This window comes from Toxotes jaculatrix, chromosome 6, assembly GCF_017976425.1.
Source record: "Toxotes jaculatrix isolate fToxJac2 chromosome 6, fToxJac2.pri, whole genome shotgun sequence".
In the NCBI taxonomy this organism is placed as follows: Eukaryota; Metazoa; Chordata; class Actinopteri; family Toxotidae; genus Toxotes; species Toxotes jaculatrix.
In genome coordinates, this window is record NC_054399.1 from 21,779,225 (window position 1) to 21,851,313 (window position 72,089).

Genomic DNA, 72,089 nt, shown 5'->3' on the forward strand with positions numbered 1-72,089 from the left:
TTACTATTTTTGACATTTTGTGGAAGATTATGAAAGCAAAAGACAGATATTAGCATTCTAACACACTAAATGAAGATGGTGAACATTGTGTGTGCTGTTTGCTAAGCATGCAAACAACTTGCAGTAACAATGTTAACATGCTGCCATTAGCATTTATCTCATATCACGGCTGTGCTTAGATGCATCTCAGAGCTGCCAGAATGGGTGTAGACTCTTAAGCTTGTTGATTTATTTTGACAGGTTATTTAATAATGAAAGTAATTGTTTCAGAGCATAGAGAGACATTTTTGAGGTTTACTGTTCCTTTGAAAGAAAAAAAAAATGGGAAAGGTGTATTTCTTGCATTCCATGTCACGTGGTATACGAGTACATGTCAGAAGAGACTGATACTACTAAGGCATTTGCATACTCTGATGACAGTTACAATGGGTGAGCAATAGCAGTCCAATCAGGCTTGTAAACAATATGTGCACTGCATGGAGAGGATTGGAGCAGAGCTCTCAGGGTATTTCAGCTGGACACTGCACAAGACTGGAGGCTGTTGGCTGAGGTCGTTTATCAGCAGCCAGTCGCCGCAGGCAGAGGCTGGGTACTTTCTATCCCTGACCTATGTTCTCTATAAACCGAGACAATGTCCTACTAACACTGGGTTTTATTCTGGAAAAAGTCTCTCTATCACTGGTGAATTGTTTGCTTTTGTTTCCCCGGAGGGAATGAATCGTCCTTGGCCCCCCCTGCAAATGCAGACCAGTATCAAGGGGGAATAACTCTAAAGCGGTAAAAACAGAAGGAGGAAAACATAACGCTAACAAGGTTTATATAATGGGCAGTGCCAGGCAAGCAATCTGTTTGGTCAGATAAGCATTCCTACCATGTTTTATGAGACCCTTAACCACATTCAGCTCGGGTGGACAAAAATGAAACTGCTGAGCTAAAAAAGTGAGCTATTGTGCTAATCAGGGAGATAAGTGACCAACTGTACTGTTTGTTTTTTGTTTGTTTGTTTATGTTTTGTTTACATATACTACTTGAAGGAGATTATTTTGCCAATAAACATATCTTGAACAATTTTGAATCAGCATTTAATCAGCTGAATGTGAATGGAAAATCAGATGAGAAAACCAGTCATTGTGGTTGTCTAATGATGGATTTCTTAACTTTTCAGGACTGACTAATTTTACATAAGATGGCTTTTCTTCTTTCTCAATACTACAAATTGAAATAGCAGTTCCCATGACAGTAATTACATGATCATGATCATTACATGATTATACATTACATTTCCACAGTTATTTTACCAAAAGACTCTGTCATGACAAAATTCAGACTTCCATCAGGACCAAATGGTGTCAACAGCAGAGTTGCATCTCACATTCAAAAAAAAAAAAAAAAAAAGAATCAGCAATAACAGTTTGATAACAACCAGCAAGATTACATAAGACAGCCTTATGAGTCAGCAAATAGAACTGACCTGATGCTAACTAACATGGCAGTCCATGACTTTCCTAATTCCGCATTGGTCATTGGATGCGCATCTTACGTCTCTTTAAGCTTTTATGTGATATATATGGTTTGCTGACACATTCTACTATCTGATTTTGGTACTTTGTATGCTGATTATTTTTGTAATGATTTGGTTTTATTATGACAAGCCCACGATCAACATATAGCAGTATTACAAATCTATAACTCTCTGTTATCTCAGCTCCTTGCGCCCTCTCTGTGCACTCTGTTGTGTCTGAGGCAGCATCATTTCAGCAATTTGGATGATTGAGTCAATATCTGCCTCCCTATTACACTGAGAATCGCTGAAAAGCAAGCAAGAATATAGTATAACTACTATAAGCACAACACCTTGAGAGCCAGACATACTGGAGTTTGCCATCTGCTTGTTAACCCAGTGTTTTTCCACTCAATAAAAATGCAATAATGTTGACTCTTTACTATGCAACACAGTATATATTTCAATCTCTGAAGTTAATGGTTTTTCAACTGGAGTGGCCATGTTTGCAAATAACAATTTTGCTCCTGCAAATGAACTCAACTCCCTGATGAGGTGAAAAGTCTACCAGCCTTAACAGCCGGGAATGAGTTCACGCGGACTCCTTATCATATCATATACACGCATGCATGCATGCACGAGCGCACACAAACACACCGGCTGTCACTGCATTCTTGACTGACTATGTGGATGTCAGAATCGTTCAATAAGAGAGGTAACAACAGGGAGAGGCTGAGCATCTGGGGAGACTGTAAGGAGAGGTATGAGCTTCTCCCTCTGTGGATACGCTGACACATTTTATTATTTCCCTCTTTTTTTCTTTCTTGCCATCTCTCTCTTGCTATATGCCTTATTTGTGTGGCGATTGTAAAGTAAGCATATGACATGTCATAAGACATTGTACAAATAGGTGACTACAAGATAATAATAATAATATTAGTAATAAAAAGAGAACATACATGAAACATGTACATGACATAACAGACAACAGGAATAGTTCATGTTGGAAACGTATCATTCAAGCTGTATTTTTCAATTAGTATTTGGATTTTTACTTGTGTACTTGCAGATATGTGTGCTGTGTATGTATTTTCACATGGCAGAATGCAGACTTGTTTTCCACAGCTTAATGCATTGAATTCTCACACATCCAACCTTATAAATAACAAACTACAAGAGCACTACACACACTAAAGAAATTATTCACTGAAACTATTGCCAGCATCCACTGTAAAGCCCTGAGAAAGTCTTGCAGCACTGATCTATTGCCTATTGACTCCCCTCTTAGTGCACGACACAATGGTGTGTCTCAAATGGTCAGATAACAACACAGTGAACCAGACGGTTAATTAGAAACAGGGTGCTTATTGAAGAGTATTTATTGGGGGAAAATGATGTAATCCTGCTTGTGTAACTACAGAGAAAACAAGTATGATGATGATACAACCATGGAACTGGACAAGAGGCTCTGCATTTACTCAATTTCAATTTCTCTCGCACACCCGGAGGGGTCTCTGCAATAAGAGACTTCTCAGACTCCTGTCATAAAATAGATAATGTCTGTTTAAGACCTGCCACCTAGTGAGCATTGATAGGTAATCCTTGTAACTTTGAGTATCTAATTATTATACAAGACTGTAGCCTGTAACATCTCAGAGATCCCTTTATTGAGAGTTTACAACTTCTGACTGTAAGACTGATTCATTTGGTTTGTCTGTTTTTCTTCAGTTGAAGTTGGTGCACCAATTTTCAATGAGTGCAAATTTAATTGTAGTAATCGCCACAGGTGATTAATGGTGAGTTTGGTGACCCAAAGGAGCGATAAGTAATGCAGATACTGATTATAGCTTTGTGAGACTATTGACTTTTTTAATCACCTGATTATGTATGCCTCTGACCCTACTGAGATATTTATTGTGGACAACATTAAGTGAGGATGATTCCCTTTTTTCCCCAAGTGAATGGTAGCGATTTATAATTTATTGACATGTAGAGGCAGTAACTGGCATCCTGCACCACTTAGCGCTACTTACCCAAATAAAGAAGATGCAATGTTTTATCCATCAAAGCTCATAGGTGGCGATAACTTGATTTATTTTTGTGCGTAAATATATCTGCATAGAGCAAAGTGAGGCATGTATTTCATCTAGCATCTGGAAGTGTCAAGCAAACACATGAGTTTTCCTGTCCCGCATAGCACACAAGGAAAAAACAAGTAAAGCCAGCACTGCTGTGACAAAGCACTGACAAAGACTGTCAGGTTTTCAGGCTAATTAAAACCTCAGCTTCACTCTGTTCCCTGATCACTCCTCACAAAGACCCTTGAGTGGCATCAATGAGCACGCTCAGGCTTAAGTGAATGTTTACCTCCCCTAATGACTGTCTGTCTCAGTGCTGAGTAAATGCGACTGCCTTGGTCCTCTCCACCACTCGCTGAGGTTACACACACTCATGCAGAGGCGAGACCTCAGCCCGAGGTCTGGGTACCAGCTGTTTGTCGACACAAGACCATTTGTTGGTTGTTATTATTTTGCTGTGCGTAATGATTGTTGGACAGCGCAGCAGCACGATGGAGTGGTGTACAATGTTGCTTTACACTAAGAAGAACACTAGATTGATTCCACACCTCCATTCTGTGTGCTTGGAGCTGCACAGCAGTTCTGTCTGCTTATTTAAAAAAATCCAGTCAGGTGGATGAAGGAATCTGTACTATTGGTATGTGTGAATGTGAATGTGAATGCCTCTTTATCTGGGTTTCGGCCTGTGATAGAATGATGAACTACTCTGGGTGTTTTCTTGCCTGCTGCCCCGAGCATGCTGGGATTGGCTATATAACCCCCCCCCCCCCCCCAAAAAAAAAAAACCCCAACACAAATATGGTGGGTTACTGGTGAGCCTTTGATGATGGTGAAGGCTGGATGTAGCCCATGATTTATTTTATGAGCCGATTTTTTTTTTTTTGTATACTGTATTGTGAATGTATTCTTGGTGAAGAAATATTTACATCCTATGCTTTACGAAATGTTGTGGGCACATAAAGCGCACAACTGTCACACCAGAGGTGTCTTGTCTGTGGCTGTGTTTGGGCAACAAAACTGCTTTGTCAAGGTCTGGTCTGGTTTAATACAGAAAAAGTCCACAATACCTTCAGACACATTGAGTTTATTGACATTGAAACAAAACCACAATTCAACAAGCAGTTCAACAAGCTGTAAACACAACCCTGATATATTACTTAAAAAAGATCTGGCAAAAAATGTGACCCAACTGTTGTAGATTTACACATCCAGCAGCCACAGGCAAGCATTAGGATTCATTCAGAACTGAGTTTCTGATCACCTGGCAAACTGAGTCCAAATTCATTTTTCTTTCAGCTCTGGTCCGGTTTCCACCAACTCCTGATTGAAACTTTTAGCTCTTATGCAGCTGAATGTTCCACTATGTTCTAACTTTATCTGCCATTAAGTGCTGGGCAGATGGTTTATCAGGGCTTATTCACTGAACTGACCTTAGTAATGCATCTGCAGAGTGAAAACAGCAAAGTCGTGATTGAAAAAAGCAATAAGCTGAAAAACACCAAAAAAGCTCAGTATCTCAGCTCAGGTTTGTCAGTGAGTGGCCTCTTTCCCATCATGCATTGTAATTTGACCTATTGTTCACATAAGAATATTCATCAGGGCAAGTATTTTGTAGTATTTTGCTCAAGTAAATATAGTTGTTATTTTTCACCACAGGAATTTATGGTTGCCGCATATGTCTGATACAGTTTTATTGTACATTTAAGGTAGTCTCCTATGCTGTATGTATTTTACAGCTTAAGTCTGTGTGCATTTTACCTGCTTTATTCCTAACTGCAAAACGAAAAATTATATTAAAGAACAGGAAAGTTAAAGCTGATGTAAAAGTGGAAGCCAATCACAACCCTTCACATGATAGGAGTAACATGGCAAGAATGAAAGCATAATGATTAATTATTTAATTTACAAAATTTGATTTAAACTTCATCTAAATCAAGTTTTGCTGCTTTTGCTGCAGGGTATTAGTGGTAATGTTACAGAATTCCAAATAACATTTCTTCATGGTTTACAAAATTCAAAACCTCTGCAGGAGGACGTCTGGCTGAATGCAGTTGCCAGGGTTCTGCTTGTGCAATCTTCAGTGACTGTGGCCTCAAAGAGCATGTGGATGACTCTTTGTTATAGGTCACTGCTCAGCAACTGTGACCTACACATTTCCTGTACCTTTCTGGAGTTATAATGAGCCCTTTTCTGTGACATTCTCTTTGATATATTTTTATTCCTTCATGTGCTTCTTTTACATCTGGTTTCACATGTACTTCCTTATGTTCCATCATTTGGCAATCAGTTCTGTTGCCTTGCCCAACTCCACTGAGAAAAAAAAAAGAAAAAAAAAAAAGTGCACTTGCTGTGTGCACATTACAGTATACACGTAAACACATCTACTCATGCACATATAAACACGCACGAATTGATGAATGATTTATTTGAAACAGTAAATATAAACTGTGGAGACTTGCTTCCACTATGCTCATATGAGTTCTGGGGCTCTGAAACCTGAAAACAATGTTTTAAAAACTGCCTAAAATGCAATGTGAATCCATGGAAGTAATGAGCCGTGACATTCTCTCCACTAAAAATCATCTTTTATTCAAAACTTAAAGAAAAAAAGTTTAACCTGCGCTTGCAGACAAACTTTAAATGGTCAGCTACAGTGCAGTGTAAAACAGGCAGGTGTTAAAACTCTTATCCAGAAACAACACTATAGACCAAAGAATGTCTTTTCCTATTAGGCAGTTGTCCTTCACAAGTCATCATAGCTGCAAGGCAGGGTCAGAAGAAAAGACACCCAATCCCAAGACATGATGATGAAACCGTGACAAATCAACTCATTCTTTCACTCCAGATTCTGCAAGTCGCTGTGCCACGGGATTTCAGCTTCTCTTTGAGTTTGGGAGCCAGTGAATCTCACGACTCAATGGTGTTCATTTCTCTAATCCAATCCCTGTATAAAACCTCCCTTTGAACGTCTACAGAAAAGCTGAAAGGCAGCACATATCCCTCCCTCCGTTCGCCTGCTCTCTGCCTCTCTGATCCACGCTCAGTGTCCGATGCACAAGCGCTCGGATAGTGAGGGGATAGAGCAGATCTAATTAAGTTTGCGGATGGTGAAAGTGATGATTATTCTGCAGGAAGAAAGGAGAGGGAGGAAGAGGGCAAAGAAGATAACAAGAATAACTGCAGGGGACTGAATACACCCACTCCTTCTCATAATCATCCCCATCATCATCACTACAACTTACAACCATCATTAAAGTCATTATTCAGATAATTCAAACTTTTTCAAGATTCATTTGCAGTAAGATAATATGCATTTAACCATCTACATTTATTAGATTAACTCTATAAGTACTGATTTTTAAAATATCTATATATATTTTTTTGAATTTTCAGGATCAGATGGGTTTATTTTGCTTTTTTGTTATTATAAAATTGATTGTGCTAATTTAATTCTATTCGCTGAATGATACATTGTTCAACGAAAAAAGCACTGCAAACGTGAGAGCCGTCGACTGATTAAAGTTGACATGTCCTGGTTTTTAGTCTGATCTGTTTCCCTCTTTCTCTCCACCTTTAATATGTATTAATCCTAACTACAGGTGACTTCTATTAGTTTTCTAAAACGAGGCATCTGACTCCAGCACATCATTATCCTCTGACCATCGCCTCATCCAGCCTGCCCCCACCTGCCCCCCACCCCCTCATCTGAACACCTCCTACTCTCACTTCCTCCAGTTACGTCCCAGCCAACCGGGAGTGTGCTCGCTGCTAGAATAAATTAAATTGCAGTGGTATGGTACAGGAGGGAGGGAGAGAGCACCGCGGATGCCATTCACACATTCCGTGCGCTGGGAGTCCAGGCATCGTCAGCAGCATCAGCAGCTCTCCGAGCGCCCTGCATGCGCCCCGAGCGCGTCTCTCCTATCAAGAGCAGAAATGAGTTAGAGGACAGCCGCTAGAGACGCTTCTCACATGCGGGTTGTTCTTTTGGTCCCAGTTCATAAATCATAAATCATACTGTTGTTTTTGAAGTAATAAGTCTGCCTGGAAGGTTTGACTCCGTGCGCTCTTGAAGCATCTCGTCGACTGCGACTCATTCTGTTGGACTGGACTACAGGACCTACAGGACCTACCTCGCATCGTCCGAGGCTCTCCGCTGGAAATATGCCACTGTAAAAAAGAAGAGAGGAGTTCGCTCTGAGGAGGTTGGATGTCATCTTCTGTTTCGCTCAAGCTGCGCTGCCCCTAATTGTGCGTCTGTTTGCATTTGTGGCGAAAGTCCTTCACGAGAAAAGTCATTTTCCAATGCCTTCCCATCTATGCGCCGAGCCGAACCCATCTTCACGGTCCTATCAGGGGATTTTGCGGAGACTAATTCCGACCAGTCACGGATCACAATACTTACAGAATAAGGTAAAAAGCTCCTTTAAAAGTAAAACGAAAAATTATCCCTGAAACATTTTGCATTCAAGTTATTATAACATCCAAAATAAAATTAAAAGATAAAATTGAGTGTATTTGCTTTATTATATGTAAAAAAAAAAAATGAACAGTACATATTCTAACATTTAGAAATAGTATCCCTCTACCATGATTGATGACCCAGCAATACTGGACAAATGCAGCCCTCTCAGTTCATCTTCATCCCACTCACGCCCAAACCAAAATTACAACCTTATTGTTCTTCAGTGTGTCCCCTCTGCTCCAACTCCTCTCCCTCTTCCACTCCTTCCTCCTTTCAGCAGGACTCATCCAGAGTGCAGGGAGAATGAGGAGTCACCGGGGCCGGGGGAAGCAGCATGAGTGGCCCATGCATCTCCATTAGACTGACGGCCCTCATGTTTCTATGGAAGTGGTTAACACTAAGCCTGCTCCAGAGCTGGGTGTCAGTAGGGGCCAGAGCGGCCGACCACACCGGGGCTGGCTTCAGTGGCTCCACCGGGCCCCTTGGCTGGCTCCTGTCGGACAAGGGTCCTTTTCAGCACTCACAGGAGTTTGTTGATTTCACAGAGCGCTACCAGCAAGGATTCACCACCAAGTACAAGATATACAGGTAAGAGACGGTGGACAGGGATGGGGTCAGGGATGACTGTCTGCGTGTTCTGCAAATTGCAGTTGCATGTTAGGAAGGTTGTTTGTGAAATCGGAATCAAAATCCAAAATGGACCAAATGTAGAGATGTGCAATTGCTCAAAACCTGATATTATTTAGGCTCAGATTCTTGTGGCCTTCCTTTGAGAAAACAAGCATTTTTGCAGGATCTTTAGAAAAGTATAGGCAAGAGATCACATAATGCTTTTCTTTAGACTATAAAAGATGTAGATTTAGTAGGTGGCAAACTGTGGGATGAGCGCTGAGAAGATTACTTAGTGGAGTTTTGCATAGAAATGAAAGCCCTGCATGCATTCTGTATAGATTCGAGTTTCTTTGGGTGCGACTGCCTGCTTCCTCTTTTTGTGGGCAGTGGAAACATATGGTTTGAGTATGATACAAACCCACAGAATGCTGCATATCAGTGGAAACTCAAAGTGAAGATACCGCAGGAGGGTTTGGGCAAAGCAGCGGGATGTAACAGATATCTGACTGAGCCAGTTGATGTGTGACAGTGGGTAGACTGGATGGCTTCAGAAGTGTGCGGTGTGAAGTATAGTGGGTGTGTGCTTAGAAGCAGCAGGATATTGTTTGAAAGCTTGCTACGTGTGACATATTTCTTCAGTTGGCTGAGACAAGGAAGCAGAATTAAAGTAGTATTTGCAAGATGTAACCTCCCACAAAAGAATGCACTTGATATTAAGGAGTTGTCTCTTTTATTGTTAGATATATGGGATAAAATGTTATATAACATGTACATATGGTGTTTCATGATAGTGCTTTTTTTTCGTTATTTCACACTCCACACTGGAGTTCACCTGACATATAAACTTATTGATTTATGTACACACGCAAACAGCTCAATGCACACCCCAGCTGCCTGTACCTTGCAGGCTTTCTTCATTTGCTGGTTGTCTGTGTGCATGTAAGTCTGGGTGTGTGTTTTTGCTGGTGTTTCCCCCTCTTTTATAATGTTCAGTATAGAAATGCATCTGAAGCATTTAAACTGATAAAATTCTTTAAGGTGGTCGTTCAGTATCTGTTTAAAACAGCACAACCCACAAATACAGTATATTACTGTAAGGGTAACATGTTGGTCTATGTGTGTGTGTTCATGTGAGGGATATATAGAATAGACTAGTCTTTAGTGTCATTGTACACATACATTGTGCAACAAAATTGGTGAAATGAAATTGGTAGAAATTGGTGTTCTACATACATTTATTTTACAAATTGCCATATTGCCAGATCAGTGGATTTTGTGTGTGTGTGTGTGTGTGTGTACTTTCCTGTTTTTACTTCATGGTGTCGTCTTCCTCTAGAGGTTGAAAAAATGTTCTGATCCACCGAAAACATTTTCAAAATGTGTTTTTTCAGTATCTAGAACAAAGCTCTTGTTTTAACTTTGTCATCCCACATGATTTCAGACAAAATCAACAATATGCTTCCTAACAGGGTACTGTACGTCTGAGCGTGACTGGCTGTGCATTCTTAGGTGTCTATATTTGTGCCTATAAGTGTGTGTGTGTGTGTGTGTGTGTGTGTGTGCCAGGTAAGTGTTGTGATACTCTGTGATGACAGCAGTGCTGTCGGAGCGTCCGAGGCCGTGCAGTGGAGGGGCTGATGCCAGCTAAACAGAGGTTTGACTGACACTGGCATTTAACAGCTGACAGGGGTGACAATGCCAGGCAAAGATAGAGAATGTAGCGCTGTTGGCTTCCCCACATCCATCACTTCCTCCCTCGCTCTCTGTTGGCCTCTTCTTTCTGTCTCTCAGGATGACTCCATACCTCTCTTTTCTCCCTTCGTGTTTTTTTGTCCTCCTGCTCCTCTAGCACTCCAGCAAATGCATGCAAATCTTACAGGTATTTGCATACGCAATATTCACAGTTTTACATTACTGAAACTCACACGGGCATTGTCTGACCACTTTAATTTCCAAAACTATAGCACTAAGCCTTTTTAGCATTCAGCAACCTACAGTATGACTTCTATTGACCTCTATCAGCAAATATCCAGAAATGCAACCTTGACAAGTCTATAACCCTCCTTCCCCCTTGAGGTACAGTGGCCTTTTCCTCTGAAGAATGAAAGTAAGCAGGCTAATTAACAAAAATACAATAGAAATGCAAGTGAAGAGGTAAAATATGACCATGTTAAAAAGTGGAATTGTGTTCCTGCACTGTCATTTGCTTCCCTTGGTTTGAAAAACAAACCTTTTTTAGGCTTTAAATATCTTGCACCCGTAACACTGTCATCCATCGCTGAGCAGTCGAGGATGCCAGTTAGCAGAGAACTGAGGAGATCTGAAGTGCCTTCAAACTGCAATGGGCTGCGCGGTTTGTTTGTTTTTTTTTGTTCGTTTTGTTTTTTTGTTCCAAAACATACTCATGAATTTTGAAAGCCAGAAAAATCCAGGCAAAGTAATCTTTGAGTCATTTGTATTGATCAACAACACTTTCGTGCTTCTTGCAGACAGACTGCGCTCCTTTATGGGTCAGTAAAAGTCCTGTTATTGCCTTTTGAATCGTCACCGCTACGTATCATAATTCTAAATCTGAGGCCAAAGCCCGAAGAGTCCTCTTGTAGAACTTAAGAGCAGACAAAATGTCTTCAGTCTGGACAGCTTTCCTCTGCACTCATGCAGATTTTGGTCCTTATGTACAGAAATGCAGTAACGCATACAGTACAAGCAAACAGAGAGAGAGAGGAATAGCAATAAGAAATTAGTTTTCATTAACCACTGGGTTAAAAGAAGGTTAAATAAAAACATTAAAATCTAACCTCTCTCTCTCTGCCTTATCTCCATGTCTATCTCACATTTTCTCTTTTCTCTCCATCCCCCTCACAATCCCTCCCTCCTTCCCTCCCTCCTTTGTCGAATGATCTCAAACCAATTGCTCTCCCTCGCTCATAAATATTCTCCAGAGCTCAGTTGGCCTTTCCCGTCAAGGGGCAGGGGAGACGGAGTCGGGGATGAGGGGGAGGGCTGGAGGAGTTGTAGTACAGATGAAGGCACATGAAAGGAACCAGAGTTTTATCCCCCCCTGCTGGCTGCCCACTGCACCGGAACAGCCTGTAGCCATTTCTTAATACAATACATTTTAAAATAAACCCTTTTATAGAGTATTAGTCAGAGTAGAAGTAATGAAGTATTTAATTTTTACACTGACAACCTTTCATCTTTTGTCTGGACTGTGTTAAAAGCTTGGAGAACTACAGCTTTCTGTCGCACTGTAATGTGAAATGTAAAAAAAAAAAAAAAAATGTGATTTTCAAACTGCAAATCCTCTGAGTGAATGAGATTTTCTCTTCTCAAAGTTTGATCAAATGCAGTAATGGGAGTGATGAATTAATACATTCAGTAGAATAAAAAGCAGTGAAAAATAGGCACAGGCAAACATTTATTCATTCATTCATTTTCTCCTCTTCTCCTGAAAAGGGTTGCCAATTTCATAACAGTTGTCTGGCTTTTATTTCATATTGAAAATAGTCAGGTGTTGCATGTTTCCTTGTCCACCAGATGCACCTTGGTGTAAGCAATTAACAGCATTTCTTCACTGACTGCTCTCACGGCTCGTGCACACTCATAGCATGAGTTCAAATCAGAGATATTCTTGTGCAGTTGCTGCTGCTACAAGTTCACCAGGGATGGAAATGGGTGTAAAATGAGCAAAAGCGTTTTGTTTAATAAATTAGAGGCTTGTGGTGTTTCAAAATGATTTCCGCGAACGAGAGAAGCTCTTGCTCCATGTTTCCTTGTGTGTAGTCGAGTCATATCCACAGACAATAGCATATTAGTCAAAATGTCAGCTCCTCTTTTATTCTTCTTCATGGGCCATAACTTTTTTATCACGCCTCATCTCCCATGTTTTCTCCTCTCTTTTCTCCTGTCAGCCCCGCTGGCTATTCCATTGACTTCATTTGATGTAAGGAGTCATCTCTTGTAATTATGGAGTGATTAGTGTTTCAATTATATGCAAACATGTTTGTGGAGAGGATAGGGCGCAGACGCGTGACATACCTGTGCTGCACTGTGTAATCGTGTCATTTAGATCTGGAAGAAGCAGAACCTATTGGGCTTTATCTGTCACGGGTCTATGACTGTGCTATTGTGTTTTGAATGCTTTAGATGGGGAATCACATTTAAAAGAGATTATAAAGTAGGATGGAATAAATGGGAATACAACTGCATAAAGCAAAAAAGGGGAGAAAAGAAGAGAGTATTAAGGAATATATCATCATGCAGAGCAATGAAACACAATACTTTCAAATCCCGCATCATGGATATTAATGTAGGTGCACAGGAAGTAATGGTTTCATATTTAAGAGTAACTACAAAACTCTTAAAGTCTCCAATTCTGGTAAAGGCCAAACATATAACAATTTTAATATACATACCTTATTTAAGACTCAGTGTGGCGTTTTGTTTTATGACAAATGAATAGCATTCAGTGGGTTTAGTAGACCACACTGCACTGAATGTAAATAGAAAACCCTTTCACTCTCCATAACTACTTGCTTAACTTATAGTTACGGTTATGGTCTTAAGTTATGGAAATTAAACTCCTTGTGTTAAACTTAGGGAAATATTGATTCTATCCTCACCAAAATAAGCAACATCATCGGACGCTTGCTCAAATGGCTTCAACAGCTGTTGTTCACATTTACTTATGTCTAAAAAGTCCATGTGAAGAATTGCGGTTATTTTTCAGATGCAAGGCATGATGTTGTCATAACATCAAAAAAGTTTTTACTAAGGAGGACGGGGTGGCCACAAGTATCTGACTTTCACATATGAAACTGCTGACTTCCTGTTTCGCTTCAGTCAACATTGTTTTCCTAAACCAAGCAAACATTCATATTAATCATTTTACGATGATTCTGGAAGGCACTGACAAACAGTGTTGTCCTGCAGGAAAGGACACCAGATCAATAAAAACACATTGATAAACGACCTGTTTTGTTGTTTAGTTTGAAGGACTTGTTGGGAGTTGTGCCTTAATGGTTTATGGTGAGAAGGAAAGAGACATGAAATGTGGTTCTGGGTTCATTATAACATACTTTCGTGCACCAAACCATCCACACAATAGTAGCAGGACTATGAGCAGTTCTTTGTCATGAAATCACAAATATTCATACCTGTTTTGTTGGTCTTGTTTGTTTATAATCAATATGTGTCTGGAAATTGTTATGGTAAAGATTTTGTTGCAAACACAGAACAGCAGAACAGCAGACTAAGAGAGGTCAGAGCAGTAGAATGAGATCCAGTTTCCATCAAACTACAATTTTCTCTCATGCATGACTGCATGTCTGTTCAATGAGAGAGCTGTGGTGGAGAGACAAGTCAGTCTATCGTCCTCCAGTCAGAGGTTGAATATGTCTTCAGGACAGAAGCAGAGCGGGCTCCTCTTCCTGATCACCAGCAGCAAAGGCAGTGACGAGGACTTCATCCAGCACAGAGCTTATGGCTTTTGACAAGTGTGTGATGGGGGAGTTATCAGGGCCAGAGGTCCATGGAAGCAGCTTTTATGAAAGAGAGACTCTGCATGAGTGTTTTAGTGTATTTTGGTTGGATGGCCTGAGCTGTAATAATTGAAGTAGAGTTTACATACCAGTTTCTGGAGGTATTGTTTTGTCCCCTTAGGTTCAACCTACAGTTCAGCAAGATTTTTTTTTTTAATCAAACTGCAACTGCAACATTATCTTACATTGTAGATTGAAACAAAGAGGAACATCTAATTCCTTACATCTACTTCCCCTGTTACTGAAAGAATTCACTCAGAATTCTGTAACTGAAAGAATACATTTAAGAGTGAAGTGCACTATCAAAATTAAGAGCAAATATCACCAATTACAGCTCTTGGTGTTTTTCATAAATATTTCCTGATGTCTTGGCAGTGAAATCCAATAAACCTTAACCTTCACACTGTGAAGTTGAATATAACCAATAGCATTTCTTCTTTTTGTTTGAGTGTGTATGAACAGCACGTACATGCCCCATTACGTACACAATGTAATTCCAGGCATTCCTTGTTTTGTGTGTGGAGAGAAGTCTCTTGTCAACAGTGTTATGACAAATTGCTGTACAAAAGGGATCAGCAGGCCTGATGTCAGCAAATCATGCTTTCTCTCTCTCTGGCTTGCCCTTGCTTTCTGTTATCAGAGGTGTAGTGATATTCATGGAAGCCACTAATCAATAATGCAATTACTTTTTTTTTTTAACAAAGCTTATCCTCTTACAACATTCTAGATTTAGTTTTTTCCACACTGTGCAGTATTTCACTCTTTTACAACACTTTCACAATAGTGACTGCTGTCTTTTAGAAGCAAAAGACCAACAACTGGACAACCCTATTCTTTATAGAAATAGTTGGATACCTGTGTAAATACGTTTATTGCAGAGGGTTGGAAATATTGATACCACTGTCATATTTGTTTGTTAAATACAAAGCTCCAGTACGCAAATGATTAGCTTAACTTAGCATAAAGACTGGAAGGTAGATTGCACAGAGCCAGAACCAGAAAAATCCTTATACAATACAAATATCTCTTGTATCTCAGCTAACTGATTAATTCAATATATTATCATTTGTTTAATATCTATCAAAATCAGAGTGTAAAACAGTTGTGATTTTATTGGAGGGTGGGTTATTTACTTCGGAGAATTTCTGGAGTCTTGTTGTCATCGTGAGGTTACCAGGCAACTGGGGAGTCTCTTGAATAATGAGTAATGGTGACTCACTTTAGTCTTCTTTAGTCTTTACTTTAGAGTTTATCTATGATGTGAAAGCAGAAAAAGAAGAAAAAGCTAATCAGTCAGATCTGGTATAGTATGCATTTCAATTGACAGCTATGCTGTAACTGAATGAGATGTCCAGTAAAGTGGAATCTATTTCAACCCTTCGAGGCAGGCATAGGTTGCTTTCCTTTGCTCCATTTTGCATCCCCGATGCAACACTCATCCTAATCCTCTACATGAGTTTTTGAATGCCTCTGACAGTGGTCACAGACGTAACGTGCTAATCAAGTGTTTGAAATGTGTGCTTGAGGAACACTTAGCTGCATCAGAGGCATGAAAAAGCAAAATGAGTAGGAAACAGTGTTTTACCTTGTTTATAGGATCTCTCAGCAGGTTTAATAGGATTTTCACAAATTAATGGTCTGATGTTTGTTTGATGCTGAAAAACTGTCGGTGGCAATTTCGTGAAACGTTCACAGCCAGCAGCTATTAACTACATCATTACTATGTTTCTCTGTCTTGATCTCACTTTCTTTTCTAGTTTGTCTCTATGGTGGGTGGATGGCTAGAAGACGCAAGTCTCTCTCTTTTTGTCCCCTCATCCTACCCCCACTTTCATTTGACTCCCCAGCTCTCCTCTTGTTAAGACTGGCTCATCAGTGGCTCAATTAACAAAGTTGACATGTGCCACTGTGAAGGTGCCTTTCAGAAGAATGCTCACAATACAACTGGGCTGCACAGAATTCTTTTTGATGTCGCTCAGATGAAAAAAAAGCCTCTTTGTATGTAATTCTTAATTTCTAAAATCATTTCTCTGTTGCTAATGGTGCGTACACATTGAGAAGGATCAGTGTCACATCAGATTAAACCAAGAGGAGAAAAAAGCAAATTGCAGTAAAGAAAAAAATCTGCAACATTGAAAACAGCAGACTAGTGGTGGTTTGCTTGTAGGGGCTTCCAAATAAACGTAATTTGATGTATCTCACTGAATGAAGCATGAAGGACTTTTCTCCCATTTTGCACAATTCTCTTTGGGGAGGTCCTTGAAATAACTTTGAGTCTACATCAACCAACTGTTTTGCACAGCAGGTTATTTTGGTATCTAGGGTAACCCAGCTACAAAACACAACATAGTGTTCTCACTCAGGCCTTACTGATAATAAGCAACATTTACCTTATCATGATAATAAGCATGATAAGGTAAATGTTGCTCCTGAGTTTTATTGTTCTTTTCTTTTTCTTTTTTTTCCACAGTCACTTTTGGATTCTGATTACAGAAATGCAAATCATTACCAGCAGATATAATGGTTTTCTTTCAGCATTTTTTTTTTTCTGTTTGTTTTCCTGTTTTCTTTTATTTAATTGAATATATTTCCGTTTAGAGATTATGTTTCAAAGTGTGAAGAACTTTGCCTTGACCAGTTATACTTCTTCCTGGTCAAACCCACCTCCTAAAATTAAAACATGTTACCAAGTTCTGATTTGTACAAAAATAAAGCATTTTCTCTGCAGAAAATACATCAAAGCAGTGAATATGATCCAACTAGCAATTGAAACTTAACTGGAAAAACATATTAGTTAGAAGTATAAAAAAAAACATCATCTCTGGGAGCGAAATGAACTTTTATCACATAAGAATTATGTTACAACATAATTCTTATGTGCAATGAAAGACAAATGTGTAATTTAAGTAAAGGCACACTATTGCATAAGCACAGAGGTGAAATTTGACATTACTGAGACAATCTGTAAAATTAAATTGACCACTTTATACCACCGTTATGGTTTAAATATGCATTCATGAGATAATAAAGGGGGAAAAAGTACTGCATGCTGTATTACATTCCTCAGTTTCTCTAGTGTGTAAATATTCTGCACTTTCTTTGAAAATCACAGTGTGAACCCATAGTTTTGATACGTAGTGCAATGATCTGGACCTAACTGCCGTACAGTCATTATCCTGTATCTGGAGGAAAGGAGGGATAGAAGAAAACTGTCTGTAGTGGTAATCAGCTCAGTGTCAGGAACTGTGTATAAATGCTATTATACAGAACACCTGCAAAGACAAGTCAAGTTATGAGTTTACTTTCTCTTTTTTTCCTTCCTTTCTTTCTCTGTGACATTCAAATGTTCATAAGATGAGTTGAATTAAGTAGACTTAGTAGCAAAAATTAGCAACAAGAATTGTAGAGACTAAATGTTCGCACATTTCTAGTCACGCAACTTGGTGTGTACAGTTCATAAATGGGCCATAGAGGTATTCAGGCTAATAGAAATAAACAACTGAATTCATTCTCAAATCCCTCTGAAATGATTTCAAATTGACCATGCATTATTAAAAGCTAATTAAAGATGGTTTCTACCCAAACCTTTGAAAGATGTGGTGTGATCCCCTTTGCGGTTTCCAATCATTTAACAGAATAATGATGCAATCAAAACACAGCTTGTGGGCTTTTTATTAAACAGGGGTCAGAATTTCACCCTGCAGAAGGCCTTTATATAGACGCTCCCCAAGGTCATTTTCACAAAGAATAATGACATTGAGGCTGATCTAAACAATAGTGTAGGTGTGCCATTGCCCCTGTATTCATGTGAAATACAATGTCATTAACAAGACAGTTATAGAAATTCCTTGAAAACATGAGAGGAAATAAAAATAAAAAGGATTTTTTTGTTTAAAGTGAAAAGTATAAGCCATTTTGTTTTTTTTAAGACTTTTTTGAGGTAAAAGGTAGTTTGAGTTCCAGATTGCTTTTATAATTTTTTTTTTTATTTTTTTGCTACTGAGTACCCTGTTTTCTTTTCAAATAGGCTGTCTTGTGTAAAACATGCAATTTTCTCACTATAATTTCCACTTTAAAATGTCGCAGGAGATAGCATTAGTATCCGAGACACTCCCCTACCCTTCTCAGTGACATACTGAACTGCCTGAGCACAATCTGCATTATTATGCTCAGTAGTGTGTTTCAAGTGCATCAGCAGGTTATTCGCTGGGTTGATTCCCTGATTTGTTATGTGGGGCACCAAGCGGCACCCTCAGGCTGCTTGTATGCTGTGGTGGATCTGAGAAACCTGAGCTGTGATGGACAGGTAGCAGAGTATGACTCCCCTGCTCTGGTAGCAGCCCCTGTAGCTCCTGCAGCCCCTCGCCTCCTGGTGCACAACGCTCTGGCTCACTCAGAGGGGGGCTGACAGGTAGATGTGCAGCAAGCCCCCTGCTGCATGAAGCTGCAGGTGAAATAAACCTGCCGCTTGTGTGTGTGTGTGTGTGATAGGCTATTCCAGTTGCTCAGTATCTCACTGAGAAGTGTTAAGGGTGAAATAAACCTGCAATCCTGCATGAAACGAAAAGATCTTTTCGTAGGTGTATGTGTGTGGTGTGCAAGAGGTGAGGCTGAATTGAAGTCTTCAACAGCAGGTCTGTGTATGTGTGTGCTGTATTCTCCAGCGTAGTTGTGGCATCATTCATAAATGTCCGTAAGTGAGGAGCATAGCGAGGCATTGTGTCTATCACACTTAAACTCTCCCTCTGTCTATCTCCACCGCTCCCTTCTTCAGCCGGCCCCGGTGGACAGAGAGAAACACTAATGGCCACTCATTATAGAGAAACACGTACATGAAACAGGCCTTAATGAGCTGTTTTCTGTTTTGCATTTTTCTCGTGGGGTCATTTTTATTAGTGGGAAATTGATTGGCAGCAGGCCCACACCCAAAGGGGCTTCTGTGATATTCTGAGCAAAAGCAAAGTTGTTGCAGCAAGGGCAGCTTTGTTTAGGTGTTTGCAGCTGCAGGGTGTGTGACTGCACGTGTGTGGTTATGTGTCTTTGCATGAGGGAGTTGCTTTGCATTTGTAGAGTGCTGGGGGTTGTATGTATGCTAAAGAGAGAAGGACATTTCAGAAAATCAGAAGTTTCTGTTTGTCCCATCGTAAATTTTTTTTTGAAAGCTTGAGGGACGTTACTTCCCAGAAACATTTACATTTACTTATCTGGCTGACATTTTTATTCAAATCAACTTACAAGTGAGGGACAACACTCTGAAGTATAGTAGGAGGTCTTGGAATAAGAAATAATACTAAATTTGTTCAATAAGACAAAATGCAAGGAGGTCGGGTAAGAAAGTTCACACTAAGTGCAAGTTAGGCATGTTAGGGCGAAATGTTATGAAAGGAGGTGCTCTTGAAACAGATGATTCTTCAAGAGATTCTTGAAGGTAGAGAGGGACTCCCCTGCTGTGATAGCCACAAATGAGAACAGTCTGGACTGAGATTGCCATGTGTGTAGGTATGGCAATACCAGACGACATTCCTTGGAGGAATGCCATGGCGGAGAAGCAGCATAAGCCTGTAAGACTGGTGCAGTCCCAGAAGTCACTCTGCAGATGAATCTTAGTGACGTAAACTTGATTTGGACGGCCATAGGTAGCCACTGGGGTTCAGTGAGCAAGAACGTGGCTTGCCCTTTTAGGTTGATTGAAAACCAGATGTACCACCACACACAACATTCTGGACCATCTGTAAGGGTTTCACTGGGCATAACCCTTTATGCCTGACCTGCTTGAAGCGCATTGCAGTAGTTGAAGAAAGCGATAACCACGGCCTGTACTAAGAGTTGCATGTCATACTGAGTCAAGTAAGGCCTGATTTCTGTTGTGTGCAAACTACTTCAAATGATCTGTTGCACATAGACTGTAGATTTTGGTGGATAGAGGACACAGGCTATCTAGACATGAGTTCAGCATAGAGTATAGAGACCTCTGCTGCTAACAGGAGCTTCTGCAAAGGAAGTTGCGTCAGAACGAGACCAAAGGTGGTTAAATAGAGGGCAGTTCTGGGAGGCATACAACGACGCAAATGAAATAATGGACAGAGAGGTGCAGAGGCGTGACTGTTAGGCAGTCTGTGGCACAGTTTCAAATGAGAATGAGGTAAGATTCTTTGCCAGCCTTGTGACTTGGAAGCACACAAAACTTATATAAAATGTAGTTTTGATGCAATAATTGCTTTGGTCGAAATAATGGAGTCAAATACTGACAGTTCTTATTTGTCTCATAGTTTGTTGTATTGTCATACTGAGCAGAAACACCATCAAGGGCTTTTTTTTTTAGAAAGCTTTTGTTAATAATATAGTAGATAGATGACAGGAAATCGCTGCCCGGTTAGCTCAGTTGGTAGAGCACGAGTCTCAATCTCTCGGGGTCCTGGGTTTGAGCCCTATTCTGGACGGCACCGCCTCCCATGGGCTCACCACCTGTGGGAGGTGCCGTAGGACTTCGGTGAATTGTGGACTGGGCGGGAGTCGCCCCCGCGACCTGGGCCTGGACCCAGATAAGCGGCAGATGATGACATGACATGACGGGAAATGAGGTGATAGAGATGGAGTATAACATGTAAAAAAGGTTCCCCGCTGGACTCAAACTAGGCACATTGTGAATAATGGGTGTCCCCATTTTCCGGCCACAAAAAGCCTTTATCCTTGAAATTTAGGAGCCAAAACTTTGTAAAAGTTGAGTAAAACTGATATCTAAACTGCTGTCTGTCTCATTACACCAAGTTCCAGAATGTATCACTGCATGATTAAATGAAATTTATTCTCTCCGAAAGAGCTGTAATCAAGTTAAAACTAAGGATTCTTCTCATTAGTGTGTCCTAGGTGTTGTGGGGCCATCTGAGTCATGTAAAATAATGGATTTATTGTCATCATAGATGATCATTTCTCTGTCTACTGGTTCAGCATTTAGGTTCCACAAACAAACAACCACAAATAGCATTTAATTTTAATTTTAATTGAATTTTCACAGTACAAGTTTAGTGTGTTTTGTTTGTTTGTTTGTTTGTTTTTTGGCCACAAGACCTCTAGGTGATCAGCCATCAGCATGTTTCTCATCTTTCCTTTTTTAAAATGTAATATTCTTAGATGTATAGTTTCTTATCGAGGACAGATATAAGATGAGGTACTACATTATATGTTGCAGCCACTCCTTGAATGAACAGTGTGTATTTTTACATGTAGATCTTGCCTATTGCAGCTCTACAAGAACGAGACCAGAGGAGGTGGAATGCATTCAACATTTTATTTGTAGTCCATTTTCCAATAGATAAGTCAACCTCCTACCCAACAGTGATTGAAAGGTCTTCAATTTCTACCCTGCTAGGTTTCAGTAGAACCATGTTTATTACCAGCTGTATTTGAATAGAGCTAATCTATGCATCAAGCAGCAGCACTCAGTCTGCACCTAGTAGATAAAGGCAGCTGGCATGTTCCAAGGCCAGGCTGAATATCAAAGTGTATTCCCTCCAAAAGAGGCCCTGAAAGCAGCAAGACTCCTGCCTTGATTACAGCCCGTTGGACAGCACCTTAGAAGTGACTTGAGATGAGAAAAGATTGCGCTATTATTTAAAATTGGTGGAGAAACACAATATTTTTCACTATGGTGCAAAGCAATTCTCTAAGCCGGAGGTAGAAACAGTGTGAGACCATTCATCTTAAAGAGTGGCACACAAGATTCACTTAGAGGTCGTACGGACGTCATATTTTACACCCGGCAAGGAACACATCTGAATATGAGCCTGCTTCTGAGGGGCAAACTGTGTCCTGTCCATTTTAAAATCCCAACAATATTTTCCTCCTTTTCAAGAAGCAGAAAACTGTTCAGATCAACTTGATAGACTTAGTCTTTTCATTTTGTCTCTAATGTAAATATCTTGAAGCAGTTCACTAGATCCCTGCCACTTTTTGACAATGATAGAAATGCACTCCAAATGTGGAGTCTATTGTGTGGAAGCTCAAATTATGTGTGGCTTCTGTTAGACCCGTGTCCTTTTTTTAATGTTCCTGCATTCACTATTTATGTATTGTGTGTCCTTTGCTTACACTGAGCATGTGTTTGTGTGACATTGCAGGGAGTTTGGCCGCTGGAAGGTGAACAGCTTGGCCCTGGAGAGACAAGAGAACAATGGCTTTTCCTTGCCACTGGACCCAGAGTTCCTTCAGACCATTAGGCAACTGGGCAGGAGGCCCAGTCTCAGCGCCATCACTGACAACATTATCAGGAAATACGGAACCCACTTCCTGCTCTCTGCTACACTGGGAGGTATATAAATATATAAAGTTATATGGTATATAAAGGAGATGAGCTGTGGTTTACATTTATTGATCTACCTTAACAACATGGGGAAAAAAATACCAAGGATGATCATGTGGCCCTTTGACATCAAAGGAAATCGTTCTGGAACCTTTCGATGACCTTGCTTGTCCATCCTTCTTGTTGTAGTAGACAACATCATCAAATGAAGGCCATAAAAGAGTAATCTTCCACAAAGGCTAGCTATAAGCTCTAAGGCTAACATTTGAAGCTCTATAGCTTTGTGGATTGTGCTCAAACAACTAAATATTTGGCTAAATATTGGCTCAGCTGTGAATGTGGGATGATTTGTGGTTGTTTAAGCTCACATTCCCTGATTCAACATGTAAAATCTGTTTAGAGTTGTTTGACAAAAATGTCACTGGATCCCCTGTTTTCATAATAATAGATGCAAGTTAGCCAGAGTACTGCAATGCTCAGGAAAGCTCCCATGGCTATCTGATGCACAGTCTCCTCCCAGCTACTCTGCTGGCTCTTTTCATCTTTTGTCTCTTGAGCATAAACTCTCAAAGCCATGATGAATACCAACAGTATCAAAATAGATTAGAAAGACAGTCCATGTACATTATGTGAGAAGGACAGCCGCTAAAGCATGGCCTGATATAACCTATTACTTTTAGCCCTTGTCAGGGAATGGGTAGTTTTTGACATGATTTGGCTTTCTAAGTATGCTGGGAACATTCTTAATAACAATTAAGATTATTTTTTAAACATCAATATATCGTCATTAAACAGATTGTAATTCCTGTTTTAGTATGTTTAGTACTGTAAAGAAAGAAAACCATGCTGCTGCATCGGTCTTGAAAAGGAATAATTCAACATTTTGGGAAATATGCTTATCCTAGCTTTTAGCTTAAAGAATTGAAGCAGGAGGAAAGAGTTAGCATGGCTGTGACCAAAGGTTAAAAAAATCACTTACCAGCACCAAGATTTCAGGACTCAGCAACAGACAAACAGTAGTTAAAACTGAGTTGTTTTTTTGCAGTGTGGTGGAGACAAGTGATAATCTTTATCCATCCCCAGTGTTAATGTTCTGTATGTTAGTTGTGTCTCTCCAAATTAAAACCACATTGCCCATAAACCTAATGCTGTTAGAGAAGATGTCTCTATTGATTTTTCATTCCTCCCAACATCTGTCAATACACTGTCCTCTGAAAGCTTTGGCATTGTCTGTATGGAAAGACAGCATCTTCATTTGTGCACTATAGCTGCAGATGTATTACCACTACATGTGAGCACAGGATGAAATTAATAGAAACTGTTGAGGTTATCTTCCTTTTTAAACCTTCGGTTGTACTGTTTTTCTGCCTATATGATTGTATAATGAGTACTGGCAGGTGTTCATGGGTTAATCTTTACTGCTACACCACTGAGAAAATTGTGTGTGTCTGTATATTCATGGGGGATGAGTCATAAATTAAATTTGTGTACGTATCTGTGTGTGTGTATTCATAGGGGAAGAGTCATTGATGATCTTTGTGGACAAGCGGAAGCTGAGTCGGACGACCGAAGTGAGTGAATCCAATGGCACAGCTGTGACTCTGGAAGCTCTGCACCAGCTGGCTGCCTCCTACTTCATCGACAGGGAGAGCACACTGCACAAGCTGCACCACATCCAGATCGCCTCCACTGCCATCAAGGTAAAAACCTGCTGTTCCTTTGGCTTCTGGCAAACACGATAGCAATAAAAAAAATAAATAAGTAAATACTTATACTTATTTGCAAAAGCTTTAAATCGCCCCCATTGTTGGATTTTTCTTTCATGTATGATTACAACATTTCCATGAAGACATTGTTCAAATTAGATTTTGTTTCTGTGGATAAATATAATTATTGTATTTTTAAAACATGGCAAGTAGTCGTAGATTAGCTCCATCACTAAAGAATTAATGAAATCAGTTTAGATCATTTGAATGGAAACCCTGTAATCAGCAGGTTTGGCTCATTTTAATGAGTAGGCGTTATTTCCAATCAGAGTGCAGTTTTTTTTCTGTCTGATATTTTGTCTTCAAACATTATAAAGATCATTGGCACTAGTGTGTATATAAAAATGTGATGATATGATCTTCATCATTATATATTGACTCATATTGATGGACTATGCATGCACATGCAATCCAGCAGCCCTATTGAATGCTATAGCATTTACATACAGTAGTTGACAAAAGTGTTTGTACAAGAAATTCAAAACTTTTTCTAGCTGTGATCTCTAAAGCGTTACTTTCTGATTAAATAGACTTTGAGTGGTTGACTCAGAATAATAGCTGTTTATGTTTTTGAGATAATAATGGCACATGTGCTCCCCTCTGGGAATAAGTATTGGAACAAATTAAGAAAATTACACTGCACAGTGGTCAGTAATTGCCAGGTACTTACCACTTACTCCCAATTATTGGATGCAGTTTATGACCCATCAGTAGGTCCTTAGTGGACGACTGTGGCCTGTTTCAAATGCACAATATCATTATGCAGTAGATTATTAAAGCATACTTTAAAGGACATAAGGCAATCTCTGTCCTTGGTTGACAACATTTGACCTTCATTTACAGTCTGGACCCTCCGTAAGGACTGATAAACTTCAGCTATGTTTCTTACCATTTTTAATTAATGAACTCTTTATAGTGAATAGACTTTAAGACCTCACATAATGTTCCAGCCAAAATCCCAGCGGCAGCCTTTTCATAGGTTACCTATGGTTACCTGAGGAATAGAACTCCTCCAAACAAATATATCCACAGTGCTATGTGGGAAAGTTATTCAGAGAGCACACTATTGGTTGGGTGAGCTCTTGTAATTAAAGGCATTTAATCCACATTAAACCTAAGAACTTTTAGGCGAAATGTGTCGTGCAGCAGTGGTTCACAACTTTTTTTAAACCACCACATCCTTTCATAATGATTTTTTTTTTACCCTTCATCACTCTGCATACATCATGTACTGTGTATGACATGTTTGAACTAACATCCGTATTTAGTAAGATAATATAGGCATTTACCTCTCACTTACTGCTTACTCACTTGAATTACTCAATATCTGTGTAGCCAACAGAGATATTGAAAAGGAGACATTCCAGAGTGGGACAGCTAGATTCCCCTATCCAAGAAAACCCATGAGCCAAGCAGCTTTCACTGTACAGTCTGATTTTCGTTCTTTTGGCTAGTTTAGTCATCTTGCACTGTGCTGAGGACTGAGATGTATCATTGTTTCTTTGAGATCTATTTGTCTTTAAAGAACTTCATCATTTCTTTGATTTGGAAAATGATTGATGAAGTAATGCCTTAGCTGGCAGTGTTGATGAGTGACAAATGTAGCTGAGTGAAACATCTTATTATAGTCAAATAAACTGACTGATTGACTTGCCATTATTTATTTAGCTGATTGATGAAAATTATTTTTATATATATTTTTTTCCCTCTTGACCTTCCGTTGTATATACTCTGTGGTGCTTTGATACATGCAGACTTCCACGCTCAATGAGTTAGAGGAAGTTCGACCAAGAGAAGAAATGAAGCAAGCAGTTTTGTTTACTTACCTCCCTTCATGTGTGCATTCACAGGCATGTATACAGAACAGCATACTATGCATATCAAAATATGCTCATGATGTAAATATCACCCTGCATCTTTCACTGCTGAATACCTTCAGGGAGTGTTCATTCATCACTCTGTCAGTTGTTATCAAGCAGAATGAATTGAATCGGCTGAGTTTGCCCTTCGTGCCACAGACTGAATTCTCTGTGCTTTCTGAGGAATCTCATTCCTCACGTGGCTTTTATGTGTTTCTGTTTACTTGTGGTGAAAAACAGATTAATGTCACAGAACGTAGGTAAAATCGGCAACCCGCAAAAACACCCATCTGAGACACTGTCAGCTTCCTGTTTATCATACGCTGTATGCTGTGATTATTCCTGCCTCTCTATCACAACACAAACACCCCTGATATGACAAATAGATCCACACTTATTGCCTTAATATTAACTGTGTTTAGATCTGTGGTGGCATCTGACAAGAAAAAAAATCTCAATTCAAAAGGTTTATTTAGCAACATTTGCAGAGCTTTGCAGGTCTTGATCAGCAGGTGTCATCATGTCACCTCAGACAGGTCACAGACTTTAAATACAGATATTTAAACACCATTCAAAGACCTTTTTTTTTCTCAACTCACGAATGAACTCTGTCTTATCTGGCTTGTCTGAAAAAATACAATTTAGAGATGCACGGTTTCATGGACTGGGACTGGGACTAATGTTATAAACATTTTTTTTTAATGTTAATGTTCAGACTATGAAATGACAGAAATAAGTGAATAATTAAATAACATTTCCATAATTTCTCAACCCTCTGGGTGATGTACTTAAATTGCTTGTTTTCACTGACAAACACTAATATAAAAAGAGAATAAAACAAATCTTCACACTGGAGAAGCTGTTAATGTTATGATATACTTTGTTACCTAATGACGGTACCCCCACCAAAAAATCATAAAGTGAATATAAAGTTAGTACGGGTGTGTGATTTCTTGCTTCTTCCAGACAAATTGCTGATCCTACACGCGTTGCTGAGACTTTGTGGTGTGCAAGATTATTTTTGGTGTTATTAAGAGTAATGAGTCCTACAGTAGGCTATGCCATTATTACATTAACTGAATTTAATTTCTGACTTGGAAGCTTTCATTTCATTTTGTAAATCCAAAAAAAAAAACTAGCTGTATAAGTTTTAAAATGCATCTCTATCCCCAAAACTGGTGATGATTTGTGATGCCCTCTCACAGTTTTCTGTTCATTTACATGCCTGGTTTGTCCATTGGTTGAGTGGTATATAATGAAGGGAATGCCACTTAACATTCCAGGTAGAAAACAAATAAAGCAGTTGTCAGTGAATAATATGGAGCCAGTATAGGAGCTCTAATACAGAACTCCACTGGAAAAGTAGAAACATCAGTGTCTGTTTCCCTGATTCTTACTGTGTAACTGCAGCTAAAAAACTAAACTGCAGCCGTTTTCTGAACCGCAGCCCATTTTTCATGGATTTGTCCTTATTGATGCCCCACTATATAGTCCATCAGAGATAAAACTGTACATTTTGTAAAGTGAATTGGCAAGAGGACGTTGAGCTGATTTGGCAGCCGCCACTGAACCAAAGTCTTGCTAAAAACCCCTCTGATTGAGATGAATAGAGAAAAAGCCCTCTGGGGTACATTTGTTTGTAAGGCGTTTTCAGGTGACTGATGTAAAATATTCACAGCGTCAGCAGCCTTTAATTCCAAACATGAGTTTTTACCTCACCCCAATGAAGACGGATGCCAAAACAAAGCTGCCTTTAAGAAGAGCACCGCTCCCCAGGTTTTAAGAGATAACATATTTTGAATGGTTGAAATGTCGGGGCTGAAGGCCTGTAGAACTGCTCACAGTAGCACTGGAAAATAATCAAAGACGGGAAAAATGAGATAGGAGTGTGGGGGAAAAATTGCTCTGCTGTTTCATAGTGTGATGAATCAGCCCTTCCATTCCAGTAATTTCCTTTGAGAGCCTCTGTCATTTGTCAAACGTTTTGTGCTATGAGTTAAGGTGTCATGCGACTGAACAGAGGAGATGAGACGAGGACAGACAGGCCTTATTTAGCAGGCCTTTTAGCCTAGGATCGAGGTGTAGCAGGTACACAGGAAATTCTGCATCAATCAATGTGCTTACCTTTGATTTGCAGCCCAGGCTCTGCCGTATTGAAGATTCATTAAACTAAAGTTGGGAGGAGAATATCATTGACGGGGAGGAGAAGTGATAAGGAATGTTTGACCTAATTTGCAGCGTGAGCCCTGAGTGTTCAGTCAGTCACGCAGCGTTACGCTTCATTTGTCGAAGTACAAAAAAACACAAGTACGACTCGAGCTTCAGGAATCAGATAATGGCTGCTGAGGAACGGTTGCAAAGAACAGGGCTCCCTGGGTTTGGGGCAGTTTTGATGGAAGGATAAACAAACAAAATCAAATAAACAAAACACTCCGGCCTCTGTTATCATGAGTGTGGATGAATAATTCATTGCAGGCTGATTTTTTTTTTTTGGTATCTTCTTTATTCTGAGGATTCAAAAGGTTTTTTCAACATATTCAATCCCTTAAACCTTTAACAAGATCTACAGGTTTAATCACTTCATGTTATAGGTGAAGAAACCTCAGATAGTTGTATGGTAGAAACAGATGGATTCCAGCTTCTTAGTCAGATGTCTTACGGCCAATGTTAAAATTTTTAAGAATTTCACTTCATCCTGCTATTTCTCTTTAATCTGCAGCTCAGAAGTGAGGCCTGGAGAGCAAATGTAAATACACAGGATCAAATTTGCTTTTGCCCTTTTCAATTGACTGGTACTTCCTGTAAAATAGCATAGCTTAGTTTCCCTTTTAGAGAGTCAGTGAACATAACACTACGTACAGTATTAAATTCCACTCTCTTCAACCAAAGGTTCCCCTCTGTTCCCCTGTGGCTTTGAGTGGCTTTATTTTTTTCTTTCAGGGCACACAATAATCTCATTCTGATGCTATTTTCTCCCTCTTCCCCTTTTTTTCTTTCTCATAGTTTATGAGCTTATCCCTCGCTGGTTGACATTAGAGTGTAAGCCAGTGCAACAAAGTGGTCTTAAAACATGCATTGAAATCCTCAAAGACTGAATAAACAGGCGGAAACGTATCTCAGATGCAAATGTGGATTTGCACATCTACTATGCTGTGGTGATTAAGCAAACAACTATTCTTGAAGGTGCAGCAAGAGGCAATTTTGAAATGAGTGATGATTTTCATGAAAAATAAATGCTATCTTGTACTTTTTTTTCCCAGCAAGCATAGAGAGCAGCCATTTAAAGTCCATTGTTGCTCAAACATCTAGTGACACCAGCTCACTAAGTGACATTTTATGCTTTTGTGGAATTATTCATATGAGGGATTCGCAGCAGTGATGAATCTTCATCAGTAAAATGCTCCTGCCTAACTGGTCTTATAATAATATTACAGCCGTGCATTTTTAAATAATGGATGTGTCTTGGAGCCATCTGTACGGGTGGACCATGGTAACAGGCTAAGTGCTGCGTTGCCCTGCCGAGGCCTCGCACCAATAACACAGAGGCTATCATCTATCTGTACACTGTGCAGGACATAATCTGATTTAGATAATGCAGGTATTTTAATAGCCAACTGGCAGCATCATTTCCTTTTATCATGTTCTTTTTATTCAATTTATTAGCTGTAAATATTTAGTTCCAGCTTCTCAGTGAAATCAGATATGTGTAGTATATGGTGATGAATTACTGCTAAGTCAAGTTTGAAAGAAATAAGAATCATTTATTTCATTATTTTATATATTTTACTTTTACTATTGATTAATCAACATTTGTTTAATGTTGTTGTTGTCATTATCATGCTCTCCTTGTTGTGTGTTGTGTTGTTGTGTGTCATACACTTGCTTTTGCAACAACACTATTATTTCCCATTCTTGCAGCAAATAAAGCATATTTGAACTTTAGAGAAACTGAGAGGTGTGTGTTTCTACGTGTGTGTGTGTAACCTCTCTAGTGCGAACGCTGGACCCAACAGCATCTCCCCCTCCACAGCAGAAACAGTAAAACTAGCAGTTATGCAGTGCTGAAACCAGTTGTGATGCCATACACCAGCTCTGGCTCTCACCTGCTCCAAAAGCTGAAACAATGCGTCCTGAGCCACCGCACTTGTGCACAGGGCTGCTGTGTTGTGTGAGAGTGGAACTATGTCAACTCTCCAAGCAGCAGTGTTGCCCTGAACAACGTGTCTGGCAGCAGGCAAAGCTACATTTTCACCGACAGAGTGTAAGATGAAGCTGAAAAGGATGCCTTCAGGGCTCACTTGGGAGTGTTTGCTTGCTGCTTGAACACACAGACTGGTGACAAAATAAAGCAAAATGAATGGAGAAAAAGAGCAAACGCAGATGCTTCCATGTGTGACACGAGAGCTCAATGAATGGTTTGATGAAAATTAGGTGAATCATATATGGACATGTATGCTATGTGCCACCAGATCTTAGATCATCAAAATGCAAAGTGAGTGAACATTTGAATATTTTCACAGAATCTGGAGGGTCCTGGCAGCCTTTACCAAGACACTTTATGCTGTTTATTTCCAGTAGTTTGTCTTCCATCAAGCTGACTTGTTGGTTCTGATTGCACTTTCTTTGCTGCAGTGATGCCGTACATGTATTAGTGAGGCTGAGTATTGGTCTCATTGGTCTTATTGGTTTTATGGTTTAAGGTTTTCTCTGCAAATGATAAATTATAAAATTAGGGGATGCAATAGGAGAACAAAAACTAACTTGTTAACTTCATATAATGTTTTGACTATTCATGTTGGTATTTCATTGCAATGAAGTGATTTTACTTCTAAGCTACTGTGGTTGTTCTACCTGTCCTTTGCAGTAGCCCTCAAACTTCAAAATCTATGGAAATTGTTACTTTCTCACTACTCTCATGATCATGTTGCATCATTATTTTACAGAATTCTGTTGTCTAAATGAGTGATTTCAGTCAAATTGTAATTAAAAAAGTTTTTATTTTAGGTGCTTTTGTACTATAATGCAAAGCACTGGAAGGCAGTTCCCTGTGTTGAACATTTTTAAATGTGATTTTGGCTATATTTGTCATACTGTAATATAAGGCACAGTGATTACTGTTGGGATATTAATTTTGAGCCATATCAGTAAAGATATAAAAAAGTAAAAGATTTTAGGTCTCGAGGATGTTACACAAAGAATATTTTCAGGATTAATACACTCTTAAAGGAGTATTTAGATAGTGAGAAAACATCAAAAGGCATGCCTGGAGGACAGAGTGAAATTCATCATGATAAGATAAACAAGTCACGTCCACAGCATGTGTAAGCATCACAAACTGCTTATTCTAGGAAAGCCTTTAAGTGCAATTAAATGTTTCATTAAATGCAGCTGTTAGTTATTCCAACACAGTCAGCACAATTATCTTGTACTCAATTATGGCACATTAATAATACCCCCACCAGCTGATCCATGTCATTTACATATCACATTTTTTTAAAGAATGACTTGTTTTCTTCCTTTTCGCAAAAACTGCCCCATGAGGTCTTGAAAGTATTGAAATCTACAAAAAGCATTTTTCTTTGCTGGGGTTGATTTCTAATAAGAGAAGGCTGACTGTGCACACATGCTCTGCTCCACTGGGTTCTTTTTGCAGATGGTCTCATTGCTATGCATAGAAAAGCCATCTTTAGATTTGCATTTGGTCAATTTTCTCCTTTAAGTTAGACATCTGTCTGTGTTAGGAATTAATCTGCGGATCCCAACGGAGGCCTCTCAGATTTTAATTAATTGGGTTAACGCATCAATAATAAAAAAAAGAAGAATGGAAGTCAGTTACTTTCTCTCTCCTACTGTCTCTCTAGCTCTGTCTGCCTGTCTTGCCTAAAATGATGTCTTTGTATTCAAAAGACTGTAATTTTATTAAGCGCAAATTGAAAAGCTCACAGTAGCTTAGTTAAGTATTTTTTAGTAGAAGAGGAAAAGAGACGTTGAGACGGATGTCTACCATTTTATTCCTGCTCATGTCTTTCTGTGCTTACTTTCCTCACTGACCTTGTAGTTGTCAAAAGTAGATGTCAAAAGAAAGACAACTTTTCTGCCCACAGCGGCAAAAGTCTTCCCTTTCCTCCCGGCTGGATACCACTGTTGCTCTCATTAATCTAGGAAAGGGATGTGGTTACTTTTATTGGACCTTTGGGAAAATATTAAAAGAAGACACCGCCATGGTGTTTGGTAATAATTCGCAAGTGACAGCGAAGAAGATGGATTTCCCTTCAGGTTGGCAGTTTATCTGTGCTGCCCGTGAAGCCTGGATATATGCGTGCTCTAAATCAGGCTTTTGTCAAGGATGACTGAGCTGAGATTGTGAACGATCTAACTATGAGCTCAAAGGAAAGAGATTTTTCTTTTTTTTTTTTTTGTTTTGGGTGTGTGTGTGTGTGTGTGTGTGTGTGTGCGTATGTGTGTCTGTGTTTTGTCAGCACAAATCTGGTGTTATGTCTTTGAGGCCTGTAGTTGATGCAGTTGCATCTTCCAAGACTTGCAGCAAAAGTTGTGAGATCTTTTCATGCCAGTCTCAGAAGGTATTTTGTTTATGCTTAACTTAACTCCTCGCTTCCAAGTTTTTACCCAACTTCTTCAGTGGATTCAGCATGTGCTCAACATTTATTTGGAAAGAAAATTTTTTTCCTGTATTTATGCAGTATGTTCTCGTCACTATGCAATCTGAAAAATAGAAATCAACATCTTTTTGATCTGTTCTTCAGATGCAGTCCATTTTTTTGCTTAATTCAGCTCACTTGCCATATGTCAGCTTTCTATATTCAGCTCATGACTGGTTTTGCAGAACTTTTCAGTCTTTTTCAGTAAATTTATTTTGCTTGTGTGCATGTTGGCCTACGTCATCAATGCCAACTTTTTGCAGCTCTGCCATGAATGGTGGCAGATGTTTTTGCCCATTTGTGTCACAGTTTTTAACAAAAAGCTCAACTGATTGCACCTGGTTGTGATAAAAATCCACACCAGCAGCTTCACAAACTTACAGCCTTGTTCTCAAACATTTTCCCTGTTCTTATATGAAGTCATATAGTATTAGGTTCAGTCATGCTCTATTCTGAATGCGCTAGCCTGCACGAAAGCCGGCACACAATTTTTCTGGAGCACTGAGTGCAGTAAGAAACGAGCCCCTGAAATGTTTTACTCTCCAACGGAGTGAAGTTGTTGAGTGAAAACAAATCACATGAGTTTGCATGACATGGAGCCCAGAAACTAATTCTTAAGCACGATTCAGACTGCAGCACAGCTAAGTTGTAAAACCACAATGTCACCACAAGACCCTTCAAATGAACATGTTGTGAAACTGTTCTACCTTTTTTATCCAGAATAGGTTTACAAGGGCTGTGTTTGGCTCGACAGCCAGCTTATTTGATATACAAAAAAATGCTATCAGTATAATCTGTCTTCTACACACGCTTACACTCAGTTACTATGTGTTAAAAACCCCTTTGTCTACAATTTACCTTAATGCACCAGTCTCTGATTAAGTTTGACAGTACAGTGTAGCCTAATGGCTCTAGGAAATTGAGGCAATCTCCATAAAAATTGTTGGCTCTTTGACTTGCTTACTTTGTGTTATTGTACTCAGTCAACCAACATATTGAATCACAACATTTTAATTTAGAATAAATGTAAATATTGAATTAGTTTTGGAGTTAAGCCAGCAGAGAATGAGCAGCGGGTTTTAACAGATCACCCAACTGGTAGTAGAAATAAACACATTTGGCTTGAGTGGAGCTGTGGATCACTTATCTGCCTGAACAGCTTTAGAAGCTTGATTTGTCCTAGAGAATCATTTCTTCCTGGCACACAGGAGGTGTTTTTATTTAAAAAAAAACTGGTAAAGGACGGGTTCACTTCAATTTTCCATAAGATAATACAAGCAAGCAGCAGATGCTATACAAGAAACATCTTCTACAGTCTTCTGCAGTGTTAGGTTTGCTGTCATTTGTTTTCAGGTTGTTTTTTAAAAAAGTACAATAGCATCAGACACTCCATAAATTCTAATTTTTTTTTTTACATAAAGTTTTTGTATCAATATTTTTCCTCACTGTTGCTAAGCATTAAGGTGGTTTGGGCTTCTGCCACTGACCAGGTGAGAAGCTCAGGGTACCTGCAACCTGCAAAGTTATTTCACACAGGACAGACAAAAGGACACAGTGATATTTACTGCACAGACTGTTTATTCAAACAAACAAGCTGCACAATTCTTGCACACAATTCTCTCTGCTTAAGTGTTTGTACACAGGTTTCCTCAAATATTCCCAAATTTGAGCTGGAAAAAAAGGTGAAGTTGTCTCCAATTGATGTGAATTTTTTTCACCTGCTCCTGCAAGGTTGAAGCTGTTCTGAATCAATTAACCTGAATTAGAACAGGTGTGCGCCCTCTCCAGCCACTGCTTTAAATACACCCACTCTTGTCAGTGCACTGATGAGTATATCATGTCTGCAGCACTTTGTGGGGGGCCATAGCTGTGTTATTTGACTCAAACCAGGGAAAGTTTTCATTGCTAATTATGTACACGTGTGACAGATTGTCAGATACACAAAAATGCCATGATGATACATGGCTTGTGGATAAACAAGATGACCATATCCTCTTTAGACAGGCTGGTAGATGAACCCCCTCTCAGAGCCAAACCAACAATTCCTGCCAACTTGTTTGGTGCCTCACTTTATGTCAGTGAACCGTTTCCTAGATTTGTACAAGACTTCTCCTGGGACGAGAGAAACACTAACCAAATGTGTTCTCTCCTCATGCTGCAGTACACCGAGTCTCAGTAACTGACTTGGAGTGTCACTTATTCTCTCATGAAGCCTTTACTCCTCTCACATAGTCACATAAGTTTCTTTATACACAGTTCTCTCTGTCACCGAATTGTTTGAAAGCCATTGTGAAAACTGCATTCTTCTAAAAAGAAGGGAAAAAAAGATTTGATCGGTCATGATTGAAGTAATCACACCTACTGACAAAATAACCCCTTTGTATTTCCATTTTCAACTCTGCCACAGTGGCACCACAATTGCCTAAAATCACTTGTTTACACTTTTTGACCTCATATCAGGTGCATGCGATGGAGCTTTGTGTTATGTGCCACTGATTTAAAAAAAAAAAAAAAAAAAAAAACTAGTGTGAGAAATGTGTTGTAGGTTCCATAATCATGTTTTTTACAGACTTTAAGCCACCAGTAACATTTTAAATAACCATTAAGTTAAACATTACATGAGCAAGTTATAACCTCAAATGTACCAGCAGCTTTCCGAATATAGAAATCATAGATAACAAAAAGGGATATTTGTTGTAAAAGGGCATTATAGTCTTTGCACCACTTAGAAAATAAAGATCTTGCTTTAGATACATCAGAATTGACAATTCTGTATTGATTTTGAAGTTATATCTTATGTTTATCATTGTCTCTGTAAGAAATGAAGCACAAAACAAAAGAATATCAGTTTTCTAGTGACATAGTATTCAACATGCTGACATGCTGACCTTTTAAACTGAGGTTTAACCTGAGATAGTTCAATTAGACTGTTTAACATTTGACTGGAGTCCAGATGTTTCAGTTGTTAAGGTTAGCTTAGAATGTCACTGCAATAGATCCTTAATCTCAAACCTATAAAATTGCAAGTATGTTCATAATTATAGGGAGGGATGGCAGCATTGGTCTGTATCACAACCACTATGGGACGGATTTATGACTTTGGTGACTCCCTTTCCTCTTGAGGCTTTACCTTGAGGGCTACATTTGTGGTTTTGCGTGAAATTTTTCAAACTACTGAATCATGTTCCCCTCAGGATCAATTGTTCACTTGGATTACTTGAATTTTACATCATTTCAATCTGTCCAGTACTTCAGTTCATGACCAGAGGTCTGCAAAGCTTCCCATCTCAGCTTTCAGTCTCAGCTGTACTTTTGTTTTTGATTTTTCCATTTAACTCAAAGCACTACTGTACCTAAGTATAGTCTGACAGAGCCTCTAACATGGTCGTAGACTCTAAGGCCTCACAGCGCTAGGCACATGGCTCTCTGCAGAGGAAACGGATATACTCGTGCACAAAGTAAAAACATGCAAGCAGAGCATCTACGGCAACAGCAGGATGTGTGTGTGTGTATCAAGAGGGTATACATGCTCTGCACATCCTCTTATTTAGATGCTTATTTACTAACTTGATATTGCGCCATTGACCTGCTTTATGAGTTCTGCCAATTGCTCGATCATTTTCCGCAACCTCAAGATGGCAATACGTCAACAACGTGCCTGACCACGCCTCACACCAACACATCCATGGGTGCTCAGATGGGCGCAAGTGCATTTGCCGTTTAAACAACATGGATGCTGGACATGTAACTGACAACTGTCTGTTAAACTGTTAAAATAAGAGTGTTTTTATTCAAGATAACTTTATCTGGGATTTAAATAAATAATCCTCCAACTACATTGGAGGTTATGTTTAGTTGTATAACATCATATGAATAAAAATGCAGATCAAACCCTTTGCAGGGCATTAAAATTCAAAGAACCATGACAACTGGATTAGAATAGATTATTTATCTAGCTAACTGCAAATTAGTCTGCATTGGTTAAAGGAAACTCCACAAATGTGTTGGGGAGTATTGCTGCATATCTAAGAAAAGCTGTGTGAAGCCTTTGGTGACTCCAGAGGGAACTGCACAAAATCTGAAAATGCCTCAAGTGTCACTTGAGTCAGTGTTGGGAAGCGCTGAGGACTACAAGTCGGAAAATGAAAAAAATTCTGGGGGTGTGGAGTTAGAAAGAAGTGATCTTATTAGACTTCTGTAGGAAGTCTACATTGGCAGCTACTTGCATAACACACCCAAATTTCTGACCAAACTGTCAGCAGTTTGAGTTGCAATGTGGGTGACATAGGCATGCCTCTAGACAAGGAAGAAGAATACATGGAATAAAAGAACGTGTATATCTGGTCAATTTTGATTGCAAAGCAGTACTAAACTGTTGGAGTAATATTTTTTTAAGCTACATTTGGGTGGGGGGGTCCCACAAATGCGAGATAGCGCTGTTGCCAACCCCCTCATCACATTTTAGCCTGTGTACTCCTGTAACAATATTACATACCTCCATGTAAGAGTTTACACCAGACAATTACCTAAATCCTCGGGTGCGTGTATAATTGAATAGGACATGCTTAAATTGGCATCACAATGCATTTTAACATGTTATGGTTGTCAGTGGGCATTGTAATGGGTAAACACAATGTCGACCTGAATTTGACAGATGACACCACAACTTACTCATTACGCTTTACTCCAGGGATCCTTATCACAACTCAATTTCCAGCCCACTGCTTCGCAGAGTCATTATCCTAAATATGATTTGCACAATAGAGAAGTCTAAATAATGCGTAATATATTTTGTGTTGCTCAGGAAAGGAGTTGAGGTGAAGAGAGTTGTTAATCTTATTCTGCATGACATCTAGTCATGTGTTCTCTTTTCCTCTTCCTCTCTTTTTCCTTTATCTCTCTTTGTATTTTTAATGACATCAGTGGCTTTCTTTCTCAGTATGGATTATTGTTGTGTGCCTCTGTTTTCCTCCCTTTAGGTGACCGAAACAAGAACGGGCCCTCTTGGATGCAGTAACTATGACAACCTCGACTCTGTCAGCTCCGTTTTGGTTCAGAGCCCTGAAAACAAGATTCATTTGCAAGGTTGGCCATCCATAATTGAACTCCCCCAATTTCTGATGGAATTGTCACAGTGTCTGTTCTCTGGCGAGCTTATAACTGCAGCACGAGAGTGTCAGAACGAATTTAGCTTCAATCACTCTTTCGCTTTTTTTTTGCCATGCATGCTTGCAGAGTTCTGAAGTGAATCCCAGACCGTAATGATTCAGAACAAAAGTAGCAGAACTGTGCTATAAAAATAAAACTTTAAGTGAATCTCAGCATATTGCATGTGACGCCAAGCATATGTCAAGCGTGGCAAAAAAACAAAGGAAATGAGAGCCGGCTTTCAGTGAGTTGCAAATCTAACATACAACAACGCATCTAAACACATTTTCTACCTGAAGTACATAACAGCTCCCTCCTCACTCATCCATGTTTTTGTCCTTGCCTCAGGCCTGCAGGCCATACTACCAGAGTATCTGAGGGCCAGGTTCGTGCAAGCAGCTCTCAACTACATTGGCTGTAATGAGGAGGGCCAGTTTGTGTGCCGGGACAGTGACTGCTGGTGCCAGTGTGCCGTGGACTACCCACAGTGTAATTGCCCCCAGGTGGATCTGAGGGCTATGGAAGCCAGTTTACTGCAAATCCGAGATTCCTGGAATATGGCCAACCAAGAATTTGAGGAGTCAGGTCAGTATTTTTCCGTTTGTGCTCATTCGATGACCGTGACCCTCCCACTGACAGCAAATGACTCCCTCTAGTTAGAGGAGCCGATAGGCAAAGAAAACGGAGACAGAAAGGCCATGAAAACAAGGGACAATTACATCCAACCCATGTAATGGGAATTCATCAGTGCACAAAGGAGCAATTTTTAAAGCAGTATCTTGACAAATTATACAAAAACAGAAGAGCATCTCACCCCTATTAACTGAAATTACATAGATTTGATGGATTTTGAAGTCCCAGTGTTAGGTGTGGTCATAGCCTATTCATTCTTATACAGAAAAAAAGGATGAAATAAATCTATTGTTTTATTGTTTTTGTTTTACAGCAGCATTATATATTGTGATATTGTAAAACTTCTGTAAATTCACTTGAGAAACACTTTATAGATAAAATGTTTCTTAGACAATTTGCTAAATTAAATGTTTGACAAATTAAGGTACTTATGTACTAATGACATTGATGCAAAAATCCTGTAAATCCAATACTGCTGTAAAGCGGGCCCGCTTATTGATTGGCAACATTTCCCTCAGTGGCCTAAAAGCAGGCCGAGATATTAAAGGCACAGCTGACTCAGTAGAAACAGCATAACAAAACCTCTTAACAGTTGACAAATCTGTCATCTCACAGTGTGTGTTGTCAAAACAACTCTTCTTCAGCATTCAAACAACTACCTTTCCCTGCCATTTCAGCCTCTCTATACAGACAAATTGCATGGTGCAAACCTCAGTGTCCAGAAAATGAAAGGGCAGCATTTACTCTAATGTGACTGGGTCAACAGTGATTCAGTCAAATGAAGGTTTTTCACTCCCGTAGGAGGAGCTGTCATACCCCAGAAACAAACTACAGTTTCTGTAATCTGTTGGCAGCCTGTGATTCAACTTATGATATAATACTTTACAGCTCAGTTGTTGCTGTTATTAAGCTGTTTTTATTAGCTGACCTAATTTTAATGTCAGCTGGGTGACATCAGCCATCATCAGCCATCAGCTAACCATTGTGCTCAGAGATGAACACAGTATGAGCAATGCATTCACACAAGCTTTCAAACAAGCTTTTTCCAAGGGTTTTTTTATTAATTGATAAGCACACTGTTTGGCACACACACTGACCATTTCAGACATTCCTCACAGTGTTGTGTAATGTGCATTTTAGTGTGACGCTCCTCATAGCTCTGTTTGTGTGTGTCCCCCTGTCAATACTGAAACTGTGAGCTGTGTCCACAGGCTCTGAGGGCATCTAGCTGTTTCAGTCATTTCCAGCCCTGCCTTAAGCTGTTCTTTGTGCACCTTGCTGGCTGAGAGTGTTATTACTGGCTACATGCTTCTGTGCCGGGGCAACTTGATTTGTGCACAGCTGGCAATAACTTAAGCAGCAAGGTGCCCTGAGAGCTGCAGCCGCAGTGTTGTTTTAAATAAGGAAAAATGTGCAAGTTCCCTTGAAACCCCTGGGGATCCACTTGTATATTTGATCAAACAGAGAACAACTAACACCAGAAGCAAAGAGATTAATAATCATGACTGTGATTGGTAAATGAGGTTTCCACAGTCGGGTGATGGTGGACATGATTTCCTTCGACCTTCCACTCAGTATGATATGCTTTAATTAGGGAACCCTAGATTCTATTGCTGGATCGGTATCTTAGTTCTTAACAGGTGCAGTAAGTTTCTCCACTGCTCACAGCTGCTTGCATCTTCAGTTTTCAGTGAGGAAAATAAGTCATGAACATCATAGTATAGTGAAATAGTGTAACACATAAGACTAAGATCCAAGAGGTCTTGGTCAAAATATATTTCAGTATTGTGCATTGATTAGAATACTGAAATTAACTCAGCTTATAAGATGCATCATTTATTAATCATAACTTTAGCAATTTATAAAGAATCTGTTAAATAACCCTCTTGATACCCATCATTACCCTCCAACTCCATTCATTATTTTTAATAATGCCCACACGGTCTCGTGTACTTGTGCTCCTCCAAATCTGACAGTGCCTTCTGTTTTTAAAATCATACAAAAGGGAAGCTCTGTTACCTTCCAGGGTTCGGTGGCTGACAAGATAATAATGGTGGGTAGAGAGTTGGTGTCCAGGGATGAGGTATCGTTGTCTTGGTGATAAAATAATGATCTAGTTCAGCAACAACTTGCAGTTTTCAACCTTCCCCAGGAAACTTGGGGAAAATAAAACTAAGTTACTGTTTCTTCTACTGTATTTGATTAAGCATCTTCTATTTATTTGGCCTCAATTTAACCAAGATGGATGAACATACTAATACATATCGTCTGTATATTCAGAGTCTGATGTATCTTATTCCTTGATGCCGCAGGGCTTCATTGCTGTCAAAAAATGATTAAAAATACACCATTAAGCCGTACTGATGAACGTGGGCACTGCAGTTTAATTGGAGCTGATCCCACACACATCCTGTTGCTGTGAATATCTGTTAATGCACATGTGGCAGAGCATGCCCCCCCACCCCCCCCCCCCCCCCCCCCCCAAAAAAAGGGAAAATATGTACTCCTGTCTGAGTAACAAGTGTAAAAACTACAGTTCACAGCTGTTTTAGGAAAAAGAACTGAAAGTACCCATGACCCATAATTTTTAAAATATTCACATCCTCAGTAGGAACAAATGGGTTTTAAATGCCTTATATATTATTATTCAAATGCATTTGTCAAGAGGCAACAATCTTTATTTAACATGGAATTAAATGAGCAAACATGGAAGCTGCACCGTATCTTCTCAGGAGAATCTCCCTCATTTAAAAAAAAGTAGGCCATGGAAAGACCCCTTAATACCCTTTAATATATTTTATTACAAACTGTTTAATCAACTTATTAATTTCACAGGAACATGTAATACACCTTCCATAATCACCAGGGAAGCCATTGACATTTAATTGGTTTTCTAATCAGATGCTATATTATCAAAATTCAGATGCTGTATTATCATGATAATGTTAACTAATTACAAACAGTCACACGGTCGTTTTCTCATCAGTGTTGCACGTCCATCGATTTTCCATTCAACCAATCATGACTGCAGTGATGATGATGATATTGTTATTGAATGCCTTGGACATGTAATCTGTTTACTGTGTATTGTGCGTGCAGCAGACAGCAGCTCTGAGAGGCTGACAGATATCATCCTCTGTGTTCTGTGTCTATCCTATCTTCCCACAGACAGACCCGCAGTATTAGCCCTGGAAAAGCTGTTGGCTGTTCATTAATGAAAAAAAATCTTACCCCAACCCTGTATTTAGCTCTGGCTTTTTCCATTAGCATGCGCGTCAAACAATATCACTTCCAGTTTGCCCTGTGGCTTTTGAGCCCGTGTGGCCTCTGCAAAGTGATTCTCTCATTTGGTCAGACTATATTAGCCAAATATAGTTGGAAGGAAGTGAGAGAGTTAGTTTGGCCTGTACCGGAGAAGAAAAAGGTTGTTCTACTCTCATCTTTCATCTTTTCCTACTTTCCAGACGAGTTTCAGAACTTTGTTCGAAGGCTTCCCACATTTTACGCCCTGAACACGTCAGCCATACAGTACTTCTGGACGATGGAGCCAACTGTTCACCAGCGCTACAAGCAGATGGAGCTCAACACCCAGCAGCTCCTGAGCAAAGCACGACGCATCGTCAACAAGCTTTTCACCCTTAGCAAGAGGTGTCGAACTCAGCCCAAAATTATTATGCTGAGGGAGAGGTGAGAAGCCGATAAGTATTCCTGCTGACCTTTCTGTTGACACGGATGTGATAGTCTGTGTGTGTGAGCGCGCGTGTGTGCATACCTGCGTACGGTTGCATATGTGTGAAAATAAGCAAAAATTCCAAAGCCTGCAGCCACATCACAAGTCCTTTCAAGCAAGCTTTGAACGGCAGTGCTCATTTATTTTCTTCAGCCCGCTCTGTGCACAGCGCATTGTTATCCCCTGAACTAGGCATTATGCTAATAATGCACACAATATATTAGTGCTTTGATATTCAACTGAGGTCCTACCAAAGTGAGCTATAGTGTCACACCCAATGACTTGGCTGCACTCCCAGCCCAGGTCTCCTTTACATCCTTGAAATCAAAGCTATCCTCCTGTGAAATTAAAGTTTGCAGTGTTTTAAAGAAATATGCTAAGTATGGGAGATTTTAATGTTGGCTAACCAGCCTGTGAGGAAATCATACACACAAAAAAAGTTTTCTATCTCTCCTCAGCAGATCATTCGATCTATTTTTGTCTTTCTCTCGCAAAAATTCAGTCAAATAGTCTGCAGACTCCAAGCTTATGAAAAAGAAATGTGATTATGCCAGTACATCTGATGCAGCCAGGTTTTATTTAGGAGCTATTTCAGGTGAAAAACCAAATATTCATCCTCTGCAATGTGATTTTTAGCTGCAGCTACGGTCTTCTGCCACCCACCACCTTTACTTCCTGTTAAATAAGGAAATATCATCCCTGTTCATTCAAATGATATACTATTTTTCATACTAGCATTGTACCAATCACCCACAAAATCTTATTAGACCGTACAAGATGTATTGTTAACCTTAGAGCGACTACAATTTTCTGGTTTTAGATAGATTTTTTATTGCTTGTTCTACATAGCATATACTGTAGTTTTTTGGTGTTTGGTCTTATGCAATATGCATTTTAAGGGAACAAAATATAGGAGGAGGGAATGCGAATACAAATAGCTGTTGCACCTGATTTATCCTAGCAGACTGAGAGTTGAAAGAGGAAACTGCATTTGAAATTTAATGCCTGAGAAAAGCAGGTGTAAAATCCACGGCGTGGTTTTATCAGACTCTCACAGCGGGAGAGAGACTATCGCTAGACACAGTGAGTGAAAGAGAGAAATGAAATTTAAGGGATGCATTACAAAGTTACTTTAGCTGAGTTCTCACTTTAGCACCACAGAACAAGACAAAAGAGCAGTAATGCAACAACAGCCTATTATTTTTCACGACATTTTTTTTCTCTGACTCACAGTATCTCCAGTCCAGTTCAGTATGACTGAAGGAACCAGTAATACTCCTTGCATAGGCCTATATGATCTGTTTACAGAAAAACAAACAAACAAACAAACAAAACGAGGAGATTTAACAGATTTACCAAAATCTCCAACACTTCTTTCTTAGTGGGGATGATGTATTAACAAATACTTTAACTGTGTCTTTAGGTGTCTCTATAATCTGACTAAAACTAACATTTTCATTAGAAGAGTAAGACTAAAACAAAATCAGGTGCCAAAATTAACACAGATGATGAAATAAGTAGCTTGTGGGCTATGCGGAGATGAGTCAATAAACAAGGCACATCCACACATGCAGCACCGTGGGCAATGAATCTAATATTTAATATTTTTCAGCCCTTCAACTGGACAGTATCTGGGGCAAATTTTAGGAGAGTAGTAAATACAGTAATAAAATATAGTAGGAGTGGTGAAAGTAAACACTTAAACTGGATATTTTGGATCCTGCTGTGATATAACCTGGTGCTCTCAAAAGATCTGAGTCTGTTGGTTCATATTACTGCGGCTCAAAGCCAAGCATTTAGAATAAAAGATTCAGTCTCAACTGAAATGTTGCATTTTCCTCTATATCAAAATCAATTCATTATGGGGTGTAATTTATAACTTTTTCATTTAAGTGCACTATTTTCTTGTTTTACACACACACACACACACACAAAACAATGATTTCCTCTATTCCGCAAAACATGTTTTCATATTGCTTTGAGTGTAATGACCTAGTTCACAGAGAATTTGTTGTTTTTTTCCTTTTTATAAAAGAGAATATTCATGCAGCTCCGCAGCCATTATTCATTCACTGAAGCATCAGGGTCTTTGTCAGATGAAGAAAAAGCAAACAGAAAAATATTACATACTTTGAAACTTGACACTGCAAATCCATTTTGGACTTTCTTTTGTAACTTTCTAATACGGTCTTTGGAGATAAGGACAGCATGTTTTTTTTTTGCATTTTCAGCTGCACTGTCTGAATACAAGAGGTGTCAGAATAGCAGTGATAGAGCTGTACTGACGTTCTGTTTTTTCTTTCCTTTTTTTTCTTTCACTAAGTAGATAAATATGCACCTTTAATGGAAAAAATATAGAGCATCTTCTATGGAGAAAAAAAAGTTTCGCTCTCAAGTGAAAATTGAATCTGTGGAACAAGGAGAAAGTTGGTGTGTGGCATTGATCTGTGTGAAATGAGCTGGCAGACAATGAACAGATTGCAGAGTGAACACCTAGCTTCTCTTTGGCCCGTACTGCACACTGCGTCTCCATGACAGTTTACATGTCCTGCTGACACAATGCGCTTTATGATGGCGGGACGGCTTCCTCTCTCTCGCTGTTCACAGCCTCCACTCTGGAGGTGAGATACGCACAGCTGACTCTAACTGATGACTTTCATAGTAACTGGGCACTGTTAGCACATTATATCAACTGCTTATTGACAAAAATTCACCAGATTGTAAAATAGATGAGAAAACGTCTTTTGCTCCTTTTCTTTTTCCTCCATGACACAACCTTCTACTCACACTGACTACACTCATTTTGATGTTGGAGTACTTTTGAAGAAATTGATCTGGAACTGACAAATATCAGTTGAATTTTTCTGTAGACTTTGGCTTTTTCATGCTTATGATATGTGTGCTTATGGAGTACAGTACACTGGGGAGAATGAAACATAATGCTAGTTTAAAAAAATGTCAGTTTTGGATAGTGGGTCTTTTTTTTCTTCATATTAGAAGATGTAATTAGCCTGGTAGATATTCCATTTTTAAATTTGTGTATTTGATTAAGGTGGAATGGTGCAAAAACTGACATTCATTTGTGCAGGTGTGTTGCTTGTATGTGTACAACTTTCCCATTATCATCTGAATAGCATATTATCACACTAGCTTTGCCATTTCTTTGCCCATTTCTGATTCCAGTTACAGTCTAAAAATGTGTCCTGTTACAATATTGAATCAAACCTAATTTGATATGAATCCGATCAAACAAAAGTGACCACAAGGTTTGTGGATTGCTCAGAAATACTTGACCTTTCCTGCACTGAAACACAAAACCTCATAAAACTGACTAGTCAGTTATGAAATCAGAAAGCTTCATATCCCAAAGTATCAAGGTCTTCATCGACTGTGTTTGAGAAAAAAGGATTAAAGTTATAGCAAATTACTTTCATCTGTTCTTCTTTGGCGGCAGTGCTGCGTACAGCACTGGATGCATTCGGCATTTATCACTGTGTCTCTTCAAATGTTTGGTAAGGGGAGGTCAGCAGCTAACACTGCTTTAGTATTTTTTCCCATGTAGAAATGGGGAAAAAAAGAAAATGTACTGAGGTAGCCACTTATTTTGAAATGCTGAAATATGCCTCACAGAGTTGCTCTAAATGTGGTTTGTGAAGTTGTGAAAAGAAGCTCGGCTGACTTTTAATGACTCTGATCTAATATTCATAATTAAAGTTGAAACTCCCAATGCTGCACACGCTATGCAGCCCAGCTATTATTTAGTCAAACAACTGTTTGGACAAATGTTATTTTTTCCCCCAAAAATATGTTTTTTAAATGTAAATTACTTATACATGCACCATTGTTTCCTCTAAATTAATTTAGCAGCTGCACGCAGCCATAATAACAAAACTGCTAACTCGGCTAGAGAACAAAAACAGGTTCAGAAATGTGACAGATGTGTAACAAAGAAAGTGAAGGACTGATTTACGACATTATATTCTTGTCATCCAGTCCATCTGCTTCTTTCTTCACCAACAATCTTAGGAATTTTGATTTACCATTAGAGTTTGTGTCTTAGAATAAATAAAACATTTTGCAATTGCTACTTACATAGTCCTAGTCACTGACTCTAAATCATCACGCTGGATTGAATCTTTTTTTTTCTCAGAAAAACACAGATTCTAATGTTTTAAAATCAGATGTTCTATGTGGTTATCATTTATGATGATAGAGAGTGTTATAGTTTATAGACCCAGAAGATATGTTTTCTTTATCAGCTTCTCACTAAAAGTAATGGGGATTTACAGGATATGATATATTTTTGCCAAAGCTGGAGTACTAGTGGTTATAATACGTGGGGTATTTCTGGATTTGTGTTGTGTTTGTACTTATTCTGACTTGGTAAAAAGTGGATTAGACTGTAGTTGAAAAGAGATGTTAGGTACCGCCAGCACCAATCAAAATTTAATAACACAAGAATCAGAATCTGATTAAAGTTGTTGTTGCTGTTTGCTTTGTTGTCATTAGAGATATGACAACAAAGATGCTGTCAATCACCTTGAAGCAAGACAGCAATTTTTTTTTGGTAGTCCTAAATATTTTTTTTCCCTAACTTTACAAGGTCCAGTGAAACAGCAGTGTGAGCATCTTTAGCCTCTGTAAGGTGACTTTTTTTTTTGACTAAAACCAAATAGGGCATCCTTTCTAAAAGGATTTCGAAAAGGATTTAATGGAAATGTTCAGGGATTTCAATGGATCACTGAAATGTTGGCCTTGCTTAGTGGGTGTGAGTCTCTGGACAATACGCAGTGATACTGAGCTGCGGAGGACTGTTGACCTTCACCCTTACCTCCCTCGCCTGCGTTGTTAGATCAGGAGGTGAACAGGGGAGATGTTAGACTTCAGCCGTGCTTTTTTTTCCATTAACACTGAAAGGCAGACCACAAATCCATTCTATCACTCTTCTAGCTACTGCAGCCCTTGTGTGTGGTTTTATATAATGGGAGGGTTTAGATGGCTGCCTTGAATCACATTTAATGTGACTGATTTCTGCATATGTCACTAAAACTGTGTTGTTGAATGTGTTTTTGTATTTCATTTAGTCAAACTTTGATATTGCTTTAGTCAAAGATATAATCTATTAGACGTCAGATTATTTCTCTTAGTTTGTCAAGTGCCTTAAAACTTTCACATTACTCAAAACAGCTTTCATGCAGTCATTCCCCACCTTTATGTTTCTGAGCAAAATGGAAAAGTAAATATTTGTAACTTTATTTCAAAGATGTACTGACATTTACAGCTTATCTTACATACTGCTCTGTTTCTGTTGCAGGCCCTTCAGCTACTGGCTGAACTACATCCTCTCTATCATGTACTGCAGCGAGAACAACCACATCGGCTCTTACCTGGAGGAGACCCGCAGCTGCTCCTGCCCCTACGAGCACCCACCCTGCCAGGGTGTGATCCCCTGCTCGGTGGGTGAGGGCACCTCCTGTGCCTCCTGCTCCTATGAGAACCGCTCCCGCTGTGCCACCTGCAACCAGGGTTACATGCTGAGCCAGGGCGTGTGCCGCAACGAAGTACCCGACTCCACTGACCACTACATTGGCTTTGAAACAGACCTGCAGGACCTGGAGCTGCGCTACCTTCTGCAGAAACGTGATAACCGCATCAGCATCCATGGGATCTTTGTCAGCAATGACGTCAGGCTGAATAACTGGTTTGACCCATCATGGAGGAAGAGGATGCTACTGACGCTGAAAAGTAATAAATACAAGTCAAACCATGTGCACATGCTCCTAGGGATGTCTCTACAGATCTGCCTTACCAAGAACAGCACTCTGGACCCCATGCTGTCTGTCTATATCAATCCGTTTGGGGGAAGCCACTCAGAGAGTTGGATCATGCCCATTGACCAGAACAACTACCCAGACTGGGAGAGGACTAAATTAGACCTTCCCTATGACTGCTACAATTGGACTTTGACTTTGGGCAACAAGTGGAAAACATTTTTTGAGACAGTCCACTTTTATCTAAGGAGTCGAATCAGGGGGCCCTCTACTAACGGAAATGGAACTGTATATTATGAACCATTGGAGTACCTGGAACCGGGGCGAAATCTAGGCTACATGAAAATTAACAGCATCCAGGTGTATGGCTATAGTATGCACTTTGACCCGGAAGCGATCCAGGACTTGATTTTACAGCTGGACTACCCATATACTCAGGGATCGCAGGACTCGGCCCTGCTGCAGCTGCTGGAGATCCGGGATCGGGTCAACAGGCTTTCCCCACCCGGAGCTCAGCCTCTGGACCTCTTCTCCTGCCTGCTACGGCACCGGCTCAAACTGTCAACCACAGACGTTGCCAGGATCCAGGCAGCACTGCAGACTTTCACTGCCAAGCAGCCCAACTCGATGGAATACGAAACAACCAAATTATGTAGCTAATAAGTGGGCAGGCGGCCAGGTGCACAGATGGCAGAGCAGTTATCACACAAGCCTGATGATGGTTAAGAGCAATTCTGGAGCCATGCAAGGGACATTTGGGGGACATTTTCGTTGTCGTCATGGATCTCAAGAGTGCATTTGAGATTCTCATGTCAGCTTTTTGTATAAATTTGTACAACATCGTAGAATTAAGGAGGATTTCACCAAACTTGCCTCATAGCTTTTTTTTTCTCTCTTGAAAATAATAACTTTGACAGCTGATAATATAAATTTAAAGCTCTGTCATCACGATATGTTGCCAACGTGCTGATGTTTGTAGATTGCACAAATCTGAATCAGTCACATACGTAAACAAAAGCTTTTGCTGATGAAGTATTACTCAAGCAATGTAATCATCGCATAAATATAAACATTTCAACACCAGCCTGTTTTGTTTTGTTTGTTTTCTGATCACTTTTATTTTCCGGATACAAAATCAAATACTTATTTCATTATCATGGCTCGCCCTTTTAACCCGGGACATGATAGTCACTTCATTGTTTTTAGCTTTCCATACAACAACAAGCTCACTGCTTTTTTGAAACTCTACTACACATTTTTGTAAGAAATAAATGAAATAAAGTAAATAAACAGATGCTGTATTATTCCAGATTTTGCAGAGAAAAAAAAAAATTACGCCATTATCACAATATATGTTACATGTGCTTTTATTTTTCTAATGCTGTTGTTTGTGAAACAAACATTATAAAAACACTGTCTATAAAATGTATAATACAATTTGTTAATACACTAAATAAAATACATTTTTATGTGTGGTCTATAAATAGTGTATGTTTCCTGTATGTGACACTAAAGACTCATATTTTACCAAATAGATGTTTTTTATTTGTCCTAGCTGGTTGCAAATGAAATACCTTACAATATACATGATACGCTATAAAAGAAGATAGACACCCTTAAAAAAGGATCATTCCAAATTGAGTTTGGGACACTGTGTAAAAAAAGATTCAAACAAATAAAAGTTTATGTTTTCCAGAGCCACATTTTGACAAGTCATGGTAGGAAAAGCACCTGTGTAGATAATGAGAGCAATGTTGGCTCAATTCCATTTAGCTGTCTCAGTTTCAGTGTATTATTGGATTAGTAACACCTGAGATTTACCACCTACACTATAACAAGTCATAATATCTAATGTGAAAAAGACCTTTTCATCATTTTGATTAAGAACAGACGTTACAGTGGACTTGAACAGCAGCAACAGTTTCTCTAAATGATGGAAGTTTAATTTATGGGCAAAGTGATTAAATATCATTGAGTTGTCGCTTTATGAAAATATACAATATCCAGATCTGGTGTGTGGAAAAACCTTGACTGTAGTGCTTTCGTTTTAAACTGGACTCAGAAGAAGAGTCCTGTGCTTTGCCTGCCCATCATCCATAACAACCTCCTCATTACTACCTTTGTGCCGTCTAAGAATGTAGCATTTCTTCCTTGACGGCAAAAAAAAAAAAAAAAAAAAAAAATCTGTAAATGAACAAAACTTAGGCAACAGTTGTTTTAATACTTGGCAAAACTAAATAGCATTGACGTAATTTCTAGAATACAAGACTTTCACAAATCTAGCCAGTAAATTTTGCACCTACACAAGACATGTAAACAACATGTCTTGTGTAGGTGTTGTTTGATATTTATATATTTAGCTGTCTGAATATTTTAACCAAGTAAAAAAAAAAGACACTTTTAAGACAACTTGTTCAAAGCAGAAAGAAAAATGTCAGATCTGACAAATCAAATGTAAATGCAACAATTTAGGCAGCAGCAATAAACCTGTGTCTTTTTGGGGAAAAAAGCTAAATTCAGTGTTTGGTGAATATCATTAGGAGCTATTCCACTTATCTCCAAAATCACATCTCTGTATGGCACCTCTTGACATACTTTTTTGAAAACGCATTAAGCAGAAAAAAAATAATTTTGTCAGTGAAAGTTCACGGTGATTTTCTTTGACAGCTTGTTAAGTGGTCGGATAGGCAATCAAAAAAATACGTTTCCCAGAAAAAAGAACCAGTAGCTGGTATTTTACAAGTAATATCAGTTTTATCTGGCTCATTAAATACTAATTTATTCCTCTGGACATCAATCCAACATTTACAACCTCCATATGACAAATATTGCTGTGAAATGATAGCAATTTAATGAGCATCGATAAATATCCAACATTCTGTGTGCGTGTGTGTGTCTGATGTGACCCAGTCACGTGTGGCTGATTTTTTTTAAGATACACAGCCACACATATGGTGCTCTGTAGCAACAGGAGGAGAATTTCTGTGCTTTGGATCTCTTTTTTGGTTTGTGCTGATGGATGGCTGCTGGAGGCAGTGGGGAAGACATCAGCATCAAAGCCTGTTATCTCAGGTGGTTCTCCCACTGGTTTGTAGACTGTTGTAATTTGCAGAGGTTTATGTCTTACTCCAAGCCGTGAAATAAAAAAGCATCACACTCGGAGTCCCCCAAGTGATTTGTGCTATACATGTAGTATGCAGCCCCAACTGCACCACACGTAGCCATTCTCTTACTCCTCTCTGATGTTTAACTATTTCATATGATGAAAGCAGGCAGTGTGGAAATGCAGGTTCAGAGACTCAAATTGCCCAGAGTTTTCCCCATCACACATTCAGCCAGCAATGATGCTGCCTGCCAGGGATGTCAGAAAAATGCAAATTGTTCCTTCCTAGTAGAATGGTGGAATGAAAGGACAGATCAAGTTGAAATTACAAGTAGAATTTCAAAGATTTCTCAACCATAGGTTTTCCAAGACTGTACATCAGCATAAAAGAATGAACTAAAAAAAAGAGAAAAAGACTCTTCACAGAATTACATTTAACATGTGTCATATTAAAAATGTACTTTGACTTTTAGTAAAAATCATACACAAATGTGCATGATACATACTTAGCATCACACACTGAAATGTGAGTGTTCCTGTTTAGAAAAAAAAAAAACAAACATACATTTTGTGTGGTTAAATCAAATTTCAGAAGCCTAAATGTTTCATTCATTTCTTTACTCATGTCTGAGCTGAATCCCTGTAAAATACTAATATTGCAATTACACCAGACCATCAGGGAATTTCCCCTTCCAACGTTTAATGGAACAGTGTGTAAGACCCATCATGCACAGGAGTGTCTGGTGTTTTGCTTTTGTCATTATTTTTTTCTGCTTAGTGATTTGGTTTGAAATTATTTGAGCATTACCACAATCAAAAGTAACGTCTGCATGGAATGTTTTACTATATGACTCCATCTAAGCCAGAGCAAGTCAAGACTTTCATTTGGATACCTACCAAAAATGGGATATATTCATTAAACCACATGTCCAGGTGGGAACAGTGAGGTAGATATGAATTGAATTTCTTCATGCTCAGGCAGCTATCATAACTTTTCATCAAGAGAAAAGCCCAAAAATAAAGAGGTCAAACCTAGGACTTATACTGTAGGTATTACTGTGAGGGTTAATGTGAGCATGAAGCTCAGTAAAGGTGGTAACTAAAGCAAAGGAATTCCTGTTAGAGTGACTGTAGAATTATTTATTAAGAAAATATGTTTTGTGCTGCAAAAAATTAAAAAGATGAGGCTTTTTCTCAGCTTGGGCGATAAAGACACAAATAAGGCATGCACATTAAGAAATACTGTAACAACAGTATTATTACGTAGTCTACAACAACCAACTTCAAACTACATAGAAAATAATTTAAAAAAAAAAAACACTCAAAAACATAATGTGAAGAAAAAAAATGATGCCACTGCAAGGCTGATCCCAACATCACGTGAAATTCTCATATGGAGAATTTCCATGTGTGTCTCCAGTGCAGACAATCAAAGCTGATGGGCCCCCTATAGCTCAACTCTGAGAGGCTAACAGACCTGTGGTGGCATTAATGAGAAATATTCAAGTCAGTCTGTGGTGAAAGCATGCATCATGTTCCAAGGTTTATGCGGTTCAAAACTTGTCAGTATTATGATTTAAGAGCATTTAAATGATGATACAATCCACTGTTTTGAACAGAAGATGAGGAGAAGACATTGTATTAAATGCAGGATTCCTTTAGTTAAAAAAAATACCTTTGCAAAGTAGTAACTAATTCATTAAAACCAATAAATCAGGTTGGAAAGCAAAGTTTCTCTTGCATTTTTCTTTCTTATTTGAATTTATAGCAGTCTGCTTAAACACATGGATGTTTGGGGTTCTACCAAAGGTGCCCTGTGAATTTTTCCTGAGCCAACAAAATTTTGGTTTATGTGAAGTGTTTGTCACAAAAAACAACAAAGGGCATTCTTGAGGTCTAACGACTGTTCTGAATGTGTTTCCTTTCTCATAAAACATTTTCTGGTATTCAGCAGAATATCATGAAATTTGTGGCTGCCTGTGTTTATGCATACTCAATATAAACAAAGATACAAACAAAATTAGGACCTGCTTGCAAACACAGCTCCATAGAGCCACTAATGGGCAGAAACTCTTTCTGTAACCTGGTTTTGGGTAAACACACATTAAAATCTCTCAAAAAGAAAAAAAACCCCTGCCAAACTGGCATTGATTATCAGTCATAACATAATTTAATCTCAACATATCATTATGTTCAGCAAGGTTTTTTTTAATTTTTTTTAAATTCAATAGCAAGGTTTCTTATCTGTGCATAGCAACCAAGGTGGTTTTATCAAATAAACAACCATACTGACAGACAAGAACATTGATACTGATAGTAAGAGTCCACTTAAACACACTGAAAAGCTGGTTTTGGGTAATGGTTCAATTCTAGTTGTCAAAATGTAACAACAAATTTAATTCCAAATCAAACCAAATCTCTTTTGCACTCAATGCACAATTTACTCTGTATAACTGAAATTAAAGATTATTCATAGCAGCAATTAAGAGAATATTTTGTTTTTAAAATGTTTTATCTAATGTGTCATCTGTTTTGTGGCATGTAAGAAAACATTTGTGTCCACATCCACAGTGGGTCAATTTACTTTCCATCCATGATGGGTTTCAACTCACAGGTAGCAGTCTTCTCCTCCTCAAGAGACAGGCATTTTGTGATTTGAGTCAAAATATTTCTGTTATCAGCATGTGCTGATCTGCTTTTATTGTTCAGCGTAGTGTTGTTTCTCCTCAGCTTGGCCCTAGCTGCAGTTCCCTACAGGGCAATCTGTACGGCTCTTTGAAAACGTACTTCATAGTTCACCACACATGCTGCAATCAGACACAATTCCCAAAGTGACCCCGAGAGTCGCAGCCCTTTCTCCAGCAGAAAGAAAACACTCATGCAAACTCATAATGCCTCAACAGTGGCACTAAAACATAATGTTAAAGGATGAAAGTGAAAGAGCGCTGTCTGCTCAGAATGTGGTGGCTGAAGGTGACAATATTATTATCATCTCAATGCCACATCCTCAGAGAAAACATTTCCTCAGAAACTTAAAGTAGGCAGTGAGATATGGTGTCCTGGCCTGGCACAGGCAGCCTTTGACTTTTAGAATAACTTGACTGAAGAGATGAGAGAGTAATTCAGTTCACATCACAATAAATGTCTGAAACATGAAGGAGTTTTGAAGGTTATTGACATTCGTGTGGCCTACCTACAGTGTACTTAAGCTGAATATTTTGAGAACAAATGTTTGGGGGTATAAGTTATTTTTATGCACATTAGGCTTCCTTGCCAGAGGGGGTAAGTGAATCTAATTTAGCGGCAATAAAACTAAATTAATGGACTACAAGCATCGGAGCACATAAAGAACTAATTCCATCTGAAAGTAACATTAACACAGAGAATATGTAATTGCAAAAGGGGTCTATAAAAATAGTGATTTGGTCGGCCAAATGCAAATGTGTCCCTCAATCAACTCTGCCAAGTTCTTTTCAGGCGTGATGTGAAAACTGGTTCCAAGGCCAGCTTTTTTCCCCAAATCATCAGATTTGAGTATAGCCCTGAAGTGAGTAAAATATTTGAGAAAACGGAAAAGAGAGATTAGAACTTCTCAATCTAACTTTGGACTTGGAAATAGCTTCAGGAATTGCCTACTGCAACCATCCCCGCAGTATGCTGTGTTTATCTTGTTGGATGCCTTTAACGCTGCACCGATGTAAAAGGCCTGTAATTATCAACCCACAGACAGCTGTCAATTAACTCTGAAGTCTGCTGAGCTTTTTAGACTTTTTGCTCACAGTTGCGGTTTTACAGCCGAAAAGATCGTCAGCATCCTCAGCAACATCCTCTCCAGTAACAGAACGCTGTTTTTAGCTAACAAACTTTGATCAACCCACTCTACACACCTAGAACCAAAACTGTGGACAGAAAGTTAGCCTAGCAGGGAACATAGTGGAACATTTAGCCACCAAAGATATTTCCCTCAGGAGTTAGTGAAGATCAAGACAGAGCTAAAAGAGTGTGAGAGAGTGAATATCGGACTTGCATTCATCCCTTCACCTCAAACACAGCTCCAAAAGACTGGCAATGTAAGTCTGTATCCGTTCTATGTGTAATCCCCCCATGTGTAAATCCATTTCTCTCTATCTCTGAGAACTTACAATATGTTTGATGTCTCATCCTAAACGACTAAACGTTGAGGCGTACACATCAATTTCATCTGATGTAACAAACAGCTAACTCTTCTCGGTAGCTGCTAGCTAGCGAAGCATTATAATGGGTTCGTGTCTGAATATCAAAAACTTTTTACAAAAAAACTTTCTTTTTCATTTCAAAGTGCTGTAAATGCAATTTAAGTGTTTTGTGATTGTTTTTCTCGATTTTTCCGCCTCTTTATCCAGTGCTGATGAGCCAGGTGTGGGTGAAAGTGTGGTTCTTTGGAGACTCCATACCTGCTAAAACACACCCACTTTTGAGCAATTAAATCAAATCTCTGAACAATTTGATCAAATCCCACCTGAAATTATCCTCGCATTTTCTGTCTCTGAAATTTGTTATATTATGCAAGTTAAAGAATAAACTGCCACTTCACTGTGTCTTTGAATATGAAGTTGCATATGCAACAGAAAAAAAAAAAAAAAAAAAAAAAAACATTGCAGACCCTTGTGTTATTATTGCTGCTTTGGATTAAAGAAAGCTCATAACTCACTTGTCTAAAATAACATTTATCAAACTTTTAAAAGAGAACCTCTGATGTGAAAACAGCTATTTTCTGCTCTGGGCTTTCAAAGCTCTGTCAGTGGCAGAAGGACACACACCACACAGCTCTTACAGTTCTTATTATTCATTTCTCTGATCTCTTTTCATTCATTAAAGAACACGCAAAAGAAATGTGAGGCTTAAAAGACAAACTCCTGTAACAAAAATATGCTAACCTCATTTCTTTAGAAAATGAAACATATCTCTTTTTTTTTTTTTTTTTTTTGTTCCTGCTCCCTTATCCACCACTCTTTGAACATCACAGCTTGCCCTCTTGCCCAACCTACTTATGCATGCCAGGAAAAAAAAGTATTTTGTGTCCATTTCTATTCCAATTGCTTATGATAGCAGGAGCGCCTCGGTTTCCTCTGGGGCCGAGAAATGCTCATTTGAAAAATCGCCCGGACGTGCATGGAGGTTGCCAACCTCAATTTTTGATGCAGTTGCTCATTTTGTGTGTCTTCCTCAGGAGTCATCGCCCAGCCCCACAGGAGGACTGGCCACACTAGCCAGCCAATTACCAGGGCCTTTTCCTGCACCTGCCTACTGCCGCCCTGTGTGTGGGTGTGCAGCTCCACTCCAGGCCAGGGAGCAATCAAAGCCAATGCCCCTGCTATAGCTCAACTTTGAGAGGCTAGCTGAGCAGTGGTGGCCTTTAATGAGAAAAGTTCAAGTGTTTTAGGCTGCAGTAAACACATGCATCGTGTTGCAGGTTTTGGTCTGCTGAATGTGTCAGTTTCCGTCAGATCACTAGCTTAAGCTACTTTAACTTCATGTTACTTAAAAAAAAAAATGTTTAAAGAATTTCAGTTCATATACTGTCTGGGATGGAAGATTAGAAGAAAAGGAGGATGCGCTAAATTCAAGATTCAGCTTTCATAAACATTCAAAATATGTATTGCATGTCTTTGAGTGTTTGAATTCTCATGTCACTTGGCTCTGACTGCATGCAGAATGCTTCTTGAAGTAAAAAACAAAACTGAAAAAAAAAAATGAAAAGCCTCACATGTTAACTTTGTATTAGAAGTTAGACCAGTGGTGCAGGGAATTTTCTTCTTGCATTTTATTAAATGAATGTCAACAATCAACTTAAATACACTGATGTTTCAGGCTCTACCTTCCTCAAGTAAACTGGTTTTGGGTTAACACAGAAGAAAATAAATCTTAAAAAAGCATGTGTGTTCTAACTATAGGGAATCAGGTTTAGATATCTGATGTTCTGGCACACAAAATAAATTTAATGAAAATATGAAAACCCCTCCATTCTTGGAATTTCCATTGCACCATCCAGAACATGGAAATATAGCAGAAGCAATTTCCACTCCCAGCTAGATCCAATCAGTAATTACCTTTCTCGGAAAAGCCTTATTTCCCGTTTTCTGCTTCCTCTTTGCCCCCACACTCTTTTCCATCATTTATTGCAACTAAATATTTGTAATTTTGTTGATAAAATGTGAAAAATTTCTGTTTCCTTCAGTCTGACTGCAGCTAATGGAGTGAGTAATATGGTTGATACTGCCTGACTTGCAATTGCATTATGTGACATCTGTTGGTGAGCTGGAGTGACTGAGCACAGACACTGACTTTCCAAAAAGCTGCTCATTGCTCCAGGTAAAACCACATAAGTGCCCTCTGTTCATATGCACAGACTCACACAGTGTCAGGGCAACACAGCAGGGCTTCAGTTAATATTACTAAATGCCAGCAACCCTGAATTGTCTCTAAAGCCAACAAATCTGTCTGCTGTACATTTAGCTTTTAAGAGAAGCTGCTTTTCAGGGATCAGTAAATGACAATAATCCAACACGGTGATCAAAACAAGTTAACTGATGGGCGCTGTCCTGGATGTAAATTAGTGCGAGTCTTTTTGCCACAGCCACATGAGACACAGGAGATTGAGTGTCGAGGAGATAAGAGGAACAAGTTGTCAGTGTGAGGAGCTGCTGGGAGATAAACTGAATTGAGTCTAGACTGGATGTAAAAATGGTCTGCATAAGTAGTTCCTGTCACTCACACATCAGTTCACCTGCATGAAAAGAAACACAAACATATTTTTTGTCACTTTCTGTGTATGTGATGTGACTTTTTTTTTTATACCAAGTTGCCCAGAGAGAAGACTGTTAAGATGACATTCACTTCTAACTGCTATAAATGAGGACCACTGAAATTAGTCCGTAGAAGCATGGAATTCGCTATGATTTGTGTCCAGGAGATCGTGATTTGTATTTAAATGGCATCTTGACTGTGAACTTGTCATTTTTTTTCATCAGATGCCTTCACAAAGATCATTGACTCTTAAAATATCAAAAAAAAAAAAAAAAAAACTATTCCCAAAGTATTAATGGAGCGTAATCTAGCTTTCAGGTGTGTAGTCATATCTTAAAATTGTACATCATCCCCAAGCTACTGCCAAATAAATCACTTTTGGAAAGTGCCCTCATGCAAACCGAGCTGCACACTTGAGCAAACTCACGCACTGAATTAAAGATGTGACCGGGGCGCATTCATTTGTCAGAGGTCCTGCAGCTTTCACTAGCATTTCCTTCCCTGTAAACAATGCAGAGCAGTATGGTGCTAGCATTAAAATTTGACACAAGTTTTTCATTCAACCCTGAATTACAGAAGCGTTAGAGCACAAATTCAGAAATACAATACCATTATGCATGAGTAGATGTTCCTAAAATGTTTTACTTTCAATATTTTTGTGGGAATAAGCTTTGGACATAATCAATTTACAAGTGGATATCTGACTGTGCAAACATGGGGATTTTAGAGGAGGTTTAAAAAACGTCAGTGGAAAGAGGCAAATTCACCCAGGGCAGAGTGAATTGGCACAAACTGATGCAAAGAAACATCTGCACGAGTTGAAAATGGTTCATCTTGAGCAAAAAATGTTTGCTTCATAAACATAAAAGTCATCGGAGTTACCAGTGAGTTCTGAGATCAGTCAGCGGCTGAAGTGAACATAGTTGTACAGACATAGTCTGTTTGTACTTCACAAGCTATCTTACAGCTAAAATCTGTACAGTCAGTACTTTTGTTGATTGGGGTAGGGCAGTTAAATTTGTGTGAATGATGCAAGGTGAAAATTTAGACCTCACATTGGGATCAATGTCCTAATGTCAGTAACAGCAAGTTAATTTTGTTATCGCACTTCTTTCTGAAAGTGTGAATGTGATAATTTTCTGTTACTCTGGCAGTTTTTTTAAAAATAATGTTTATTTAATTTCTTAATCTTTATTATGTAGCAGCGAGTATCAGCAAGTTCACCCCTCAGGGCAAAAGAGTTTCACTCTTTAGCCCTAAGAAAGAACAACATAAAACTGAGGCCATACTGCTGAATTCATATACAGTTCTGCTTGGTCACACCAGGCTTTTGAAAATTGTCTGAAAGATGATATAGTCTGTTTAAATTTGTTGTTCAAGGTGGACGTGTGATAAATCATGGAGTCACAGATGGACCCAGGGCATTTCACTTCCATATTTATCAAAAGAGGAGCAGCATGACATATTATTTTGACAGTGGAGGAGAAGTGTAATGACTTGCAATATGTTGTGATGCTCCAAAATGAAAAACAATATTAAGTCAATACGTGCACAGTAATGCTTTGGCAAGATTTCATATTGATATAATCTCATCCGTTGATTGATAGATGTGTAATAAGAATCGGTCTGTGCAGCCGATGACTCACAGAAGTTCTGAGATAATTATTCATGATGTAAAGCAGTTAAATGTCTTCACGCACAGTTGTTGTTGAACTGGCCGTCCAATGATTCTGTGGGAATAAAGCAAGATTTTAATCAGGGAGGAAAAACACATTTTTGACTTACCTACCAAAGATTTCTTTCCCAAAATGTCCCATGTTACTTGTGTTAAAACATAATTATTCAGTGGTAAAATGGCAGCAGTAATGAATACAACTGGTAATAAAAAGAGAGAAAATCTGTGATGACAAATACTCTGATCTGTCACTGAAGAATATTATTATGGTGCATTGAGGCAGCCTGGTAAATGCAAATGCTCATGAAGATGCACAGTGTCTAAGTGAAAATTAATGTTTTTTGAAACACATTCTTTAAACATAAATCTTTGTGAATTATCCAAGCAATCTTAATATTACACATGCTCAAAAATGATATATATATATAAATATAGATATATAGATATATAGATATAGATATAGATATATTTTATTTTTTTCTTTTTTTCTTTTCTGTACAACAATTGCATGAAACACTGGAGTCTTAGGATGAATGTTATGAACACTCTTTACAAACACTTATAAAAGCAGTCTATATTGTACAATTTGTCAGTTTACACGACTTGTACATTCTTATGATTATGTTTCTGGCACTAGAGGAAGTGGCTGTCACCGTCTCCAAACAATATGAATGCATGCTGTTTGTCATCCAAGTCCAGGCCATTTCTCTGGGGTATTTTCCCATTTATGACAGGATTTATTCTCTCTCTCTCCATCTCTTTCTCTTCTCTTCTCTCTCTCGCTTTCTCTGCTGCTCTTTCTGTTTCTTTAATATATGTCCTGACTTGCGGGCACTTTCTCATTATTCCTATCTTGATATCTGCCACTGTTAATGAGTGGAGGGACTCGAGTTGCAGAGTTTGAGCATTTGGATTAATGTGGGTGCTGCAGCGGGGAAGTTTGGGAATAGTGCACGCTCTCACAGTTCATTACTGTGGATATATGACATTTTAAGGCTGTGAGACGCCAGGCTAATGATGCTCCCCGGTAAACACTGGAGACTGCCAGCCACTGCACCTGAGAATGTTCCTCTAATAGCAGGAATGTCAACATGGTGACAGGTCCACTTCCTCTGCACCAACTGTACTACTGCATTTTTTTCTTTTTTTTTTTTGTATAGCAAAAAGCCTTGTATAGTTCTGTTAATTGATAATGGAAAATTTTTAACACTACACACTTTTGCTGGACTCCACCTACTATGGTCACAAGTCATAGTTGCAATGCCACAATTACATTTTTTTTAACTTTTTTTAAGATTCTCTTAAAGATCAATTGGTTTAAAGACGTCATCATTAGGTCACCTGACTGACAGTGCGCGGAAGTGGACCACAACGTGAATGTATTAAGGGAAAAGGACATTGTGTTCCAAGATGACACCCTAGTCATTCCAGTGACAGCTGCATACTGGACCTGTATGCTGGAAAACTTCTTCAGGCATCAGTGCTTTTGGTTCCGCAGAGCATGAAGATTAGACTCATTCTCTGACTGAGATGGCTGACTCCCCTCACACACACCACATTAATATACTGAAGTTTTTCCTGTCTTTTACTTTGACTTTCAACATCTGATCTAGAATGGTGCTATATAAATACTTGCTCACTCACTAATGACTCAGATTCTGACAAAACAAAGTGGTTTCAGAGAATATTTTTGTAGCGATTATGTATGGGGGGGAAAGTATTTTTGGGCCAATTCTGATTTTGGCTAATAAAACAAAATTACTGCATCACATGAATATGTCTCCTGGTGAGATACTCTTAGTTCTACTTTGGTGATAAAACCAATGCAGCGCCTCTGCAGTCCAGCAAAACAGCAGAATGGGTGGCAAGCAGAGTCAACTTTTTTTTGTCAGTTGCCTCTGTATTGGCACCCCACTGTGTCATAGATTGGCTTCATTCAATTAAATGAGGGGGCTGCATTTTTTCATACAGCGACAATGTCGGTCTGAACACAGCCAAAGGAACACTGCAGCAGCTTGAGTGAACAAGGGAGTGTTTTATAGCCTATTAATTCAACTTTTTATTTGTAAAAGGAACATTTCTTTTTCATAAAGTCCATAGTCTCACTTAACACCTTTCAGTACAAGCAAGTGCAGGTGTTATTGTGTTCACCCCTTGAACATAAAGAATGGATTTATAAAAAGTAAGACCAGAAGTTATTGTGTGGACCATGTCGTATTGGATAAAAAGTATTGTCATTCACCTCTTAGTTTCATTTGCCTGTTAGGTATGAATTTTTTTATTTGCACCCGTATTGATTTGGCCATGCAAACACATAATGGGCAATGAGGGATTTGTTGAAAGGCATTGATCACCTCAGAGGCCTGACAGCGACCTTTTTTTTTTTATTTGAAGTAATGTCATTTTGCAAATGGAGGTCATATTTCAACTTTATCGAGTCCTGCCCCATCGGCGCGGTAGCAACATGTAGTCAGCAAAAAAAAAAAGCCTTCGAGTAGCAAACCTAACCTCTCTTTTGGGGATAAAATATGCCATCTGAACACAGGAAGTATTTATCAAGCCTCAAATTGATAATGTCAACAGCCAGGCCTCGGCGCAGCCAGAAGCACAACCCGACCACTTCACATTTGTAGCAAGCCTAATATAACTCCTGTCTCACAAAAAGCCTTTACTTGAGCAGGAGACAAATTATCTTTTGATTTGAAATGGACCATTTCCTTAAATACCTGTATTCCTAATGAGTCCACCCCGCCCTCCCTCCCTGCTCTCGTTCTCTGCTTGTCTTGCTATTAGTGTCCAGGGAGCTAGCAGTGAGTTGCCCGACTGCCTGGCTGCCTGAGTGATTAACTAAGGCTTGGGGCTGACAGGCTAGCTGCCCCTGATAGAAGCGGGAGGGGGATAATGTGGGGCTCTGTTTAGCAAGGCAGAGAAGGCAGCAGAAAATAGTGGATGGGTTAGAAAAGGAGCAGAGAGGAGGGGGGAAATAGGAGAGGCAGAGATGATAGAGAGGAGAACAAATGGACAGAGTGAATGTGAGGTGAGAGGAGCAGTGAAAAGTTGGAAGAGAATAGAGGATGGAAATATAGGAAAACAAAGCTGAGAATGAGAAAAGAGTGAGTTTCTAAAAAGAGAAGACAGGGTATGTGATGAAGATGAAGAGAATGGTTACAGTAAAGAAGTAAAAGATGATGGGGATCATAGGGAGGAGAAATGTAAAAAGCAGAGGAGGCACAGAGAGGGGAAAGCGATGCCCAGGACTGCAGATGGGAGTCCCTCATGAGATAACAGTTAAGTCTATGTAGTGATGGGGCTCAAGCAAAAGTAATGATCTCGTCCAATTGAGAATAGGCCATCTGAGACTAGCTTATATCTAATGGATGGTGCAGTAGGCTGCGCAGGTGTTTCAGATAGAATTTAGAGAAGTTCTCCCCTAAGCCCTCCTATGTATAGCACATTTGTTGGTATCAAGTTTCTCTGGATCACATTTATGGGCAGTGTTTTTTTTTTTTTTTTTCTATGCCAAGCCAGTGACTGTTGTGAATCAAACTGACAAGTCCGTGAAGTGCTGATGAGAGGGTGCTGTTTTAACAAGAAATGATTCTCTTGTGGATGTGGAGCTGAGAGTGAAAACAGGTTCATTAGCACAATGGAGCGGTTCATGACAAGAGACAAGAAAGGGATCTGCAGCTTCTATCCGTTGGCCCACACGCATCAGTTTTGTTCCGATGAACATGTTTCAAAACAACACAGTCCCTCGGGGCTTCTTAATTGACATCAGCTATCAAGATGCAGCAATTAAAAATTTCCATTTATAACTTCAGCTTTAACACTGGCTGGGAGAATTTAGACTTTAAAGCTAATTTTACACTTTTGTCGCAATACATGTTTGAGTCAAACATATGAATCTAATTTTCATTTACAGTGACCGTTTGTTTACACATACTATTTATGAGCATCACATAAATAGTTTATATTTTTTAAGTTGACTGTACTAGTAATTTCAAATAAATTATACAAGCAGTTTAAGCACAAAAATTCTGAGTATTTGTTACTCTGATTTCCTTAGTAATTCTAACTAAACCCATGTTTAATTTATTTAAATTTATTATATTGTGGTTACCTAATTTGTTATTGTGCTTTAAATTAAATTAAATTGTTTTATTCTACTGTCACAGGGAGACCGTGCACTAAAGTAAGGCACATGTGCTACACACTCTTTCGCAGGTAGATTTTATCAGAATGTTGATCCTGGTGTGAAGTGCTGGTGGTGATGTGTGTGGTATGAACATTTGGAGGAGGGGGTGAAGGAGAGAAGTCACACTGTGATCGTGTATTTGATTTATTGAATTTAAATTTTGTTGACCTGTCTCCTTTGTTGCACTTCTTCCTCTGTCAGACCAGGAACAGCCAAACCTGGGCTGGGGCGGTCCATTTGGTTAAATAGGGGGGTTCACAGGGGAAGAAACCAAGTGTGGTAGAGTGGGAGGGGTGTTTTGTCTTTTGTGGTGAAATGACCTGTATAAGTATCCTGTTTAAAAAGAAATATGTGCTTTCAAAGTAAGTTTAACTGAACTTCTATTTTATAATTTCTTATTTAATATTGGGATTACTGTAAGTGTGCTAGAAGAGATAATTGATATCGATTTCTTGAGAAGGTGCAGTCCACCAGTATAAAAGTGAGGAGGCTGTGGTGGCTCGAGGCTAGAGGAGAGAAGCACAGCTCCTGACCACAGCTCTAGATCGCAGTTCCTGCCATGGGCCCAAACTTTAAGGCAGAGGTGTCCAAACTGTTCCACAAAGGGCCGTGTGGCTGCAGGTTTTTGTTCCAACCAAGCAGCAGCACACCAGACTTGACTCATTTAATCAACTGACCTCAGTCTTCAGACAGTTGATTGGTCAAACTGTGTGCTTTTGCAGCCACACGGCCCTTTGTGGGACAGTTTGGACACCTCTGCTTTAAGGGTATAGCCAGAAAGGCAGTTTAGAGTGAATTCTTTTGTTGTGTATTATTTTGATTCTTCTTGAGAAGTGCTCTTGAGAATATTTTTCCCCCTTTTTTGTTTACTTTTGTCTTTCTGGTTGGCCCAATGTGCATTTTTTTTACTGTGAAGTTTTTAAACAAGACTATAATTTTGTCAAATAAAATGGAATTGGGAATTGCTCCAGTCTGCCACAACTCGTTGTATACCGGGTTTCTCGGGCACCCCCACATCTACATATGCATTTTGATTGTTTTAAATTAAATTGTGATTTGAATTAACATATTTTATGCAGAATAAAACAATTTAATTTAAAGCACAATAACAAATTAGTTAACCATAATATATGAATTACATAATGAATTTAAGTAAATTAAACATGGGTTTAGTTAGAATTACTAAGGAAATCACAGTAATAAATACTCAGAATTTTTGTGCTGAAACTGCTTATATAACTTATTTGAAATTACTCAAAAATATTAAGTACAGTCAGCTTAAAATATGTCTAGATTTAGATGAGTGTATTGCAAGCAACCACTTTCAACATTAAAATTGAGTAAATTCAACAAAACATTTTTTTCAGTGTAATTCTCGATCTCTTTCCTGAAATAAACCACTGAAAAAGCCATTGGTCAAGAAAAAGATGAATATTACTGTGCCAGCATTTTTTCTCAATCATTATGCATTAGCTGCAAATAGAGAGCATATCACACTGGCTTTTTTTCCTGCTAAAAGGCCTGGAGAAATCCAACAATTTTGGCGGCAATAACTATTGAAAAATTCTGAGGCGACAGATAAGATTCAGGATTGGAGTAGTGCGGCACATTAATTTTCTTTTCCACATGAAATCACGGTGGCAGCATTTTCCCCCTAGAAAATGCTTGGCTCTGTATTTTGTCACCTTATTAGTGTCTTCCTGTCCTGATGCTGCTGTGGGTACTTTCCATATATGACAATATGACAAGTTATGGAAAGCCACTGGGCACTTTTAGGTGAGAAAGTGTCATTGAGGACCGATGGGAACCACGTTGAAAAATAATAAATTCTGCACTTAGTGAAGCCTATGGGGGCCATATCTTCATTTATGCTTCAATACCCTTGGTTATTGTAATTTGTATTATTAATGTGTAGGTGGATATTAAGGACATATCCACTGACAATTTGCCAGGAAGAAGGAGAATGCTGGTTGAATTCATGTTTCAAGTTGATGTAATAAAGAGAAAAGTACATTTTTGAAAACTGATTTATGTTCCACAAAGCTTTGTTTCTGTTGAAGCAAACCAGGAGCTAGACATTTATACAGTATGTACACTCTCACTCACACACATACACTTCCTGTTCAGCTTTTATTTAAAAAAATATATTACCCCTAAAGTGAAAACCACCATGGAGGCATGAAACAACTTCTGAGGAAGTGAGTGAGGGAAAAGTCTGCAAAGGGTGACTCACCAACAGGGATCAAAATACTGCAACCTGTCATTTTCCATCTCTGCTACTCTTGTGGCATTGTCCTTTGAAGTCTTCTCAGAGGCATTAAATCATAGTTAATTAACATAATAGAAATGTTAATGCCATGCAAATAACAACAATGGGCATCCACACAAACAAGGGCAAACATTGATTATAAGAAAAGTGGTTGAGCTGATGTGAGAAAAAGAAAAAAAGTAGCTCTTTGATTTGGGATTTTCATTAAGGGATATTTAATGCATATACACCTACATCTAAACAGAGCCAGTGTTTTAAGATGCACAATTCATAGGCGTTATCACATGCATGGCTGCACTGAGGAAGACTGACATGTATGCCTTTGCACAGTGCAGCCAATTATTTCCCTCTCCAAGCGAATACTGCTGTGCTGACTCTCAAATACTGACACATTCAGCAACAGCGTTTGAAGAATATTTCCCCCCCTTCACCTTCACACTCAGTAAAAAAAAAAAATAGAAAGCTTCTTCAAGTGTGCACCTTTGGAATCAACTTATTTCAATCAGACTTGTGTTCAGCTCTCTAGAGGTTTTAATACAACTATCTTAAAAGCTGCAATTATTTTATTTATCCTTTTGCCCACATTGTTGCTGTTGCTGTAAAAGCCCTGAGGAGAAACACAAGGTGGAGGCTGAACTGACGCAGTTCAGAAATGTAGAGATGACAAAAAGAAATCAACCCTTGGGCCCAATCCCGCTTCCTCCTCTGTTCCTCCCAGCACATACAGAAATAGGGTTCACATAAACGTCACTGAAGCGTGAATTCATACCCACATAAACACCCTCAAATCAACCTTTGGCACTTTTCATTGTAAACAATTTAAAACACTGCCTGATTGGAAAAGGCAGGCAGGCATCTGCCACCGCAGTGTTACGCTCCTTCTCACAAAGACCTGCTAAATCTGCCTGCCTAATCATCAGAAGGATGACGGTTTCTTAAAAAGCGATGATCATACGCTGGTTTCGCCTGTGTTGACTTTTATTCTGCTTTGCCTGAGGGGCGCCCAGGAAGATCTGAAAACTCCCAGCTCCACACCCCTCCATCATTTAAAGTCTCTCTGTTCCTTGTTAATAATAATAATAAAAACCTTCTCACTTTACCACACTGACATTTGTAAACAACAGACGTAAGTGGTTAGTATCTTCAGACCATAATACTGTATATACCCTTGATGGCTTTAATGTTTGATTGCTAACTTAAGAATAGAATGGTTGCTTTTAGTGAAAGCATTTTTCCACACAGCTCTAAACATTATGTTACCTCCAAGTCATTTCTTTTTTCCCATCAAGAGCCTTTGAACAGCTTCACACTTGAGTCAGTTTGATTATAGAGCTACATTTACGGTATTGCTTTACCTCCTTGAAAAAACAAAAGCAAGGCCGAGCAAGAGATGCCTATTCTACCTATTAGTCAGCAAACCACAATTAGGAAGGAAAAAACAATGACAAGCTGTCGCTGTGCTGCCTTCACCCCCCTACAACAATGCACAGCGTGATCCGCCGGCTGCCTGCTTTCGTCTGACAAAATGCTGAATTTATGAGTCTTAAAATGAATACTTTAGGGAAGGAGGATTTACATCCTGCTGTGGTGACTTAAAGTGTTTTTGTTTAGCATTTGTTCAGACAAGATGACACTGAATATTTATGATTTGTTTTAATTTGCAGAGAACCATGCAAACTTTATGGAACACACTGTAAAACTCTACAAGACACAACAGACTGTCCAAATGCTTGACTGTTGCTAGTTTTTGCTTTCTTAGGATTTTCTAAAAACACTTTGAAACAGCTGAAGATCATTCAGAAGACACTGCTTCTCAAGACCCAACAAACACAAATAATTGGATAAGACTACATAACATTTATGTTTTTTCCATATTGCTGCTGCTTGCTGTTGGGCAGGTGATGAGAATGTTTTGCTGAAAACATCCACCTGCTGCTGCTGAAAACAATGGTGTTTGCAAAGGCAGTGACAATGAACTAAAATTGTAAAGCTGCTAGCTCTAAGACCAAAACAATCAGCTGAAAGATGCTCAGTCGCTCTGCAGAACCGAGAGAAACACTAAAAAGTTAGGTGATCATTTTCCGTGGGTTCATCACTGTGTATATATGACACAATGTATGTATGACTATTACTATGTATTAGTCATTTGATCCACAGTTTATCTGAAAGTATTGGTTAAACCCATATTAACCCAAATTCATTATTATTAACCTCATCATTAACCTCAAATCATTATTTGATTTGTGTTAACCACAATACCTAAGCTTAACCATGCTGTAGATCCCATGAGCAGGTATAGCAGAGAATAAAACTTTCACAAAACATTGCCATTGGACCCCCCCCCCCCCCCCCCCCACAAAAAAAAACAAACAAAAAAAACGTTATTGTTGAATGTGTCCAGGGTTTAGCGGAATGGTGAGAGTGTTTTCTAAACACAGAAAACAGGTAATGCTACAAACTGCATCTAAACAATCCATGGCTATTGTCTTGACTTGTTCATGCTATTTATTCTGCAGTTCATAAATGGGAAACACTCAAGATTTCAAGTGTTCCACTATGGTTCATCAGCACCATACCTCTACCTACTGACACACACCAATGATAACACACAGACCAGGGTTAATAGGGTTCAAGTGCCACTCATTTGGTGGTTATCAGACCTGCAGCCAAGGTAGTTCAGTCTTAAGTGTAATTTAAAGGGAATCTTTGTTTTATTTGAACTATTTGAATTTTATTTCTCTAGTTTAGCCTGCTTTTTATATGTTATGAAATAAAACTATACACACTAATATAATTTTTGAGATTTTATATACAACTACACTTTACAGACCAACTGATTCAAGGATGATGTTCTAGATTGAAGATGAAGGATACAGTGGCTTGAATTGGTTAATTGTCTGTTGATTGTCTGTTGATTGTCTGATTGCTCTTGTTTGTTGCCCTGTTGGACCTATTTTTAGTTCACCACATTAAGTACAATGGTGAGTCCAGTGTCACACAACCAACAGAATCTCAGGCTGAAAAAAAACAAAACAATTTGTAATAAACCATAGTTTTCCTTTGGACCGAAAAAAACTTGGATTGCTCCTCCTTTTATGAACTGAAAGGTTGAGCCACCATTGTTTTCATAGCCATGACCTCACTATCAAATTAGTAAATTCAACCACTAGTGTAGTTACTATTAAAGGAACTGTCTCTTCTAACTGTAATGTAAATCCAAATAAATATCCAAATGCAAACATATTTGGTTCAGTTTAGGTTAAATTTTAATAGTTTAAGTTTTGCTCTTGGAAAATTACTGAAGAAAGATGGTGATTTTTTTCTGTTTTTGATGTTGCACGGACAGATCCCATGTCTTTCACGTCAGCTAACTTGAAGGTATGCTGATTTTCCAAATGAAATGTAGTAAATGGGCTTATCAAGATCAATGATGTAACAATGAATTCACCAATGTGCTTCACAGCTTGGGGGTTGAGAAAGAGATGCTCCATCACATCAGTAACTACTTCTGCTCATGCAGTGTGCCAGTGACTATGAATACTGGTTGAGAATACCAGTTTTTCTTCTTTTTCTACCTTATCTAAAACAATATTCTAGGTAATCATCAGCACAACTTTCACCACACACATACAACCAATGTAGATGGAGAAAAAAAAAAATCTTGATTTACAAAAAAGCTCCAACAAACTCATCACCTCCATAATGTATATTATATTATATCAGTATATCAGTTCACACAAGCTTTGTTAAATACTGAAATATGATTGTGAGAATATTTAATATATTTTAACTCTGATGCATACATTAATTCCTAATGAAAACAGTAGTACAGATAATCATTTTGTTACAAATGATCTTTTCTATGGGACAGGAGAAAGATCACCTTTATTTTAACTCAAGAGTAATAGGCATGTAAATGTATTTTTCTTACTTGCACTAAATGAAAATTTAGTATGATATTGTTCCTTCTAAGTGACCTATTTTAAAGCTTTTTCCACTTCTTCCTGCTTCTACAGTACAAGTACTGCCTCTCTTGCCTATTCATACTAATTCACATGAAAGCACAGTTGTCTTGCAAGGCAGTCACTCACAACTTTGCTGCAGTGACCCATTCTCTGGCAAGGAGAATGACTTGAAGAGCAGCACAGTTGATTTCATGAGACTGCACAGTCCACCCACCTTAACTAATGACTTGGAAGTAATGGCCTCAAACAATTTTATATTTTTCATTGACAGTCCACATTACAGCCAGCAGCATTATAGAGAAACTAGACTGAGATAAAGGAAGAGAGGCAGAGAGAGCAGAGTTCAGGTATAAAATAAGTTCTTGACATTGTCTGCTTTTGTGTTAGAATGATTATCATGCATCGCTGCTGTGATTTTAACCCTGTGCATTAAGAATTGCATTAACTCATCTAATTTTTCAATATGAAAGGACACATAATGTTGCTAAATTTATTACCACAATGACGAAACACATTTAACAGATCTGTTATTTACTATTAACATATTCATTTGTTTTCCCTATAAAATCGCTTGAGGAAAGGTTTTCATGGTTATGTTTGAGCAACTCTTGGTAAAGGTCAGGGAAAGACTGCCATCTTGGTTGAATTCATTACTGACCTGAAGCGTGGATGAGTCAACCTTCTTCAAGAAAATGGCAGCATAGATCATTTACTCAAGGCTGAACTGACACATAAAAAGAAATTCCATATTTCATTATTTGAGCAAGTTTTACCACTGGACTGTTTGTGCAGTCTTATTCCTCACAAACAGCCATTGTATCAGCTGTAGTTAAGTGTTAGCTAGCTAGCTACCAATGTATGCTGTGATTGTGTGTGTTTATGTGTATACACATACATACATACACACATACATACATACACACACACACACACACACTCTTTTATGTTGTTTTCCTCCTGCCTCTCGTTTTTCTCTTATCCCTGTGTGCTTATCAATGAAATTCAAAAAGTTCCAGAATCACTGTGAATTTTTCTTTCAAGCTGAAACACTTTCAAATTGTGTCACCACATCTTTAGATCAACCCACACGCCGTAGAGCAAATAACCATCTGTATGTGCCCACTCTCAACTTCCCATTGACTGTCTAGGCTATGCACACATTTAAAATTAGCTTTGTATTTTGTCTTAACGCTCCTTTAGGATGGAGGCTGGGATGAAACTCAATGCACCCAAGTTTTTCCTTTCAACACTTTTACTTTAGACCTAACCAGAATCTGTTCCAGCCAATTCTAACCTTAAAAAACAATGACAAACATTTTTATATCAGTCTTCATTTTAATGTTCAGTGGTGTTGGGGGCACTGAAAAGTCATGTTGATAGGGGCATCCGGTCCGGTCGAGTTGGAATAACCTGTTTTATCTGTATGACAACATTTTGAACCAAAATAAAGGCACCTGAAGTTAGTCATGTATTCTACAGAAGCTAAAGATTAATTTAGAATAAATGTTAAAAATATCTTGCCTCAGTCAAGAAGGTCTCATTCCAGTAAATTAATATTATTGGCATCATCATGAGGCTTTGGGGTATGAACTTTTTTGTCTGTGCTATGTACTTTTTCTCCAGCATTACATTCAGGAAATGTAGTATACTGTATGAATAAAACATGCTCACTGTTTCTTAACACATTCATGCAGAGCCACAGTTCAGTATAGTACTCTGGTACCTCTGCCTCAGGAATACAAACATAATATTTGAGTGTATTTTTCCCTTAAATGTAATTCACATATATTCTACTCAGATCCTAACTTTCATTTGGTTTTGCTAGGTTCCATTTATTTTTTATTTTTTTTACACATTCAGTGAAGAATGGAATTTCCATTTTTCATGCAGTTAATTTCCTGCGATTTTGTTCACATTGTGTTCAGGTGTTTGCCATTAAGGTTTTAGAGATATTCAGACAGAAAGGAAATAAGTATTCAAAACTTTTACGTAACTCTGAATGGCAATGAAATATGATGTTCTAGATCTGCATGTA

General features: G+C 38.8%; 1 protein-coding gene across 1 annotated transcript; it reads left to right on the forward strand.

Annotated features, from left to right (window-relative positions):
• The first annotated feature begins 7,966 nt into the window (after positions 1 to 7,966).
• On the forward strand, positions 7,967 to 48,771 carry brinp3a.1 (bone morphogenetic protein/retinoic acid inducible neural-specific 3a, tandem duplicate 1). Its single transcript, XM_041040492.1, has 8 exons — positions 7,967 to 7,992; positions 8,325 to 8,632; positions 22,314 to 22,504; positions 24,011 to 24,195; positions 37,759 to 37,864; positions 38,276 to 38,512; positions 42,025 to 42,247; positions 47,605 to 48,771. Exons 2-8 carry the CDS (start codon positions 8,379 to 8,381, stop codon positions 48,719 to 48,721), a joined length of 2,313 nt encoding a protein of 770 aa, XP_040896426.1. The 5' UTR covers positions 7,967 to 7,992; positions 8,325 to 8,378; the 3' UTR covers positions 48,722 to 48,771.
• The last annotated feature ends 23,318 nt before the right edge of the window (positions 48,772 to 72,089 follow it).

Bases quoted from the DNA above. Each gene is read 5' to 3' on its own strand.
- brinp3a.1 (XM_041040492.1), top strand. From the start codon at position 8,379: ATGAGTGGCCCATGCATCTCCATTAGACTGACGGCCCTCATGTTTCTA. The intron at 8,633-22,313 runs GTAAGAGACGGT...GTGACATTGCAG, and splicing joins ACCAAGTACAAGATATACAG to GGAGTTTGGCCGCTGGAAGG. The intron at 37,865-38,275 runs GTTGGCCATCCA...TCCTTGCCTCAG, and splicing joins AAACAAGATTCATTTGCAAG to GCCTGCAGGCCATACTACCA.